Here is a 72,089-nt window from a genome sequence, read left to right as displayed (position 1 = left end):
AAAAAAAAAAAAGAAATTCATAGATTTTTTTCTCTATCGCTCATTGACAGACGTAGTCTTCTTGATTCTCAAGAGCTGGGTTATGTTGTCTCCGCAGGAGTAGGACTAGGCAGAATGACAAAACGTTCTGGCTCCACCCTAGGGGGCAGTCCCTGAGGGTATATCCTCCCTCTCTCTGCTACAGGGAATCAGTTTTTTTCTGTCTAGTCAGGAGTAAGGACCTAAGTTCCTTGCTGGGATCTTTTGGTCCTGGCAAGACTTTTTTTCTTTAAGAAAAAGACATTTTTTAGGTAGTTTTCTCCAGTGTTTTTTTCCTGTGAGATCTTCAAGCAAAAATGCCGGACTGGGCGACACTTGTGGTCACCCCAGCCGGCCTACGAGCGCGGGCAGACCAAGCATTGCGCTTGGTCGGCCGCGACATATTCAAGTAAGTATGCGGGGCCGGGCGACGGGCTGGATGTGAGATCCAGTGGTCACCCCGGTTTCTGCCTAAAAGCGCGTGCAGACCAGTGCGCTGAGTCGGCCGCGACGGAGTCCCAGTAAAGGGACTGACTTTGCGAGTTAAAAGCTCGCTTGGACGCCAGGACCAGAGAGTCGAGGCGTCCACAAACCCCCACCTCGGTGGAGAGGGTATTATGAAGAGAGGGTGCCTGTCGGTTCGGTATGGTGAGTAAAACGTTCCCTTTTTTCCTCATTTATGAGGCAGTATATATTATGGGCCCCTCCATATATGGTCAGTATATATCTGACACTTACAAGTCCCCCTTGTAATACAGCATGTGTTTGTGGGAAGTGGACTTGGTTCAAGAGCTAACACTCTACCCAGCAGACTGTGACATTACAGCAAACATAGGAGGTATAATCCTACCTTATGTGCAGTGTATCTCTGTAGATCCATATGTCACCTCTCAGCAGAGTGCAGGTGGATGTGCTGGGAAGACGATATCGGCTACCGCCGCCATTTTGCCGTAGACCGAATGCATGTATGTCCTCAGGTCACGCCGGCCGCCATGTTTTTGGAGTCTTATGTCTCTTCTATGGGGGCGGCCATGTTTTGTGAGCCCAGCTTCCTCGTGGAGGGCTGGGAACGCCGGAAGGCGTACACAGGGGGCGGAGCCACGCCTTCTGCCCGGGAAAAAGCAAACAGCTCCTTCCAGTCTGTGTAAGACAGACGCTGGCTGCAGTTTGTTGGAAACTGCACTGCATCGGTTGGTGAGCCTTGGGGGTCCCTCTCTCTCTCTCTCTGGGATCGAGAAGCAGGTACTCTGAGGGGCGCTATTGCGCTAGGGGGAGACACACAAAAAAAAAAAGGTTTTTTTGTTTATTGCTGGCAAAAGTGTCCTGTATTAACATGGACCTTGCCACTCATGTATCTCCTCCGGATCCCCTCGAGGGGTCTGCGGGATCCTCCAGCACCCCATTGACAATTGAATCTTTGTCAGCCATTATGGAAACTTTTGTGTCCCGGGTGGAAGTGGCTTGTCAGGGACAGGGCGCAAGAAAGCGACCCCCGCCTAACCCCTTATTATCTGAAACCTCGGATTCAGACTCTGAGCCTATTTCTGCAGTTGCAGGTACTTCATCTGGTATTGGTGTCTCGGGTCCTGTCTCTTCAGACAGTGAGGAGGATGTTTCGGCATCTGCCATAGCCCGAGAGGAAGCGTTGGTAAACGCACTCATTGTATCTGTTCAAGAGACTTTAAGGTTACAGGGTATTCCATCAGAAATAGCTGAAACTGAGATCCCTTTTGGGACTAAAAAGCGCATCAAAGTGGCAAAGGTTTTTCCATTGCCCAAATGTTTTGGCAATCCAATCGATGAAGAATGGCGTCTGCCAAAACGCACTTTTAATATTTCCAAACGCATTGACAGGCGTTATCCGTTTGAGGAAACCCTTATTAAGAAATGGACAGAACCACCTGTGGTGGATTCACCAATTGCTAGATTGAATAAAGCCACGGTTATTCCTTTAGAAGACGCTCCGTCTTTTAAAGATCCAGTGGATCGCAAGATAGAAGCTATGTCTCGCACCATGTTTTCCTTGATTGGATCAGCTTTCAGGCCAATAATTGCTATTGGTCTGGTTTCGCAGGCTGTAACTGAATGGACCAAGTGGTTACGCCGGGACTTAGAAGAAGTCCCTCAGGCGGTATCAGATTTGTTGGAGCAAATGATACAGGGGTTACAGTTTGTATGTGATGCGGCGTTAGACGCCACTCCATTAATGGCGCGAGCATCAGTCTCAGCAGTGGTTCTCAGGCGTACACTGTGGCTAAAAGGTTGGATAGCCGACCAAGGTTCCAAAAAAGCATTGGCTAATATCCCCTTTTCAGGAGAACGTCTATTTGGAGCCAACTTAGATGAGATCATTAAGGATCTCACCGGTGGAAAAAGCACCTTTTTACCGCAAAATTTTAAAGGTAGAGGAACTCGTCAAAGACGAGGGCCTTCTTTTTCTGCTCACAAGAGGTTTTTTCGTCCAGCGGGTGAAAAAACTAAGTCCTCCAAGGTTCCTACAGGAGGCATCAGGGGTCGTTGGTCGGGCAAGCAAAAGCCCGCCCCCTCCAGACCTGAAGATAAACCATCCAAAGCCTGAAGGTGCGCCCCCACCCATAACTGGGGTGGGGGGACGTCTTCGCCGGTTCCCGGATCCATGGCTTTCCAGAATCCCGGACAAATGGGTTTGCGAAGTCATAAAGTCAGGGTACAAGATCGAGTTTCGATCTCTCCCACCGGCGCGATTCTTCCCTTCCAATATCCGACTATCTCCGGATCGTCTAGAAGATCTGCGGAGAGCAGTCACAGATCTACTACAACAAGGAGTGGTAGTCCACGTTCCTTGGACAGAACGGTTTCAAGGGTTTTATTCAAACCTGTTTACAATACCCAGGAAAGAGGGCAAAGTGCGTCCAATTCTGGACTTAAGAGCACTCAATTCTTTCGTCAACATAAGAAGATTCAGAATGGAGTCCATTCGCACGGTAGCAGCCTTCCTGCATCCAGGGGATGTCCTAGCGTCCATAGACATCAAGGACGCCTATCTTCACATTCCCATTTTCGCAGGACATCAGCGTTTTCTACGCTTTTCCGTAGAGGAGAACCACTATCAGTTTGTGGCGTTACCTTTCGGTCTCGCCACGGCTCCGCGGGTCTTCACAAAAGTGTTGGCCCCAATGTTGGCACTTCTGCGCCAAAGAGGTATATCGATTCTAGGTTACCTAGACGATCTTCTGCTTCATGCAGAGTCTCCTCAGACCTTGCTACAAAACATAGAAATTACTATGATTTCTTTACAGGAATTCGGGTGGCTGGTGAACCAGCAAAAGTCTTTTCTGGTTCCCACCCAGAGGCTCGAATATCTGGGTCTAATTCTAGACACAGTCAGGACAAGAGTGTTTCTTCCGGTAGGGAAACTTCGAAAGATTCAATCAGCAGTCCAGTTGTTACTGTCCAACAGCTGGTCTTCCCTTCGGACTTGCATGAGGGTTCTGGGGTTGATGGTGGCTTCATTCGAAGCAGTCCCATTTGCCCAGTCCCATACCCGAATTCTTCAGCAAGAGATTCTCCTCAGATGGAATCGGAATCCGGAATCCCTGGACAATCAGATACGATTGAGCAAACAGACCAGAGAGTCTCTGGTTTGGTGGCTTCGGTCTCCAATGCTCAGCCAGGGAAAGTCATTTCTGCCAATATATTGGACGATAGTGACCACGGATGCCAGTCTATCCGGATGGGGAGGAATTCTCGGTCAATTATCTGCCCAGGGACTTTGGTCCCCGGAAGAATCCAGATTACCGATAAATGTATTGGAACTGAGAGCGATCAGACTTTGTCTGATTCACTGGACCGAGCAGCTCCAGGGCAGCCCGGTTCGGATCCAGTCGGACAATGCCACGGCTGTGGCTTATGTCAATCACCAGGGGGGCACCAAGAGTGTCCGAGCGGCCAAAGAAGTGGCTTGCATTCTTCGCTGGGCGGAACGATTTGTTCCAGCAATCTCTGCGGTGTTCATTCCGGGGGTGGAGAATTGGCAGGCAGATTATCTCAGCCGTCAGACCCTGGATCAGGGGGAATGGTCCCTCCATCCAGACGTTTTCCACCAGTTGTGCCTACGGTGGGGCACCCCGGATGTGGATCTGTTGGCATCACGATTCAACAGGAAAGTTCAGAGATTCGTGGCTCGCTCCCGCGATCCTCTAGCAGAAACCGCAGACGCACTGATCGCCCCGTGGGGGCAATACCAGCTAATATATGCCTTCCCTCCTCTCGCGTTACTGCCAAGACTTCTTCGCAGGGTAGAGGAGGAAGGAATCCCAGTAATCCTGGTAGCTCCGGACTGGCCTCGTCGAGCTTGGTACGCCGACATGGTCAGACTGGTGGCGCACGTCCCGTGGAGACTTCCTCTCAGAGAGGATCTACTGTCTCAGGGACCGATCCTCCATCCTGCTTTACGATCGCTGGCTTTAACGGCCTGGCTATTGAGACCCAGGTGCTGAAGGACAAAGGTTTGTCAGCTTCAGTTATTCCTACTCTAGTTGAAGCAAGGAAAGCGACTTCCAGAAAGATTTATCATCGCACATGGAAGTCCTACATTGCATGGTGTGAACCTTTGGGGTTCCGTCCTCGGTCTTATTCGATTAGTCGAATATTGGCTTTTCTGCAACAAGGGGTTGAGCAGAAACTGGCCTTGAGTACTATCAAGGGTCAGGTCTCAGCATTAGCCATCTTCTTTCAGAAGCCTTTGGCTACTCATTCCTTGGTGCGGAATTTCATCCAGGGGGTGCGACATCTGGCTCCGCCAGTGCACGCGCCGTTACCCCCCTGGGATCTTAATTTAGTGTTGTCGGTTCTTCAGAAACCTCCCTTTGAAGATATTAGGGAGATTCCTCTACCCACGTTGTCCCAGAAGGTGGCCTTCTTGGTGGCTATTACTTCTGCACGCAGGGTGTCAGAACTGGCCGCATTATCTTGTCGTTCACCATATCTGGTGGTTCATAGAGATAAGGTGGTTCTTCGTCCGAATCCATCCTTCCTACCAAAAGTAGTTGCAGAATTTCATCTGAATGAAGAAATTGTATTACCTTCCCTGTGTCCTAAGCCCAGTCATCCTCGGGAATTTGCTTTGCACTCCTTGGATGTGGTCCGGGCGATCAGGGTATACTTGAAAACGACAGACTCGTTTCGCAAGACGGATTCACTTTTTGTGATCCCAGATGGACCCAAAAAGGGGTTGCCTGCATCTGCCGCGACCATTTCCAGATGGATCAGACAGACGCTAGTGCAGGCTTATTCTATTAAGGGTCGGGAGCCCCCGTTCCCTGTTAAGGCGCACTCCACTCGGGCACTTAGTGCGTCATGGGCCTTTCGCCATCAGGCGTCAGTGGTCCAGGTGTGCAAGGCGGCTACCTGGTCGTCGGTGCATACCTTCTCTAAACATTATAAAGTTGATGTAATGGCATCGTCTGATGCCTCATTTGGCCGCAAGGTTTTGCAGGCCGCAATTTGAGGAGACCAGTGGTCTACCTCGAGGGTTTTTTTCCGTTGGAAAATTTTTTCTTTAGTCTCATTCTTTGTTTATAATGAGCCTTTAAAACTTCTAGTTTGGCACCGGTTGGGCCTACTAGATTGGATTTGATTTTGTCAATCCCACCCCTCATTTGTGGCACTGCTTCTGGATGTCCCAGCTCTTGAGAATCAAGAAGACTACGTCTGTCAATGAGCGATAGAGAAAAATGGATTTTTGTAAGAACTTACCGTAAAATCCTTTTCTCTTAAGCTCATTGACAGACGTAGTACCCGCCCCTCTATCATTGAGTTGGGTTGGGTTAATTTCTCTGTACTGCTTTAAACAGAACTGATTCCCTGTAGCAGAGAGAGGGAGGATATACCCTCAGGGACTGCCCCCTAGGGTGGAGCCAGAACGTTTTGTCATTCTGCCTAGTCCTACTCCTGCGGAGACAACATAACCCAGCTCTTGAGAATCAAGAAGACTACGTCTGTCAATGAGCTTAAGAGAAAAGGATTTTACGGTAAGTTCTTACAAAAATCCATTTTTTTTCTGCTACAGTAGATTGAGGGATGAAAAAAACTTATGAGCTGAGAAGGAAGGCCCATGTCTACGACTAGGTTCCTTGCCCTTAGTAGCCTGTGGGAGAAAAATACTTTTCCTCACTGTGAGACCTTTAATGATGTTATCCAGGGTGGCTCCAAACAGGCGATCTCCTTGAGAAGGAAGATCAATTAAGGCCTTTTTTTTAATATGATCTGCAGACCAGCACTTGAGCCAAAAAACACGCTGAAGGACCACTTCCAAAACAGAGAGATAAGCCATCAGGGGAGCTGCATCCAAAGAGGCATCACAGATAAACTGCAGTCCCTGGACCTGCTGGCTTGCCAGCTCGGTAAAGGCAGGGGGGAGCTGTTCCCCCTCCATGGCATGGTGTAAGAGCTTAGCCCACACTACTAGTGTTGTAGGAGTTTGTGACACTAGAGCAATGGGGAAAACCAGCCTCATTGCCGAACCAGCCAGAGTGTACATAGTATGGGCCATGGCCTCAGCTTTCCGGTCAGCCGGATCCTTAAAAGTCAGGGACTCTTTAACCGGAATCATGGTTGCCTTTTTTTTTTTTTATAAAGGTACTCCTCATAGGGGTAATGCCTAGTAAAGTGCTTAGGAACCTCAAGGGGATGCTTTGGTCATCCCCACTCTTAAGTGACATTTCTGTAAAATAGGCGGGGAAAGGAAATATCTTTGCCGCGCTGGATGGCTTGTGAGTGCCAAAGGACACCTGCGCCTCTGTTGCAGCTTGAGCTGCATCCTTCATCTGCAGGGTCTCACGCACAGATACAATCAGTAAATCCACCAGTGCCTTTTTGTGGGTAGTCGCAGACTTGGAGGAATCATCCTATCAGATGATTCCAGGCGTGTGGTTGTCCAGCAGTGTGACCCATGTGCGCAGCCGCCGAATCAGGATCTGAAATGGCAGGGGGCGCTTTTGCCCGCCCATCGCCTGCAAACCACCTCCATCTGGGACCGCTGGTGCATGGATGGTTGGGACCTGGAGGTCCCTACAATCTCAGAGAGGGCATCAGGTGGGAAAATGTGCTTCAAAGACCCCATGAGTCACCAGGGGGACCCCACAAAAAGTATAAAACACTAAGGGACAATCCCCACTGCGCTGGCAGCAGCACCACGTCGTCAGGCACCAAACTCACCACCCACAAAAATAGGCACTTGCAACCACCAGGAGAATCCGCACTATGCGTGTGGCGATCAGGAAGTAAAATGAGTCAGCACCAGGGGATGAGGAGGGGCTCCCATTGCCGAAATCGCCACCCACAGTGCTCCACTGTCATGGCTGCAGCTATTTCCAAATGCAAACCACAAGAAAATGATCACAGTGTATAGAAACACACAGGTTCCAACCAAATGGCAGCACCATAAGGCTTACAGGGACCCAGGAGCGAGACCAGGCCTAGAGGAAAGATCCAGGCAGGATAGGGGGCCCCTCCTCTTCACACAATCGACTGTCCAGTCGCTGGTGGGGCACCCCATTTACCAGTTAGCACCCGGCCCCCATCCCCAGAAAGTGACCAGACCACTCGAATAGCCCCAGCATGTGGGGTGCCTGGGGGAAGGGGGGGAACAAGTGGATCTGATCGTTCCAAAAAGGGGCCCATGTCTCACAGGAGTTTAACTCGCAGGCCAGCCCCCGTCCAGTGGGGCTATGTTGTGTCCGACCTCGTGCGGAGCTGAGGTCTGCGCGTACTCGCTGGCCAGACTGGGGTGACCACTGGATTTAGACTTCCCAGCCTGGGAGTTGATTGATAATCTCACAGGAAAAAATCCAGGTGAAAAAACATTTTCTATATAAAAAAAAATGTTGCCCGGGACCAAAGAATCCCAGCAAGGAATTAGGTCTTTACTCCTGACGGCAGAAAAAAAACTGAGTGGCTAAAGAAGAGAGGGAATATACCTCATGGGTGTAGCCAGAATTATTTTCTGCCTAGTATCCTACTCCTGTAGGGGGCAATATAACCCAATGCTTATGAATATCAAGAGCTGTGTCCATCAAAAAACAAAAGAGAAAACTATATTTGGGAAGAGTTATAAATGCTAGGGAGCCTAACCTTTGTGCCTAGTGGCCATTTTAGATGGCAGTATAACCCTAGATTTCTTACTATCAAGCTATGTCCATCATTTAAGAAAATGATTTTACAGTGAGTATACAATCATTGAAGGGGATACTAAGGAAAACACCTTGGTAGAGAGCCGAGGTCTACAAGAAGTGAGCCCAAACCTGATAGGGGAAAGAATGGTGGCAACTAGCAACAGTTTGGGTTGGAATGAATTGCCTTGGTTAGAAAGAGACCATTTCCTTCTGTGTTGAAACTACTGACTGAAATTTGGCTGGTAAAATCTCTCCTTACTATATTGGATGTAGCACCCTACAGGTAGGTGCTAGGTAAAATATAGTGTGCTTTGTCTGCTTAACAGCAAAGCTATAATTTATTTTGGTCAGGTAGATTGTCATGGCTCCCACTTGTGTCTGCTGAGGGGGTGGGGGGAGTCTCCCCCCCCCCCCTGGCCCTGTGAGAGGTTTTTCATTGGGCAGTGGAAGAAACCCATTCAGGCTTGCAACTACCCCAGAAGGCAGATTCTGTCGCAGAGGATTCTGGGAGTGGGTATAAGTTTGAGGGGAGCGCATGACTCATTGTCTTTGGCGGGAAGCAGAGTCCCAGGAGGGAGAGGACAGGTGTCTCTCCTCCTGTCAGAGGAAGCGGATGTCTCGGGTGCTGGCTGAGAATCCAAAGAATGCTGAGTTGAGCTGAAGGGGATCCGGTGTGCCGAGAATTAGCGCAGAGCAAGAGGGGTTCAGTCCCAGGAAAGCCTACACAGGTCGTGAGTACTGAGGATTGCCCCTAGTGTCAGTGGGGACCACTTCGGAGAAGGTTCTAGGATCCAAGCGTCAGCTAGCTGTAAAGAGAGTACCTAAGTTGAGGACCCTGAAGTGATGGGGGTACCTAGTCAGGGGAACCCTGAAGAGTTAAAGGGGGCACCTGCAGTTTGGGCCCTGAAGAGTCAGTGCACAGTGAGAGTGCATCAGTTGAGAGTTGCAGCAGTACAGGAATTCACAACAACCTCAAGCCAGCGCAGGGCTGGAGGGAGCCAGTCAGTGTCAGAAGTTCAATATTCTACAATCCTGGATCTTCTGGACTAATCTAGGTCCCAGCACAGTTTTCAGTATTGCATTACTTTCAAGCGCCAGGCAGCGTTGGCTAGCGTTAAGACAGCGCTAACAAGCACATTGTTGCTAAAGAGTCCCAAAAGTATACCTAGTTGAGCCAGAGGAGTATCCCACTCATTTTCTCTCCCATCCCCAAAAATACAATAAAACAACCAAAGATGCCGGAATTATCATTGTCTCAGTGCTCACACCTGGGGTCGCAGCTCACATGGGCTGGAGAGGTAACCGATAACAATGGCAGACCCACATCAGGCCCAATGCCTGGAAAACCTGCTACATGGAAATAGCCATTCGTCAGCATCTTTTGGCATGTCAAAAAATTCAATAGCATTAGCTTTTTTTTTTTTCTTGGCTCTAAGAATGTGTCGCTGTACTGAAGATTCAGAAAAAAAGACCAAGGTGCAGTGCTTTGGATAAGGTAACCTGTACACTTTCTAAACCACATATATAAGAGACATGCTGGTAAGGCCCAAAAGTTTAAGGAGCCAGCCTGCTGAATTTAAGGCCCCTTTTTGTCCAGGTGCTGAACCAAGAGGCTCAGCACCTGAACACTGTTATGGCAGAGACAATTCTCTTTTGCCACACCAAAGTGGCAGTGTGCCAATCAGTACCAAGCTGTGAGATAACATTTAATCTTGCCTAGTTTGTTTCTAATGAAATTAGGCTTGGTTCATTGATCAATGGGGACCAGGAGTGATTTTTTTTTTTTTTTTAATACTTAACCGCTGTAAGGATGAGAGCTCTGCTAGTAGAAAGTGTAATAAAGGTGCAATAAAATAGCTTTCCTGCCCCTATGATGACCGTACATGTGCCTTTAGGGACCTCTTCCTGAGTTGCAGTGTTTGAACTGCATGATCAACAACCCAGAGATGTGGTGTTGCACACAAGGCAGAGTTCAGCCCATTCAGGAATGATTTGGTCGGTGTATATAGCAGATTTTAAGCAGGATTACAGGAGCTCCACACAGACATGTCCTCTTCACATCCCGCCCACACACCCGAAAAGGGGGTTTCTTAACCAATAGGGTGAAGACTAATTTTGTACTGGGTACTCCTGCCTCCAGTAGCATCCTTAGATGCTGCTTCTCGAAGGCCATGCAGACCAGATACTACTTAAAGCAGAACTTTACCCATAACACCTTGAGTATAAAAAATGTTCTTTAGCAATGAACATACATTCAACATTATGATGATGTAACCAAAATTGGTGTGTGCTGTAAAATTGCTTCCAGCATTGCTTCTGTTTCTTCTTGGCAGAGGCTGACATTTTGCTAAAACTCAGAGCCCCAACAGTAAATCAAAGCGGAACTAACCCCATCCATCTAATGGTCTCAAAAAAGTTACATTCCTGGAGTTGCTATCTGTTATATTTTCTTGTGTCCTCAACCAAACTGTAAAACCATCAAATGGCTGGTGTCATAACTTATCACATGCAGCACCATTGCAGTTGCAAACAGAAGCAGCTTCCTTGGCAGTAAAGGCTGTCAGCAGATCGGCACTAAAAACGGCGAGCAACTGAGCATGTTAACATTTTAATGTTTTACATAGCTAGCTGAACCTTCAAAAACAGCTAGCTTCAAGTGATTGAGCTGGACTTATACTTTAAGTCCACCCTAATACTAAAATCCCTGCATCTATAGATCTCCACGCTCTAACACTAACCCTGTAAAGAAGAAATTAATATACTTACCTTTTTTGAAGCCGATCAGACCCAATCCAATACTATGCTGGCAGCTGTGGAGGCGGTGCAGAGGACACAGCCCACAACGGAAGTCCCATAGTAAGTCTACGGGTGATGTCACTTCCCATTTATATCACAGCCATTGTCGGCCGTGTCCTCTGCAGAGCTTCTGCCGCTGGAGCTCGGGTCAGATAGATTTACAAAAAAAAAAAAAAAAAATGTACTGTAAGTATATGGATTTCTTATTTACAGGGTTAGTATTATATCGTTGAGATCTATAGATGCAGGGATTTTAGTTTTAGGGTGGACTTATCCTTTAATGAATTTTCAGACTACAGTTCCACTTTAACCACTTAAGCCCCGGAAGATTTTACCCCCTTCCTGACCAGGGCCTATTTTGCGATTCGGCACTGCATGTCTTTAAGGGACAATTGCACGGTCGTGCGACGCTGTAACCAAAAAATTTGACATCCTTTTTTCCCCCACAAACAGAGCTTTCTTTTGGTGGTATTTGATCACCTGTGCGATTTTTACTTTTTGCGCTATAAACAAAAAAAGAGCGTCAATTTTGCAAAAATTACATTTTTCACATTTTTTTTATATGAAATTCCCCCCAAAAAAATGTAAAAATCTAAATTTAACATTTTAGGCCAATTTGTTTTATGCTACATATGTTTGGTAAAAAAAAATTGCAAAAAGCGTATTTTGATTAGTTTGCGCAAAAGTTAGCGCGTTTACTAACAAAGGGAAAGATTGCCATTTTTTGTTGTTTTCTTTTTTAACGCGTAATGGCGGCGATCTGCGATTATTTTTGCAGTACTGCGACATTGCGGCGGACAGATCGGACCCCTGACTGACATTTTTGGGGGTACTAGTGACATTACTGCAGTAATCAGTGTTATACATATGCACTGTTACTGTAAAATGACACTGGTAGTGAAGGGGTTAACTTTTTTTTGAGAGGGAGGGGTTATGTGTGTCCCTAGGGGCATGATTCTAACTGATTGGCTGTGGCTTGAGGTGTATGAACAGTGATCAACAGTCCTACATAGTAGAACCGTATGATCACCATTCATACACAGGGGAGAATGACAGGCGGCTTGTTTACATTAGCCGCCTGCCTTTCTCCCTCTCCACCACACGATCGCGAGTGACTGGCGGAAATCGGGTCTGCCGGTCACATGCGCGGGGGGTTCGTGACCGAGCGGGAGCGCGCCTCCTACAGCGCGCGCTCGCTCGCTCGCTCGCTCCCTAGACCCTCACAGGCTAGCGACGTAACCCTACGTCGCTCTGCCTGTGAGGGGCTGACTGCCAACGTAAATAGTCGTGCGGCAGTTGGCAAGTGGTTAAGCTGGACATAGCTGCTGATTTTTTTTTTCAGATTCACTCAAGTGAGGTAGATGGAGAGATGTCCCCTGCTACTGGGCCATTGTATTCGGACAGTAGAATTCTGCGTTGTTGGGATACACTATTCAGTGGCTTAAGCTGCTGATTGACAAACATTTTTCAACTAGTTGATTGGACAGAAGTCAATCTTAAGCCTTGTACACACGTACTGATCGTCGGCCGAACGATCGGCCGTCTTTTGTCCAGGGCTGTCGTGTCTGTTGAAAACTGCAAAAGACTGCACACGAATTTTGTCGGCCAACAACAGCCGACTGCAGAAGTGATGTCATGTGATGGTTAACTTTCCTTGTCTTTTTTTCTTTTCTGAGCATGCAAATCTGCTGTCTGTTGGCCGAAATCTGTACTGACTGGCGAACAATCGCTCGTTCTGGTGTTGGCCAACAAAAATTTTAATGCCTGCACGACAGATTCTGTTCGGCCGAAAATGCGCTGTCAGCTGTCCGAAGCATCATACTAACAAGCCTACAATCGGCCGATCGGTCGTCGGCTGAATATTTACGGCCGACAATCGGTACGTGTGTACAGGGCTTAACAATTTACTGCTGTCAAACATTGACTAAGATTTGGCAAGTGCCTGCTGCGTTTTGATTCATCTATGGCCACCTTTAGAAAAGGATCCTGCAGGCCAGTACATTAAACATTTGTCTTTTGTTTGTGTACGGTCAGAAGCTACAACTATTTGCTCTAAACTTTCTATGACTTAAGTATTACCACTGCAGTGGCAAGATTTCTTTTAATTGACTTTGTCATTTTAACAAGTTATTTCTCACACACAGCATGTATTTATTGTATACCTAAAATTACAACCCAAAACACATTCTGCTATGCCTCTCAAGTACAGGGATACCACCTGTGAGACTTTTTCACAGCCTACATGCATAGATGGGCCCAAAATCCAAGGAACATAAATTACACATCTAATTTCCTGACTTTTTTGGAGGCCCTAGAGTACTAGAACAGTGGAAACACCAACAAAATTACTGCATTTTGAAAAGCACTTCAAAGACTTCATTTTTTTGCCACAAGTTTTTGGAAAATGCAGAGTGAAAATTTTTTTTTTTTTTTTTTACACAAAGTTGTCAATAGGATATTTCTAACACATGGCACAGGCATACTTGGAATTGTTTTAAAAACAGAGTACTGTAATGGTCGCCTCTCTTAGGAGTGGTCAGGAAATATAGTTTAGTACAGCGTCACCTAAAGCAATCCCTATAAGCCAAGTCTGCTGGTACGTTGCCGACCCCAGGAATGCCATGTTCACTGGCCAGGAGGCTAAAGAAAGAAGGATCAAAAGAGTGCCTGCGGTTCCATTGGTTCAATTGTCTGCAGGGGATGGCTGGAACTGGTGTCTTGCAGGGAGCATAGTTAGTGGGGAGTCCTGATGCATCAGTTCAAGCCCCAGGCAGACATGGTCAGCAACTAGGCAAAGGATCAGTCCAGGCAGCAGGCAGAAACATGGTCAACAAACAGACCAGGATCAGGACAGGCGAAAGGCAGAGGAAACACTGCAATGGAGTGGCAGTGATCAGGAACTGTTGATTGGTCACAGCAATCACACGGTACAGGGCTAATGACACTGGGCCTGTACCCTGATCTGTGCTCAGCTGTGTTTCAGCCAGGGGGATTTAACTATTTTTTTTCCCCTGGTAACCACTGCTAATGCTAGTCCTACATTCTAGAGAACAAGAAGTAATGTAAAACTTCCAATTAGATCTGCTGATGTCTGTCTAAGGTACTATTTCCCTTCCTGTTCTGTCTCCAAGACAAAAAGTGGATGGAAATCTCCCCAGCAAGTCACAAAAAGACCACAACGAAAACTGTCTACTGAACTCTATCCAAAAACAGCCAGGTTGTTTCTTAAAAGTACTAAACCGATTTCAAAAGATGTCAAAAAATTATTTCAGACAGTAATTTAAGTACAAGGCAACAAATACAGCTAAAAGTGGTTTAAAACACTGTAAACAAATAGGCTTTCAAATAGGGAAATTACTCACTGCTTGATTCATTGTTGCATAACTCATACTAGCAGTAAGACTGCAGCAAATGCGGATATAAATGACAGGAAAAAAAAAACTTGCAACACTGCTTCACAAACATATAACATGCATATACAAAATCCAACTATCTGTGCATGGTTAGTGGGCCCCTTGCCTGCCCACAGTAAAAGAAGATATTTTGCAGCATACATTTAGCCAATCAGAATAGTGCAAACATTCAGTAAGGACACACACACATTATATATATATATATATATATATATATATATACACACACACACACACAGATATATAGTGCTCTGAGAGCAATTATAACCTTTAGGAAATCAAAACTAAGGGCTCTCTCTATTGCTCTACTTAGTAAGACCACATATGAATAGGTGTCATTTCAGTTATTAGTGCAGCTTATGAAATGTCAGATATTGCTGTGCCGGTGATGGGCCTGGTTCGTGTGCTCTCACAAACTTTCGTTGCAAAGGCAATGTGTAATTAGTTGTGATAAACTTGAAATGAAACCAACACATATGGTTTTGGTATCAAAGTCTTCAGTACTGACTTCTTACTGGGCTTCCCTAAAGTGTCCACTGGGCTTCCCTAAAGTGCGCTTGTTACATGGGCAAAGAAACAGGTTCACTTTAAAAGGTTCTCTTGTAAGCCCACTATCCCACTCCCTGATGCATCTGTTGCACTCCACTGCTCTGTTATTCCAGAGCCTTAGGTGTAAACAAGAGGAAGCTTACACCGAGCTGATGACTCTCCCGAGGTGACATATCTGGGCCAAACACCAGCAATGTCACAGATGTTTTTGTTTGCCTCCTCTGCCAATCTGGCACAGGGGCAAAGGTCAGGCAAGTATATGAAGTTGGAGGCCACGCATTAAGGTGAACCTGTTGCTCTGCCTAGCATGGACACGGCACAGATTACCAGAAATTGTGATATAACCAAAGAGTCCCAATAGGAGATATGCAATGATATCACACTACAGAGGTTAATTTAAGGGGGTTTCCCGAGTATTAGAAAGTCATAACTCCGCCTAGTGGCACTGTAGTGCAATACATTATTAGGCCTCATTTATGTGGGCATAGGCAACCTTACTGCGTGAACGAGGCTTTTGTTTTTGCATCTGCCCCAAGCTGCATGAAGACAGCCTATGGAAATAAATTCAGCAGCTGCACAGACACAGCAGCACGTTGTTATTATTATTATATAGGATTTATAGAGCGCCGACAGTTTACGCACGTTATGACAGATGTCTGGCTGTGAACGCACACTGCATGCAGTGCACCTGCTCCTGCAGGCCTGTCAAAGCCACTGCATCTGCATTTACTTCCCTAGGCTGCCTGCACAGCTTGGAGCGGATACAGGTGAAAAAAAATGCCTGTATTAATGAGGCAGTAGTGTCAGCACCCAGACACAAATCCTTTTTTTCTCCCACAACCTGCGGATTTGAAAAAGTATTTGAGGATTCTTTAAATATTTATACGATCAGAAATTAGCCACGGTGTTTGAGTCCAAATGCTACCAAGTCAAAGTCATAGGGTCCAATAGTGGAGAGTCACATACCTCGTCTCTGCTAGGGAAGGAGGTGGGTTTCACACTATTATGTGGAACAGTAAAACCCCTGCAAATGCCGGGATGCTATTAGCACAAAAGTATAGAGAAATGAAACAGCGCTGTTCACAGATAGTGAATCTTTATCTAACCAGGACACCCAGTACAGAGCACCTGACCAACAATTTAAAGAAAGCTTTGCTCACACTTATGAAGTGAAATGACTGCATAAGATTACATTTGCACAAACATACAGTGACTCTACAAAATATAGCTTTGACCATCTTAAAGTACTCCAATCATAATCTTAAATTACAAGAATGTATGTCCTGCCCTATCACCCTATTCCGTGTTATAAATCCTGGAAATGTTGAGCTGATTGGGCTACTGGCAATCTTTTATTCTGTTTCCCCTAGTGGCTAAAATATAAATTCCCCCTCTTGAAGCATCATAATGTCACAGCCTTGGAACACAGTTTTTACGCTAGTGAGTTCACTGGCAGAGCAGTAACATAGATTATTACTATAACACCGGTGTCCTTTGGGCAAACCGTGAAACCTGTACTGGACGGAAATACTCTGGAGTGTTTGATCGATCACCAATATGACAAAATGCTGAAATACAAATTGTTCAGATAAATAGATTCATAGCATATTGAGAACAAATACTGTTACATAACATGGACTATAGTTTTTAGTGTTTCTCAATTAAAAGGGAAAAAAAAAAAAAAAAGAAAATGGCTTTCGTTTTTGGTTTCCTGAGAAAATACTGCTTTTCAATGCTCAATAATAAGTCCAGTAACAAGAGTTCATGTGATTTCTGGATAACCGTCTTCTCTCACTTGCTTTCATCAGCATCTGTGTGTCTCCTGATGAGCTGAAACTTCCCAGTGGGGTCTGGTACATACCAGTTCTCCCAGATCTCCGGGTATGAGGATGCTCTGCCCCATGGTTTAAAATGTCCATTCCAGTGAAGAAGCCTGGCAGCATTCACAAACTGAAGAGAATAACGCTTGCCAGTACTTGAACCTTTACAAAGAATACAATTTTGTCAGTAATTGAATAATTGTCGAGAATAAAATAAAGTTGTGCCACAGCATATTTGGATAGGACAATAAATCTCACCCCGTTTTGTAAATTGATATTACCAGAGCTGCAGGTTTAAAGAAAGTTAGAAGACACTACGATGCCCCAATAAGTTAACTAGAACAGAGAATAAGTGTACCCATTATATACCACCAAATGCAACAATGATAATTTTTTTTGTACCTCATGCATAAAATAAATCTAGAGTACGGCTCCTTTCACACGGCCGCTCCGCTGCTTTCCGTGTGTCCGCAAATCACCCTATTTTTTTGCGGATGATTTGCGGACATCAATGTAAGTGAATGGCACTGCGGATGTCAGTGGAATACCATCCGCTGACATCCGATTTTCCTCCTTTCAGTTCTGTTCCGTTTTTACGAATGGAACAGAACCCCATTTTTCCATCCGTGTAAAAAACGGAAAGGAAGGAAAATCGGATGTCAGCGGTGTCATCCGCAATGCCATCTACTTACATTATGTCCGCATATCATCCGCAAATGGATGGGATGATATGCGGGCACACGGAGCGGATGACACAAATGTCATCCTCTCCGTGGAAAAAAAAAAAATCCCGCAGCGGACTTAAGCAGCGGAGCGGCCGTCTGAAAGGAGCCATTGTGTATCACCATTATATTAAAATCAAAACACAATAACAAAACATCAACCGTAAATGATAGAGACTCAAAAACTTGAAAGGAATCTATTGTAAACAAATGACTGTCCATAAATTATATCTTCTAATATTCTTGTGCAATATGTTAAGTCCTATTACTTCACATATTGCACAAGAATATTAGAAGATATAATTCATGGATAGTCAGGTGCCAAAGCAATTGTGACCTCCACCCTCCCCGAAGGGCATGCTCTCGCCTTCTTAAAACAGATCTTTACATCAAAAGGAGAGCAGATGTACATGCAGAGTATGTCCCCTTTAAAGAAATAGACAGGTTCAGGCACTCCATACACAGATCTCCCAGCATGATGAACTCAAAAAAAGATAAAAGTAAAGCATGCCACTCCATAGAATCCAACAGCTTTGTTATAAAGATAAAAGTTACACTCGTGTTAAAAAAAACAAAATACAAAAAAAAAAAACAAAAAACAGACTCGTCTAATAACTGGGGGGGGTATGGAAAAAAGATAACACTTAGTGTATCCCCCTCGCCTAGCAGTGTACAATAGTGAGTTCCTATCAAAACTTTAAGAAATAGCAGCAGCAGTATAGAAAAAGGTCTAATAACTGCAGGAAAACATCTCTTAAAAAGGGATTGTAAACCTTTAATTTAAAAAAAATTAAATAAAAAAGATGTTATTCTTACCTGCCCTGTGCAATTGTATTGCAAGAATATCGTAAGAGTATTAGAAGATGTAATTTATGGAGACTGTTATTTGTTTACAATATATTGCCTTCAAGTTTTTGATTCTCACACTCACACTTGAGTCTTCACACTCGGTGATTTGTTATTGTCTATTGATTTTTATATTAATGTGATATTTTATTCATGTGGTATATTTGTTCTGTATTATTGCATTTGGTGATATATAATAATAGGTACTTGGATATACAGTACATGATTTGATGCACTAGATAGAGTAAATGTATTTGCATTTAGCACAGCATATTGTATAAATATACCTTTGGATTCTTTTTTTTTTTTTTTTACTTTTAGGCCTCATGCACACTGGGTTTTTTTTTTTTTAGCTGCCGTTTTTGGCTTTAGGCATTTTTTTTTTTTTTTGCAGCCAGTAAACTCCCCATCCTTATCCTATGTGTAAATGCACACAGACTGTTATAAGTGTTTTTTGGCAGGGGCGTTATCTGGCTGTAAAAAAAAAAAAAACCCCAGAACGAGTGCATTTTTTCAGCTGTAAAAATAATCTCTAATAAAAGCTGAAAAACGCTAAAAAAATACACCCAAAAAAATGTGACTATTGGGCGTTTACCAGCGATTTTTAGGCTATGAGCTTTTGTGGGAGTAAAGTTTTGTTAAAAACAAAAAACAAAATACAAAAAAAAAACACTACTGCAAAAAACTCTGCAAAACTAATTCTGCAGCTACAGCTAACGCTACAGGCATTTTTAGAACATCCGGTGTGCATGGGGCCTAAATGCCAGCTGCTCCCAATTAGGGGAGGGTCATAGTGTGAGACAGTTTACAAGAACTTTGGTACAACAGAGAACAACATACACATTAAAACGATAAGTATAACTGAAGTATCAAACCCCTCACATGACTAGAACTCCTGCATCTGTAACAACCAACTTCTACATCCTAAAAACGTATAGCATTAAACATGGTAACAAGCAAAAAGGAAGGTGGCACAGAGGAATACAGTAAGACCCGTGCCCAAACTTTAGACATGAAATATTCCTAACAAGCAGTAAAAGAGTTTAAAAGTGATTGTAAAGAAGAAATATATATTATTAATAATAACCATGCTATATTTACATGCTCTGTGCAATGGTATTGCACATAACGGCCCCAAACCTCCTGTTCTGGGGTCCCCTGCCAGCGCTCTCAGCTTTTATTCTTCTCTATGCTCCCCCATAGGAAGCCACTTCCTATAGGGTGTGATCCTGAGTCAGGGGGTGCGTCTTTAGACACACACAGCGTTGCTTGGCCCTCCCCCCACAGCATTTGATTGACAGAAGTAGGAGCCAATGGCTCCTGCTGCTGTCGCTGAGCCTGAGAGAGGAGAAAGAAAAAAAAAAAAAAAACAGTGCTGGATCAATACAGGGCTCAGGTAAATATTTAGGGAGGAGGGTGGGCGAACAACTAGTGAGGAGGGTGGGGGAACAACTAGTGGAAGTTTTTTTTTTTTTTTTTACCTTCATACAGGTAATGTATTAAGCCAGGTAAATTAAGTTATTCATCCTCAAAGATCACAACAGAGACTCTGAAGCGGAGTTTCAGCCTTTATCTAGAAGTGCCTGGTGTTCCTTTACATTAGAATACTAGCAGGCTGACAGTTTCTGCTGTCACAGAAAATAAGGATGGGAGGGGCTGAAATTTCAGTGCCTCTGTTGTGAACTTTAAAGATTAACTTCTTCAAAATGCCTGTAACTACAGAGAAGAATGAGGTTGTTTTAAAATTGCTTGTACTGCTTGTTCAGAATATATAAATACTTTAATTTTAAAGCAAACCTGCACTAACAGAATATGGATTTAGCATCTTCTTCTAAAAATTATAACTATCTGGTCGTCATGCTGATCTAACGGCTTTAATACTTTCTGCAGCACAGACCTAAAACAGGAATACCAATTGAAGAGATCTGACTTGCTTTGAGCCACTGACCTTGAACAAGCATGCAGTTTACAAAGTATTGAAGTCAGAGGAAGCCAAGCAACTACAGTAATATTTCAAAAAGGAAATGACCACAGCCCCCACTTCGGTCTCTCCTTGCAGGTTTGTTTTAAACATTATACTTCAAAATATAAAGTGCTGGAAAGTAAAGGTGTTGGAAAGATTCTACATGTTTTCTAACATTCGGCATAGTTCACACTTGTGTGGGTGGTTGAGAGTGCAGGATTCACACCTGTTCCTGCATTCGCAACCACCCACAGCCAAATCGCACTGCTTTTACAGACACGCTGGGCTACCGTGTATTCGTAGTGACCCTCCCATGCATCTAAACATGCACTGCATTTGCAGGAAATTGCATTGTGCAAAAATCCCCATGCAATTTCCTGGTGACTGCAAATTTAGAAAGGTGCAGGGACCTTTTTCCTGTATTTCCCGCAGATACGGAAGTTTATTCAAGTGTATGGGCTGCTGTACCCGCACAAAGGCGTAGGTGTGAACCTAGCCTTATAGCTGGTAGAATATAGGCTTTTCCTAATATTATGCAGTTTCTTAGGAAAACCCAACTTAATAACTTCATAATAAGCATAGGTAAGAATTTACATCAGTTAAAAAATTAGGTCCAAATGCATAAGCTTATCAAGACCATAAACTGCTAGCCACATTCCTATAAAATGTATGTGCAATTTGATAACTGCTTCTCTACTACCTCTTAAAAGAAGTCAGTTTGTAGAGAAAGCTTTTGTATAAGGCCCCTTTCATACTTCTGCGACCTGAAAGTCGTGCAATTTTTTTGACGCAACTTGAAGCAATGCTTATGTAATCTTGAGGTCTATGGACCTCAAGCAGGGACTACTTTGAAGTTGCTGCAACTTAAAGTTGGACAGATATAAATAGCTCTCTTTGGAAATCATAGGGTACGACTTGCCATGCGATTTTGCAGTCCCAAGTCACAGGACAAGTCGCACAAGTGTAAAAGGGGCCTTCATCTCAATCATTTAATCCTAAAGCTTGCAATCTCTATTAATTTGTGATACCTAGTTGCTGGTAAACCCACAAGATTTTGCAACGATATTGTAACGTTTGTAGCCAGGAAATACATTTAACTGCAGTCTTTTGCAAATTAGCCCACATAAAGCAATTTGTGTTTTTTTTTTTGTACCCGATGCATTAAATCATCAAATGCTCTTTAACGTTTAGACATTTGCAGCAGTCCTTGTAAGGGGGGTCTCATTTTATCAGAGCAGCTTTTTATTATGCAACAAGCAAGAGGAGGCGCGAGATCACCGAAAAGGAAAGGTGCAAAAGGCCACCAGCTACTGCAGGGAAAAACTTACCACTTAAAACAAACCTGCAGGTTTGTGTGTTAGCAAATAATTGGGTTTATTTGTCGCCCTGTCAGCTGCTGATACTGCTGCTTCTGCTAACACAAATTTACATCTTCTGTTCCCTCCAAAGACGTTTTACAAATGCACAGTTAGTCCATAAAACACTTTTTTTTTTTATCTCCCCCTGGATAATTGCCTTACCCAAGTGCCTCACGTGCCACATAGGATCAATACTGGAGTGCATCTTGTAGAAGACAATAAGGAGTGGGGGTGCAGTGATGCTGCCAGCCAGGGTCTTGCTGTATAATTCTTCACTAGAAACCAAAAAAAATAAATAAATAAATAAAAACTTACAAGAGTGCTTTACTTAGCAACAGATTTCTGATACTTAATGACATTGTGTCACAGCAACAATTCAACATAATGCAACCTTTCTGCAGTCTATAAGCACAATTCATTGAAAAACATGGAAGTAAATGAAGTGTTGGTAGCTACTACAGTATTTAAAACCCTTTGTATCCTAATGCAAAGTGACGTACTTTAAATCACAAACAAAACAAGAACTGTAGGTAGGCTGTGTGCCATGCAAGTTTAAAGGAGAAGTGCATTTTTATGCACCAGCAGCTTAAAATGCTTTCCAGCTTCCTCATCAACGTTTCTTGATTGTAAACCACAGACTGCAAATCATACTGATCACTGGAAGTGAAGGCCTATATCAGGCCAGGTGCTGCTTTTCACTTTTGGAAGGCACCATATGGTGAATGCATGGCTCTTTACCACCAACTGCAACACAGAGCTTCTCTCTTAGTAGGGCTAAAGGAAGACAGGACCATCAATGACATGAACATTAAATATCCGCATGTGCACAGTATGGCTGATCCCATGTCAGAAGTAGCCCAGAGCCAAGCATAGCCAGTAACATCAGAAGCCAGTGATTGCTGGATCTGAATATTATGGTATTCAGAGGCGATGTGGGGCATTGGTACACAAAAGTGCACTTAGCCTTCGTGTATTTATGCAGTACTTATTCTTTCTTGTTCTGTAGCAAGTTTTAAAAAAAAACTAGATGGACACCTCCATTTTTTTTAATTTTCTTTCCCCTTTTTCACCCTCTCCATTTTCTGGTCTGTCTTTATCCTACACTCATGTTATTCACCCTTCCATTATTCTCCCAAAAACCAACACCTATTCTTCTAGTCGTTGACAAGGCGCACATTACAAATCCCACTCTCCTGTACAAAATTACCATCCTTTACTGGAAGGAGATACAAGATATCCTGAATAGTATCCAGTACTGGCCTTTTTGCAGAACCCAACAATGCTTGAGAATTGTATTTCTATATGTACATCCAAGCATGTCTGCAATTTTTAAGTTTGATATTTTGCTTAAAATTCTTTAGTAAAAATTAATGAAAGTAAAAAGAATAGCAAAAAAAAAAAAAAATGATATTGCAAGATGTACTTGTTTTGCTAATAAACAGGCGTTTCAGACACAGGGAGGCCTGTAGCCATTGTGTTTACATCTTTGTTTTTTCCAGCAAAATCTGTTCAAGGTGACCACTAGAGGGAGCGAACTGGAAGACAAAAGATGAACTGCTCATTCATCCCACTACACCATCTCCTGTCTTTCCTAAATCCTCCTAAAGTTGTGAAAAAGGAGGAGGAGGAGATGCAAACTGCTTTCAGGTTGGAAGTTTCATGTCTGAAACTCCTGTTTATCAGCATGTTCCACCAGAGTGTACCTGCAGTAAACTTAACAGCTTTACATATCTCTACTGAAAATGATCCCTACTGTGGTTAGAGATTGTCACAACCACAGCTCCATTATAAGCCAGTAAGCAAATATTTTTCTAAAAACATGTGCACAGGCAACTACATCTCTCTGTGAATAGGAAGTTGTATATGCCAGCCTTACTTTGGTTGTACTGCTCCATTTGGGAAATAGGATGTACAGTTAGTGCATAACTACTTACGTCAAATCTAATAGCATCCATTTTTCAAGCTGCTTGGTAACGTTCTGTCTCTTCCACTCTGTTAGATTGGCTACAAAGACACCTGGATTAAATGAGCAAGTATTGGCTTTCATTCCCAGGTTACGGATTGTCTCTTTTTTGTAATCAAAAAATCCAATGTAATTGTACTGAAAATAAAAAAAACAAACAAACAGACTATTAGTTATATAAACCATACAGAACAAGTATCTGTGCCGATACTCTATTTTGGTTTAAGATTTTTTTCCTAAGTTTAAGGCCCCTTTCACACATATGGACCCCGTTCGTCCATTTTTCCCCCCATCAGATAAAAAGGGACATCAATACATTCCTATATCAGGGATCCTCAAACTACGACCCTCCAGCTGTTGCGGAACTACACATCCCATGAGGCATTGTAAAACTCTGACATTCACAGACTTGACTAGGCATGATGGGAATTATAGTTCCTGAACAACTGGAGGGCCATAGTTTGAAGACCCCTGCCATAGATGATCATCATTTACATCCGTTTTCATCCGCTTCCATCAAAATTTTTTAAGCCCTTTTTTCATCTGTCAAAAAACCGGAGCGGACGAAAAACAGATGACAACAGATGAAAAAACGGATGTGAAACTGATGTTTGCTGAAATAAACTCATGGCAAAAAAAATGAACTGTGACTGAACGATCTCACTGAAATCCCCGGGCCTCCTACCAATGATTAAGACAGGGAATTCACGATTCCTGATCGCTGTGGTAGTCTCTGATTGGCTACCTTAGTAATCAGTCACTGTGAAGCCCGCCCCTGTGTTTCTCGGTCTCTGTCAATGGAGAGAAAAGATACAATGTATCTCTCTCCTTGCAGACAGGAAAAAAATAAAAAGAAAATAATAAAAAGAAAAAAATACCTAGCTGAAGGTTTGATCTAGGTAATTTCCAGGGTTAGTGTAAGGGTCAAAGGTCAGGGTCAGTATACTTTGGGCAGGATTTTTTTTTCTTAAATTTAGCATCAGTGTGTTTTCGGTAGAAAAAAAAAAAACAAAACGAAAAAGCAAAATACGCACTGTTGTTTCTGGGCTGTACTATGGGTACAAACAACAAAATCACATTACACGTATGTGGGTATTGCTGAAATTCCCCAGGAGCAGGAGAATTTATTTGGGGTTATTTTATGATGGTGGGTTATGGTCGTTACAAGAAATATACAGCTAAATTAAAAAAAAAAAAAAAAAAAGAAAAGTTTTTTTTTACTATTTTGGGCCAGCACTCCTTTGATAAAACAAAAAACAGAGTGTGTGTGTGTGTGTACACACACACAGTATCTCACAAAAGTGAGTACTACACCCCTCACATTTTTGTAAATATTTTATTAGATCTTTTTTTCATGTGACAACACTGAAGAAATGACACTTTGCTGCAATGTAAAGTAGTGAGTGTACAGCTTGTATAACAGTGTACATTTGCTTTCCCCTCAAAATAACTGGGCTCAAAGTGTCAATATTTTGTGTGGCCACCATTATTTTCCAGCACTGCCTTAATCCTCTTGGGCATGGAGTTCACCAGAGCTTAACTGGTTACCACTGGAGTCCTCTTCCACTCCTCCAGGACGACATCACGGAGCTGGTGGATGTTAGAGACCTTGCGCTCCTCCACCTTCTGTTTGAGGATGCCCCACAGATGCTCAATAGGGTTTCGGTCTGGAGACATGCTTGGCCAGTCCATCACCTTTACCCTCAGCTTCTTTAGCAAGGCAGCGGTCGTCTTGGAGGTGTGTTTGGGGTCGTTATTTTGGAATACTGCCCTGCAGGCCAGTCTCCGAAGAGAGGGGGGATCATGCTCTGCTTCAGTAGGTCACAGTACACGTTGGCATTCATGGTTCCCTCAAACTGTAGCTCCCCAGTGCCGGCAGCAACTCATGCAGCCCCAGACCATGGCACACCCACCACCATGCTTGACTATAGGCAAGAGACACTTGTCTTTGTACTCCTCACCAGTTGCCGCCACACATGCTTGACAGCATCTGAACCAAATAAGGCTATCTTGATCTCATCAGACCACAGAACATGGTTCAAGTAATCCATGTCTTTAGTCTGCTTGTCTTCAGCAAACCGTTTGCGGGCTTTCTTGTGCATCATCTTTAGAAGAGGCTTCTTTCTGGGAAGACAGCCATGCAGACCAATTTGATGCAGCACGTGGCGTATGGTCTGAGCACTGATAGGCGGCCCCCCACCCCTTCAACCTCTGAAGCAATCATACGTCTATTTCCCAAAGACAACCTGTGGAGAGGACACTGAGCATGTGCACTCTGCTTCTTTGGTTGACCATGGGGAGACCTGTTCTGAGTGGAACCTGTCCTGTTAAACCGCTGTATGGTTTTGCCCATCGTGCCGCAGCTCAGTTTCAGGGTCTTGGCAATCTTCTTATAGCCTAGGCCATCTTTATGTAGAGCATCAATTCTTTTTTCAGATCCTCAGAGAGTTCTTTGCCATGAGGTGCCATGTTGAACTTCCAGTGACCAGTATGAGAGAGTGAGAGCGATAACACCAAATTTAACACACTTGCTCCCCATTCATATGAGACCTTGTAACACCAACGAGTCACATGATACCGGGAAGGGAAAAATGGCTAATTGGGCCAAATTTGGACATTTTCACTTAGGGGTGTACTCAATTTGGTTGCCAGCGGTTTAGACATTAATGTCTGTTGAGTTATTTTGAGGGGACAGCAAATTTACACTGTTATACAAGCTGTACACTCACTACTTTACATTGTAGCAAAGTGTCATTTCTTCAGTGTTGTCACATGAAAAGATAATAAAATATTTACAATAAATGTGAGTGTATGTGTCTGCCTATATGTGTCTGTATAAATCAGCCGCCTTCAGTTAAAGTGGCTGCAGCCAAACTTAGTGGAGGGAGATTTCTGCAGCATATTTGGCAAGTACAGAATCACAATATATATAAAATAATAAGCAAAGTGGTCAGAGGGAAGCTTCAGAATCGCAAAGATATTTTTATTGTAAATTATGGGAGCAGACTGCAGTTCCCCTTTAACTTCTTTACAGAAAATGTCCCTATTGTGTATAAAGTGTGGTAGAGACATTAGATCATAAGAGTCTTCAGTTCATACAAACCGTTCCAGAAATTATCCGTTTAGATGTTTTGATATTACGGTATGATATATACAAACAATGTTTTGCAAGCCTCTCCCATTCTGTTGCAATTCTATTAGTTGTACTGCCAAGAAATCTGACTTGGCAGGTGTAAGAATTTGTCTTCCATTAAATAGTAGATGGCAAATTACTACCTGTTAAACTGGTCAGGGATTCTTAAGGGCTTATTCACACATACTGCTGAGAGACAGTAAAAATAGGCAGTTGTGTTAAAGGGGGTGGTAAAGCTGCAACTTAAAGTGTTACTAAACCCACAACAGTAAAATCAGTCTGTATATGCAGAATAGCATGCTTGTTATACTCACAGTGGAAACTAAGGGGTTAATCCTGCTCATTGTGTAAAAGGTTGTTTGACCCCGTCTTCTCTGATCCTCCCCCTTCTTCCAAAGTCCCCAATCCCCTGATAGTACAGAGCCTTGGGGGCACTCTGCACATGCTCAATTTGGCATGTATTGCTAGAGAGTTTTCTTTTTTTTTGGGGGAGGGTGCGTGTGATCGCCATAGAGCCAATCAGCACTGTCAAGACAGAGGGTCTGGGGTCATGCAGCCTCATAGGACGGTCAGAGGAGAACGAATACTCCTCCTACAAGCTTTAACCAGCTGATAGAAGTCACAAGACAGCTATATAATACTGATGAGAAAAGGTATTTAGCAGTTTTTTTTCATTACTAAAATAATTGCATTTCCATGTTCTGTGTACTTTGGGAGACCAGATATTGTGAATGCAAGGTCCTGGGTTTAGTAACACTTACACAGCAGCTGGAGGGGATTGTAAACATGCTGTGGCGTGCAATCCTTTGCTTTGTGGCTGCAGCACAATTGCCCCCTGTCAGGTTCAGTGCTTGTACAAGTTAATGAGGCCACACTGCAATTGCCCTGTAACTACATGCAATTCAGGCAGTGAGGACACGACATACCACCTCTCAGCCACCTGTCAACCAAGAACTTCCACCAATGCATATGGGCCCAAAGAATGATAAAATAAGGTTGCACATTATTTACATTATATACTTTATAAACATTGCAGTGCTCAAAAAGACACTAAATCAAAAGCATCATGCATCAGAAGCCCATACAAGGAAATAGAATTACCTGATTACCGGCGCCTCGAACAAGATATTTTGAGGTGACGGAATCACAATCCTCTGAAAATGCAGCTGCATGTCCAAGTTTTAATGGGGTCTTGTAAAGTTCCAGAATATCACCTGTCAGTGTAAAATGTTCAAAATCAGTTCATTATGACTAGTGATAACACATTTACCGAAACTAGAAAAAAGACAGACTAAAACAGGAGAAATATGAGATAAGCAAACCCATTCACACATAGCTGCTTTCCACCTGCATCATGACAATACGCCACATGTGGAGATTCATAAACGGTTGGTTGCATTGAAATAACATTAACATTTTTTGTTCCTCTGCCATTGGCAAGCCACTCCATGCCACCCCTCATACCTGCTCATTTTTCCCTGTACATAGGAAGAATACCATATTAGATGACTATTTTATATAGGAGTAATAATGGCCACATACTGTATGTTGCAATCCGATTGTATAGTCATCCTCAGATTCACAAACAACTATGTAGTGTGAGGGCATACCTGATCACTTCAAACTGATTGTTTAGGTAGGCTCATATACTAAAGCGAAACGAAACCCATAGAGTTTCAAAAAACAGTTATATTCTAGCATGTGTCAGGAATTTAACTGTCACATTTCCATGTGCTCTCAACCAAAATGTCAAACCATCAAATGGCTGGTGTCATAGCTGATAACAATAGCAGCATCATGGCAGTTGAAGATCAGACAAAGGACAAGATGGCAGCTTCCCTGGCTGAAAACGATAGGAGGGTTTAATTTTGCTTTAAAGAGGAACTTTAGTCAGAAAATTAAGTCCAGCTAGATCACTTCAGAGTGACCCCTTTAGCAGGTATTGCAATGTAAAACATAGCAAGTAAAATGTTGCTTATATGGTTTAAAATCAAATAATACACTGTCTTACCCTGCTCTGCACATGCACAGTTGCACTCCATTGTTAGGCACTGCTGATTTTAAAGAAGCTGATCTGCTGACAGCCTTAATGCGGAATTAAACCCTCCAATCCTTTACAGCCAAGAAAGCTTCTTCCGTCTGATCTGCAACTGCCATAGTGCTGCACATGTTCAGTTATGACACCAGCCATTTGATGGCTTGACAGTTTGATTGAGGATACAAGCAAATAGGACAGTTACATTCCTGGAATGCCAGGATTAGTAACTGTTTTTTGAAACTGTTGAATCAACAGGTTTAGTTCTGCTTTACGATTTACTGCTGTTCAGGGACTCTGGGCTTCAGCAAAATGGTAGCCTCCAGCAAGAAGAAACAGGAAAAATGCTGGAGGCATTTTACAGCACACACCAATTTTGGTAGCATAATTATTAATGTGGAATGTATGTTCCTTGTTAAATAAAATTATTTTTATCATATGATTAGGAGTAAAGTTCCTCTTTAAAGCGGAATTTAAAGCGGTACTGTAGCTGCTGACTTTTATTAGGACACTTACCTGTCCTGGAATCCAGCGATATCTGCACTGCAGGTGATTTTTCCATCGGCTGTCAAGTGCTGTCACTGCCTTTACCAGGAAGGGAATCCGGCAGCGTAGCCTTGCGGCTTCTCACCTGAGTTCCTACTGCGCAGTGGCATCATGTTCTGCTGCCACTGCAAGAATTCTTGGGCCAGATTGAAGAATAGCTGCAGCCGGCTTTTTTGACAAGTAATAGTACAGGGTATAGCAGCATGAGAAAGCAACATAGGTAGAAGGGTCCATTAGAACATAGAAAACCCAGGGTGCCAAAAATGTATAAACTTTTCTACCATAAAATGCAGTAAAATAAGGTAGCATACCTTGTACAATTATATCATCATCAAGATATATGATCTTCTCTACTCCAGGGACCAAATCAGGGAGGTAATATCTAGCAAAGGTTAGCTATGAAAAAAATAAAATGTATTACCAACTTCGCAAAGCATTTTAACCATAAAAGTTTTGCAATAAAGGCCTAATTTACTTACAGGTTTTGAACTAGCCTCAGCTCGAACTTTCCCATCAAGCACCTTGGGATCAAATTCTAAAATGTTATATTTGACATTTTTAAGTTTAGCGTCACCAAGCCATGTCCTGTTAAAAATATTAAAAACAAGCTTTAGGAGCAAGAAAAGTATCAGTTTACCAAAAGCTGGTATTTCAATTTTGGGTTTATGCAAGTAGGATGACCCACTGGTATCTTTAATTCATACAGGTGGTGAGATTACTGTACTTGCATACTCGGGTTCTTTTGCCTGCTATGACCTTCTCACACAGAAGCCATGACTGTTACACCAACAAATAATTATTCTGGTTGTGTAGTTGGTTGTGGGAGCGGATTTGCATATGGAGGACCCAAAGTTAAAGTTTAGTGATTTTTTTTTTTTTTAAATCAGCCTCACAGACTGTACCTACATGAATGATGAGTTTCCCATGTGCTGGTCGTTGCTCTGTTTCCTAGGAAATCTTAATTCCCCTGTCCCCTGGATACCCCTGAAGCAGTGATCTTTGATTGCTGTGCGGTTTATTTCAAGCTGCTCTACTTGTCACTTGCACTTATCAAAAGTGATTACTATGCTCACTCTTTTCACCCCCCACTATTAATTATAGCTGTAACATCTGCTCCTGCACTGAAAAATCAGTCTATGAACGAGGGTTGGGCAGATGAATGAAAGGTCCGCTTTCTCCATTCATAGAGGACTTTTCATTACGGGAACAGATAGTAGAGCTTCTATGAATGGAGGAAATTGATGGAAAGAGTAGTCAGCACTTTTGATAAATGCCTGTGACAGGTGAAGTATTACCCTCATAGCACAAGAAGATCACTGTTGTGAGGGTATCTGAGGGGCTTAGGAATGAAGATTTCAAGGAACAGAGCAACCACAGGAGTTTCGTCATTCAAGTAAATACTGCCCCTGGTGCAGACTTATATATTATTATACACACACACATATACACACCCAAAAACTTGAGCTTTAACCATTTCTAAAGCTAAAACTGTTTTTATAGTTTGGGATAGGGTGGGTAGGGGTTAGAATCCCTGTCAGGTTTTTTTTTTTTTTATGTCTTTGCCTGGGAGATTTATCACCTATTTTTGTCCTAGTGATCATTGTCAACATATTAAAGTAGTCAAGGGAACAGAAGGTGAGAAAGCATATGTTCCAGAGACAGGATTTTCCCTCATTTCTGGATCGGTCTACAATACGGAAAGTTAAGGGAATTTCCTCAATGAGACACAGACAGCAAAAAGAAAATGGGCCAGAGTATTATAGCTGATCTCCAGGTCCCCAAGTGCTTCCCCCAAAGCAGCACTTAATGGAAATAGTTTGTTTGGACCAGCTTGGTCCAAACAATCGATTTAAAGTGACATGCTACCTGAAATGTTGGCTTAAAGCTTATCTCCCGGTTTCCTAAGAAATGGTTAAGGTATACTTTTGAAGCAGATCTCAGCAGGTTGAAAACATTTGTACAATTTAGAGCAAGATCATGAAAATATAAGTTGATTTTTGGATGAAACTGGAATTCCTTTTTTAGTCATTGAAATTGCTATCCTAATGTTGCAAAAAAACAGATGGCTATAAAGAAAATCACTGTGTTTTGACATTCTCTTCTTGTCTGAACTGGCTGCTGCAGTGCTCCTTCAATCTGTCCTAGCAGGTATATCTAGTAGTGATCGACCAATATCGTTTTTTTTTTTTGTGCCGATACCGATATTTTGGTCATCGGATATTGGCCGAAATTTTTGGACATTTAAAAACATTTTTTTTTTTATTAAAAAAAAGGTACTGTGGTGGAGGGATCTGGAGGGTCTAAAAGACCCCAAACCCCTCCTCTGCACTTAAAAGCATTCAAAATGCCAAATTTGGCTGTTTTGAATGCTCGCATTTTTTTTAATTTGCCGCTGAGTACCCAGAAGTGATGTCATGACATCACTTCTGGGTTTTATACATGGAGACCCGATCAGAGCCGAATGCGGCTTTGATCGGGTCTTCTCTTCGGCGGCCATGCAGGTAGGATGCCCGGATCTCCCGGTGGGATGGGAGACCCGGGCGAGCCGCGGAAGGCGTCCCCTACCGCTGCTTGTAATGACAGCCGAGCGCTTCTCAGCCGCATCTGTTGTCATTACAAGACAGCCGACCGTCGGCTATAGACGCCGGTACTGGGGTGATGCCTCTAGCTGCAGGCATCACTCCGGTACATGCACTTTTCCTAAATATTGGCAATATCGGTAACCTCAGGGGCCGATTCCGATATAATCGGGGAAAGTGCATATCGGCCCCCCATATATCAGCATTGCCGATAATGGGTCAATCCCTAATATCTAGCACACAGTCATAACATTAATATATTTATCAAAGGCTCTTCTTGTATCTTTGGATCAGCTCAGTTTTAAATGCTGCCATTTTTGAGCAGCTGGCACAGGGAGTGATTTACTAGAGGGCCATCAGAATCTTATTATTGACTCGGTTCTACACTTCAGCTTCATAATCATGGAATTTGCAAGAACATGTTCACAGTACAATTTAAATTGCCTGGTCTCATCTCACTTGACAAAGAATAATACCTTAAATGCTCCTGGGTATCATTCGTTGTAACAATGTAGAATATGACACTTGACTTCGTATTACTGAAAACACTATTTATTGTAGTGACAACTCCTCCAAGTCTACTTTCTACAGCGGTGATGACCACAGGAATGTCCACGACACTCCTTTCTTCAGATACACCTTCAGGAGCTTCTGGTAAGAAATCAATACGCTGAAATCCCACAGGACCAGTATCTATAAAACAGAATTCCATTTGGTATTTTTAAATCATGTTTGACCAAAGACAGTAACAAAGGATTTGTTATTATTGAATGTTAATAGGCATTCAAACGTCTTCAACCATAGGCATTACAAGCTTATAAGTTCAGGCATTCAAGCACAACATGACAGCTAAACAATCCTACATTTTGCAGATTAACACACCAGAAACCTCCTGTAGTACTTAGTGGAACAGTTTGATGGAAAAAAAAGCCATCCTTTATTATAGAGTTTACTGGTCAAGACTGTTTGCTAAAGTCTAAATGTATAATGAGCCTTTTACCCGTTACCTTTTTTATGGATTTTGACAGCAATCATTTGGTGATAAAGTTCAATTCAATTTTTTTTTTTTTTTTTTGACACCCTCTTCCAGCATGAAAAAAAAAAATAGGGATGGAGTGGCAAAGCAGTCAGCTTTACCATGTTTCAGTACCCTCTGTGTCCTCATCCATAACCCAGCATTAGTTCCTCAGGGTTGAATGACACTCAGCACGAAACAAGCATAACACACTAGGGGACATTCATCAATCCTATCACAAGACAAAGCAATGCTAAACAGGAGCAGTGAGACGCATCCTGTGACAGATTTGTAACAAGTGAGTCATAAGCCCCTCTTTTAGCTCCTGTACAGTTGTACTTGTGACTGACTGAAACCTGACCCTTACCACTTCCTAATTATACATCTGTTTAGAGGTGGCTTTCTGTTTTCCCCATTGTCAGGTAGCCATCGCTGTTGTGGGGTGTGTTTTGTCCGGAGCGGTGAGGCTGCCACTCACATCGGGATCATCAAGAACGGTGCTCTGAACGGACTCCTGTGAGTTGATTGCCATCCGCTGATGACGTCATCCATCAGCGCAGCTCCAGCTGCCTGAAGCAAGGAGACGCCGCTGTGCTGTAGGTCAGCTTGCGGCGGGATTGGGCTACGGGGGGTTGAGCCTCCCCCCCCTCCTTTTTCCATCATCTTCAGGCTTTTCCATCTTCCTGGCACAAGTGCTCCTGTTGTCCCTTCACAAGCTGTGTGTCCGGACAGTCAATCCCACCCAATCACTGGGTTCACTCAACAGGTATTGCCTCACTGCTGGATGCACCCTGCTCAATAGTGTTTTTTACAGATTTTAATAAATGTGACATTTTTTTTCACTGTGACTATTCTCTTTTTTAATTGTGATTCCAAGTGCCCACCTGTCATTAGTTTTGGGAGCGCTATTATACCCATTAATCTGTTGTGTCACGTTTCTCAGCTGGATCTGGGCATGGGTCAGCTGCAACCCTGACATGACTTTACTGGCATTTTGGCTAAAATCCGTCCATCCCACACAGTTTGATATCACAGTTTTTGGGATCTCTGATCGATCATTTTCAGCGCCAGGAATTGCTTGTATAAGTATTTGTTTGAGTGATTAGAAGAGAATAAAATTCCTCATGCAAGATCTCTCTCTCAAGCAATTGTCCAGAAGGTCTCTGGTTTGTGATTTGGTCACACTGAAGGACTGGTAAAAGAGGGAATATGCTATACTATACAAATCCTTGCAACACCATGCAAACTGCATTGTCTTCCCCACCACAAAACAGACGCCATGTTACAATCTCTGCCATGATTAGCCTCCCCCCCTTTACACTTGAGGTTGGGGGTTGCAAAAAAATGTACACAATGCAGAAAAAAATTATCCCCTGTTGTGTTTGACGAGCACTGCCGCCCGCTAAACCGTACCACCCGCATTAAGATGAATAGTGGGTTGAAACAGTCAAACACCCTTTGAAGAGCAATCTTCAAAGTGTAAATGAGTCCTTCAAGAGTTAATGGTAGTTGTTAACTCACCTACATATCAGGATTTAGAATGTCTGAAAACACGATCTGTGATTGCTAATGGCAAAAGGCCAATGAGACTACATTATGATGCAAACACCCTTCCCTCATGATGCACCTGTACTCCAAAATAGTAATGTTCCCCTTTAAACTGCTACACAAATTCCACAGAGGACACCATTTAAATGTATTTCATGGCCTTCCTATTCACCAGATCTGATTTCAGAGCAGCACATGAAGAGTTGTAATTTCTTGAAACATCATCAGATACAATATGTTTAGTATATTTTTTTCTAGATGATGCCCACACATACAGATTGTTTGTTATTTTGTCAACCCCTTATATGGAAAACATACAAGCTGCTGTGGTTAAATGTGTTCACTAATCACCTGAATTTTGCCGCATCAGTATGTCGCTCAGACCCAGCAGATTATGGTGTAAGATCAGTAGGAACACCACTGCCGCCAGCACAATGATTAATATGTTCACTGAAAGAAAACAGATAAGCAGTTATCAAAAACGGATCTGTACAAACTTCACATTAGCAAAGATACAAACATCTGAAAAGTCTCAGATTTTACTAGGAAGTTCTACTATTGATTTGTATGACAAAATACAGGTTTGGAATGGAAATATTTTTAATTCCAATGGCTATAATATAAAACACTGCAGTTCTGTCTTCCTGTGGTCACTCTGTCTTTATTCAAGTTTTCACCGGTCAAAGCCTTTAATGCCATCAGTTTTTACTTCCAAAGAAATTAATCAAAAACTACCATAGAAGACCACTGGTTTTAGTAAATAAAATTTTCTTATGTTGGCCATACGCAGGTAGTTGTGTAGCGGGTGAGGAAGAAAACAGGATTCCTCCATATGAATCCACTCAAACAAGGTCAGGGCCACCACCAGCAGCTGTTAGAGTACACCTTATACAATGATCAAAATTCAGCCGGTCCTTGTTGGGCCAGCTTTCAGGTAGAACTTTGGCAATTTTTTACATTTTTCATAGAGTGGGGAGTGGTTTGAACTATGGCTGGGTTTTTTTATGTCTGTGTCCCAGCTACTAGCACTGCCCTTGGTTACTCTCCTAGTGACACAACAGTAAATGGGGAAGCGGACTTCATTAAGAACCTGAGAAATGCTTTAAGTGCCGGTTCACATATATGTGATGTGGGAATCCTGCAAATCCACTGAGGGTTCCCGCATCGCATTTAACTTGCAGGCAGTTCACACTGCCATATGCGAATCACTGGGGGCGTCAATACAAAAAGTTTTGACACCCCCCAGAACTGTCAGTTTGGACATGAATCGGATTGCATTGGTGTGAACCACCATGCAATCGGATTCTGCTGCGGACCCAAATAAGGGTCCTGTGTGAGTGGTGTCTGAATGCGATGCAAATTCAGCCATACAGCCTATATGGCCGAATTCGCATTGCACAGATATCGCATGTGATTTTCAGAGCAGTGCACTCCGAATCACATGCAATGTCTGTCATTGCACATATGTGAAAGAGAGAGACAGAGACAGACAGACAGACAGACAGACAGACAGAGAGAGAGAGACCGAATGGTGGCTCTGTGTGTGAATGGACATGCAGAGCCACAGCTCAGGAGCGAGCCTCGGGTGCCACCATTGCAAATTGCTTTCTATGAGGGCACTGGGCAAGAGGGAGGGGCCAGGAGCTCCGGCAAGGGACCAGAGAAGAGAATCAGGGCTGCTCTGTTCAAAACCCCTGCACAGAGAGCAGGTAAGTATAACAGGTTTTATTTTTTACATTTTTTAAAAAGAGACTTATCACTAATATCACTAATACCCATCCCAAATGACACAACAGGAAGTAAAAGTAAATTCCCTCAACCGTTTTAAAGAGGAAGTAAACTTCCATCTTTAAAGGTTACCTATAGGCAAGTCTATAACAAGGTTTACCTATAGTATAGGTAGTGTAAATATCTTCAAAACATCCACGGTTTAGGGGATATTTACTGTACATGCAGCCAGTGACATCACTGGCACCTGCGCTATGAAGGAACGGCCACCCATGCTGTTCCTTCAGAGCCCAGTCCTGTGACTGGCAGCTCCTGTGCGCATGCGCAGGAGTGATGTGATTGCAGCTCTGGCCAGTCACAGAGCCGGAGTCCACAAATCCGGAAGCAAGACGGGTGAAGATGGAAGCTGTCTCCAGCGATGACATTGCATTACTGGAAGGCTTCCTTTTAAGGTAAGTTTCACATAATGTGCTAGTATGCGATGCATACCAGCACATTATGCCTTTGCCTTGCAGGTAAGCAGAAAAAAAAATGTGCTGCAGTTTACAACCTCTTTAAGGGCAGTAATAAGCATCTGACAGAAGTTATAATCCACAACAAAGTTTTGACAGAAGTTCTACGTTAAACCTAAACTCAAGCCTGACCAGTCTCGGGCAACTGCACAGGTTCATTTCCTGTTCCTATCTCTGATTGCACTGCACACTGTGAGCTTATCACACTGCATAATAAAAGCTGCAGCACATCAATTAGAACCCACCTCATTTTCTGGCTGGAGGATGACCAACGTCATCCAACACTTTCCTCTCTAGCCAAGCTGCCCCTGCCCCAACCCTTTCATTCATTGGGTTTTAGTTCTTTCAATCATGGATGCTCAGCACCACAAGTGGGCATTACCTAGAATGATTTGCATTTTTTAGAACTCTAAGTACAGCCCCTCCCACCAGCCATGATCTGCCTGCCCTGCGCAGGGACCACTTTCCACCATTTCCAACTGAGACCCACCACTTGGTTTTCTATTTCTGTTCCCCCGATGGGGGCAACTGTATTTGTATATATTTTTTGTATGTGATGTGTTCTAATTGTTATTTTTGTCTTAAGGCATGTACTGTGCATGCTTTTTATTTATTTGATTGAATAAATATGGATTTTATATAATATTTGTGTGGTATATTGTGACCATCCCTTTAAAGGCCTTAAAAACCCCACTTTTCTTGGTTTTGTATATCAAAAGGGGTGTGGCCTTAATTTTTTCACAGTATATGTTTTGTACTGCTGTATTAGTGTGTAGAGTCCTGAAGAAGCTGGGTTTTCGGTGAAAGGCTTTGATATCATGCAGGTGATTGCCGGACGTCCATAGTCACGCTTTTCATTGCTTCTATCTCACTGGGTGGATTTAGCAGGATAGCAAAGACAAAGCAGAGATTCACATATATGCGGTCAGCACCATGGATTGGATTTCCAGCGATATGCAACGATTCTTCTTTGCTATTCTACTACTACTGGTATGGATTGCACAACGATCAGGTTTGACACACATGCTATATGCTTTATCGCTTGATCAATGAGACTGTCAACTAAGTTATGAGACTGAGTGCCTGGCTCTCAGAGCGTAGAGGTCATTTCGGGACTGACAGACAAATCTGCTGGTTGTCAGCTGCATAGATATTTCACTCTGTCTTTATCCTCCACTCCTTGCTCAAAGGCAATTAATCCAGGCAGGCTATTATGCAATCATTTTCTTTGTTCCTCTAGTTTGAAATTCTACCCCCCGGGGGACTCTACACACGGATGCAGCAGTAGTGACTGACTATGCATTCAATATTTGTAGACCCGCATTAGTGGTCACATCCACATGTCGGTCTGTATCTGCTGCGTCACCACTGTGTTTTGAGCCCCAGATTGATTTAGATGCACTCACCTCTTATAGGAACAGTCAAACAGTCATTAGAGGGATGTTTGAGTAGTGTGTATGCGAGTATGGCATCCAGCGCACCGTTTTGGTTTTATAGACAACGTTGTCTGTTTTATTGATTAGTGATGGGCTGGTCCTGTTTTTCATTTTTGCTTAGCGGATTTTGGAGCCTAAATAAAATTATGACTTTGATAGAATATTGTTGTTTTTGCTATTTTTTTGCTACTATACCCTGAAGGCTTATCGTTATGGTACTTTATGCAGTTTCTTCTTATCTGTAGGTTTTTGTACATGTTTTGTTGTGACCATAGAGCCCCACTTTATTTAGGCGAGTAGGTAAGTAACTAGAGATCTCATTCTGTAAGACACCTCCTTAACATGTTCTGTTCCCCCTGTTTATGTTCATTTACGAGTGTTTAAGGCATAAGCAGATATAAATACACATACAAATTGAAGCCAAACTCCAGCTCACACTTCAAAATCAGTTACAGCAAACAATTTTGTTTCTTCTGGGATAAAGGTATTACATGAATAATTAAAAACTGATCATTGTAAGCACCCCTGCCAGTGTTAACTGGTTTGTCTCCTCCCTGTAAACTGTTACACCTGGAAGAGAGCTTGTGCTTCTGTAAAAACAGCAGACTTCTGGCTAGATCACCAGATGAAAATAAAAGAAAGAAACCCTAAAAAATAAAACGAACGCAGCCATCACATCTAAGAATTTGTAAACTGCGATATAATAAAATGAATGTGTATAGCCTTAGTAGGGAAGGCTACCTACAGCACTTGCTTAATATTAGTAATGGTAATGCTTTCAAAAATTACTTAAGAATAAAGTGCATAAATATTGAAGTGCAAACTATGCATATATGATACAAAGCAATAAATAAAATAAATAAGCGTTTCAAATATTCCAGTTCAATATAAAGTGCATGAGACGTGACACGTGCTAATGTCTCATTGGTGCTCCACAAAGTTCATAAATAAAGGTGACTTTAATGTGAAAAATGTTCAAAAGTATATTTCTCTTGTGCCATATGGGAGATAAAGCGCAGGTGCTCAGTGCCAGGCTTCCCAAGCAGCCTTATGGTATCACTCCTTATTTCACAGTGTAGGGTAGTAAGAATGGCTCACTCACCGGAAGAAGTGGGTCTTATATGCCTTATGGCATTAAGACCAAGTAGCGCTCATTTGGCCACCAGGGCCAGGATCATCAGATCGAATCCTTCCTCTTAAACAGGAACAACCATAGAAGGATTGAAATTCGGCTGAACCCTGCTGAACTGGCTGGATTTTAATCCATCTCTAGCCAGCTTAACACTTGTATACCTTGTGGACACAAATGAGGCAAAGGCCTTGTATTTTACTATGCAACTTCTTTACAAAATGTAGTCAACTAGCTAGTCTTAGAAAGGTATATAAATTCATAATGAGACACACACTTTGCTTTTATTATTTTAGAAAAACATTTAAAATATACTTAAAAAAAAAAAAAAATTATATATATATATATTTATATATATATATAATTACATTTTTAAGTCAGGAAAGTTAGAAAACAAAAAAAAAAAAAAAAAAAGGGTATTAGCTTGACATAAATAATAGCTGTAAATGCAATTAAGGCCTAACTCCACGTTTAATGTTCCTTCGGTCTGTTTGGGCCAAGTGCGCTTGCTGGGTGCGCTGTATTAACCGTATGTAGCACTTAGCTACATACCGTACACAGGAAAACGTTCTGACAGTGGGATAGCAACTTCCTATCCAACTTAACTTATGGAGTTGGGCTAAACGCAGCACAGCCATTCAGAGGAAGCTATTTATATCTACGAATAAATACAAAAGCTTCCTCTGATTGGCGATTGTGACGCCATCCACCCGCCTCTCTGCCGTAGCCAATAAGAAGCAGCTTTGTATTCATTTATAGAATACAAAGCTCCCGTAAATGGCTGAGCATCACTCAACCCAGCTCTATTTTGTTTTGGGAGTGGAACACAGGAACACAGTGCTGTATACTGTATGCACCTGATTATACATACAGTTAAAGAGGAGTTTCAGTCAGTAAAATAAAAAAACAAATTTAAAGTCAGCAGCTACAAATACTGTAGCTGCTGACTTTTAATATAAAGGACACTGTCCAGGGATCCCACGATGTCGGCTACCCAAGCCGTTTCCTCAATTAGCTTTGAGTACAAGCGCCGGGCATCTGTAGTAAGAGAAACAGGAAGTGAAGCCTTGCGGCTTCACAGCCTGTTTCCTACTGCGCATGTGCGAGGCACGCTACACTTTCTAAATGGTCCAGAGCAGGGGCTGGAAATGATGTAGATCGCTGTGCGGTGAGATTACCAGGAAGTGGGAGAGGGTAACCCCACCCAAAAAGTGCCAAATGTGACAGTGGAGGGAACAAAACAAGCGGAGCTTCCCCTTTTGGGTGGAGCTATGCTTTAATATCGCGGGCCCAGAAAGCATTACTGTTAGTGTATTAAATAGTATGTTTGAGCCAGCTGTGTCAAAATGAACTATTTAAAAAGGGACATGAAATGTAGTGTTAGGCTTTCAAGCTTTGTTGTATAAATTGTAACTATATCTACATAAGGGAAGTCATATTTGTTCATTACTTATGCAGGCTCTGCTTCCAAGTTTGCTTCATAGTGGTTATGCGTCACACCTCCTTCCAGCAATGCAAACCCATGAACAGGTAGCCTATGCTAGTGTATGCAGTCCTGTACGAAGCTCAGCACTCCGATGTAAAAAAATGTAAAAAATCAGGTGCATTGGACAAGGACTCAACTGATGTGAGGTGTGCATTGTTATTACTGTAGATGTTGGGGAGAAAAATAAGGCATAGCTTTGGAATTTTTTTTTTTGTTTGTGGTTTCGAACTAATTTTAAAGAGATACAAACACCCGAAAAGAAGAAGTCGGAAGTATAGTGCAGCAAATTTAAAATAGATGCTTACCTTTACGGCAACTCATTTTCAAAATAATTCCTTTCTGTGGCAACTAAGTCTACAAAACAGAGGAATAAAAATATATTACATCATTGTATAAATATAACAATTTTAATTAACCTTTGTATTCAATGAGTATACGCTGCGAGGAGAACATCTAAAATTGATTGTATCTAAAAACTGTGTAAAGCCTAGTATACACTATTAGAGAATCAGGTGTAACAATCCGTATTTGGAACAATTGTTCAATTTTCTGTTTGTTAGTACATTGCTTTCGAGAGATGATATGGATTGTTTAGATTAAAATTTTCAAAGAGATATGTTGAAAAATTTTCATAAAAAAAAAAAAAAAAAAGCGAATGAGCAAGTCTGCACATGTTCAGAAAACAAATACAACCATAGAATGGACAGACTGTAGCTAAGTATGTGGGAAGTTATCCTCTAATGTTCAATAGTTTTCTTACCATTTTAGGCATTCTCATTTTAACATGGGATGAAGACACAGAAAAATGTGACCATTTTGGGAAACAGTAAGGCTACGTTCACATGTGGGCGTAGCGGATCGCGGGCAGAATCACCGCGATTCTGCCTGTGATCCGGAAATCATTGCAAATCGCGGGACGCCTGTGCGATGTCCGTGAATTGCAATGGCACCCCAAACGCTGTGCGATGTTGCCGCGATTTCCGCCTGCCGAATCGCGGTAACATCGCGCAAACAGAATCACGAGACGCACGACGCACAAAAGAAGCTCCTGTAACTTTTTGGGAGTCATGCGTCCCGCGATTCTGTTTGCGCGATGTTACCGCAATTCGGCAGGCGGAAATCGCGGCAACATCGCACAGCGTTTGGGGTGCCATTGCAAATCACGGGCATCGCACAGGCGTCCCGCGATTTGCAATGATTTCCGGATCACAGGCAGAATCGCAGTGATTCTGCCTGCGATCCGCTACGCCCACATGTGAACATAGCCTTAAACCAAAAGGTTTGATTCCACGTTAATAAAGTCAGTCAAAAGAAATATATCTTCTGAGCAGCTGCAATGGATGACTGCACTTTTTACACTGCTCTCTATCAAAAAAAAACAAAACCCCAACTAAATAGCTAAATACACAATAAGAATACATACAATAGGGATCCAAAAAAAAAATAAATAGTTGATCATAGACAATATATACATAAGTACATGTATGTGTTTTCTGAGTGTTCTATGTGCATTGTGGTATGAATGACCTATAGGGACCAGTTCATAATTAGCGATTTGGGTTTGCAAGCGGGTTCACCGCAATGCTGGCAAAACACAGCATGACTGTTTGTGCGCCATTCATTCTTAATGGCGCCTAAAACTAAGTGCGGCTTTGCCACGAATATTGCATTGCAATTGTGGCAAACTGCATTAAGCAAAGCCTGTTGCCCAGAAACGAGCAGGAGTTCTTTTGAGGAACAAGCTTCACATGATGTGGTTTGCCCCAATTGCTGCGCGACATTCATGGCAAAACCACACTGTTTTGATGCCATTAACAATAAATCGCACAAAAACATATGTGCTGCGTTTAGCCAGCATTACAGTGAGATTTAGAATTGCAGGCGGAATCGTGGCGATTCCACCCCCAATCCCAAGTCGCTAGATGTGAGCAGGATCTAAGACTTTTGAACACCTTATTGTTGGATCTGCCTGGAATGTATTTAACTGATTTAAAGCACAACTGAACCCATCAATTTAGCGGTTTCAAAAAAACAGTTACATTCCCGGCCTGACAAGAATGCTGTCACATTTGCTTGTGCTTTCAAACTGTCAAACCATCAAATGACTGGTGTCATAACCGATCACATCATGGCAGTTGCAGTTCAAACAGAAGCAAAGATGGCAGATTCCTTGGCTTAAAATGATAGGACTGTTTAGTTCTGCTTTAAACTGAAAGATCAGTTGGGCTTTAACATAAAATACATTAGGCTTCATTCATTCACCTCTGTGAACACACCAGGGTAAGAATTGTTTTTTTAAAAAAGTGACAGTTATCAGTTGAGTCAACTGAGATTTTAAATGTACAGCGACATGGCTGATAAAAAAAAAAAAATCTCCCCTATCCATGTGTAAAATTTTAAATCCAAACCAAACTTTGCCTTTACTTATCTCCCCCCTCTGTCCATAAGCTTCTTCATCGGCATCTTCTCCCCCACTTCTTCTGAGTTTAGGGTCTCGGCTATTGGCGGGCACAGGATGACATACAGTAGCTCCTGTGCATGCATTCCCCTTCTTTCTGAAGGGCTTCCATAAAGGATCAGAGCAATGCTCTGTGCCGGCGCTGACCAATTAGAATCTCTCTGATCTTTTCCAGAAGTTGTGCAAAAAAGAAGGGGAGAAGAGAGGGAATTTCAAATCCCCAGCCTGCTACACTGGCACTTACAGCGGTAACCCAGGGGCAGAGATGTATAGTAACGAAGTAGAACTACTTAAGTACTGTACTTAAGTACCGAAATGCGGTATCTGTACTTTCCTAGAGTAGAATTTTTTTCTCCTACTTCTACTTTTACTTCACTACATTTTTTCGATGATTTCAATACTTCTACTCAAGTATTTTTTTTTTGTGCTGCATAGTTACTCGTTACTTTTAAAAAAATTACCACTGCCAGAACAGTAGATGGCAGGTTGCATAAAGCTCAAAAAAATGTGTATAATGTCATTTGTAAATCAGCGCATACGAAAATTAAGGCTGTGTATAATAAAAGCTGCTATACCAAATCTTTCCGATAAAAAGAAAATATGAAACAAACAAATAAATGGTGCTACAGCGCTTAAAGTGCATCAAGAAACTACTAACAAACACAAGTTAATCATTTGAATAAATCATTTGAAATAATAAAAAACAATATGATGTTCAAACTTTTGACTTCTTTCTTTAATAACTACATAACACAGTACTTGTACTTCTACTTTCAGTACTTGAGTAGAATTTTTTTTTCAAAACTACTGGTACTTTTTACTTTTAGTACTTAAGTAGCAAATTTTTTGAAAAAACTACTTGCAATACTTAAGTAAAAAAAATGTTGAATACTTTAGTACTTCTACTTAAGTAACTTTTTCTGTGAGCACTTCCACTTCTACTCAAGTCACTTTTTGATCGAGCACTTGTACTTTTACTCAAGTAGAAATTTCGAGTACTTTATACAAGTCTGCCCAGGGGCAGGGAGTTAGGCCGTGGGGTGTTGCTTCTATCTCAGCCAATGAGAGAAAAGAGACCTGGGAGAGATGAGGATCTCATGCACATCGCTGGATCATGGTGGGGCTCAGGTAAGTATTAGAGAGGTCTGGGGGACTGCAGCACAGAGGTTTGGTTTTTACCATAGAATGTACAAAGGTAAAACATTCGAGCCTTTTAAACCACTTTCAATTTTACAGAAAATGACAGCGCTGCAGATTGAAAAGGAAAGATCATTTTCAACAAAAATACATTACAACATGGCTTGTGCCAAAAACATATATGCTATAATATTTATTATTTTTTTAATTGTGATATTTTTTGTCTCACAAAAGTGGAGTTACCCTTTAAGCTTTTCTAAATGGTTCGTTCACATTTACCAAAAAACTGCCTATGCAGGTAAGGGGTGCCAATAGATAAGCTGTATAGCTTTGACTACATTTGAATAATGCCCTTGCTATAGGTATAGGTCATGTATGTACCTCCTGAAGCCTTGCTTGAAAAAAAATAAAAATAAAACTTCCAAAGATGGCATTGTCCCATCCTGCCTTGTTGCTAGGATGTTGCTAAGACACTCCCAGTTGCTGTTGCTCACCCCCACCATCACAAGAGTGAGCTCTCAATCCCCTACACTTGTGGTCAAATATCCCCTCCGTTGCAGCATTGCTAAACTCAGAGCTACTGCGACAGGAGGAAGAACCTTTTGGCCAAAATCAAGTGTAGCAGCTGTTCCTATTAAAGTCCATTAGGGATGCTCCATCATCATTCTGGCCTTATTTCTGGGATGCTTGCTGTATAGTATTCCTACTGGAATTATGGGGATTCTGAGGGATCTCCCCCTTGGGAAGGAACAGAAAAGATGCATGCACTACGCAAGTTTGGCTGTTTTGAATGCTGTCATTTTTTTTTTAATCTGGCGCCAGATAGTACCCGGAAGTGATGTCACTCATGACATCACTTCCGGGTTTTTGCATGGCAACCCATTTAGAGCCGAATGCGGCTTTGATCGGGTCTTCAGGGGCCGTGCAGGCTGGTTGCCCGGGAGACCCGGGCGAGCCGCGGAAGGTGGCTTGGGGGGGGTTTGGGGGACGTCCCCTCCCGATCCTTTTAATGACAGCCGAGCAGCTTCTTAGCCGCATCAGTTGTCATTACAAGACAGCTAACCGTCGGCTAAGGACGCCGGTACCGAGGTGATGCGTCTAGCTGCAGGCATCACTCCGGTACAAAATATCGGCAATATCGGTCACCTTGGTGGCCGATTCCGATATATCGGGGAAAGTGCATATCGGCCCTCGATAATTGGTCGATCCCTAGTTATAACCTTCCCTTACTCTATCCAAAATGAAAAAAAAAAAAAACACTTTGCCTAAACTTTAAAGGGCCGGTTCGTACCAGATTGTGGTGTGGGAATGGCACGTTTCCCGCAGCGCACGTGAACGCGTTCCCCTTGCAAGGTGCGTGCAGGTGCTATTTTTTGTTAATGCATCTCGCAAACATAGAAGCCTTGCAGCCACCAAACCGCATGGTACAGCATGCACCTTCCCTTGCAGTTTGATGCGGTGCGATTTACAAAGGTAAAAAAAAAAAAAAAAATCGCAAGACTTTTTCTGAATTCCTGCGTGTTTAGCAGCCCATTGAAATGAACACAAAGGACTGTGCGTTCCGGTGTGAGCCGGCCCAATACAGCAGGCAGTGTTTGGTAGGAATAGGTCTGTGATGAGGAATGCTGAGGTAAGTCAGGAGGGAAATGGCTCAGCAGCTGCTGTGGAAGCACAATACCCAGCATGCCCCTTCATAACACTGCACACTGGGACAGTTCCACTATAACTGGGAGAAGTCAGTGAGAAGGTCTGTTTATCCCGCAGACAGCCAGTCCATGCTATCACTGCAGATATGTATAAAGAGAGAAGACACACATCACCTACTATATACACATAGAGATACATACAACGAACTCACCGCAGTCTGGAAACCCCGCCTCCCGCACACAACTACATACAGATACAGCCAAACTGCCAACTCAACATCAGTACAGATCTACAGGCAGGACACACCCACTGGACCAATCACATGACTTCACTAGACACCACATGACCTATCAAAATAGACTGCGTGAAGATTTGGCGGACATCTTAGATGTGGGCAATGGCTTATAACAAAACCTTAAACACGAAGAATTAGATTGCATTCTTGCAACATGTTTATTTTGTCTTATTGAACAACCTTGCTTGGCTGTATTTAGTGCAAACTCTCACAAACATTTGAGCTGTATGCTAAGCTGCAAAGTTTGCCGTGAAGAAACATGGCGGTCTAAGACCTCCTACCCATTTCCCCGGTATTCTACAGCTAATTCTGCAGGGCTAGAGTGGATTTTCACGAAGCGTTAAGTGTTGCTGCCAAAGAAAGCTATACTTGATGTTTGTTACGGTTCATGAGGTCGTTTTTTTTCTAGTTCACTTCAGGCACAATCTGGACACCTATAGGGGTCCTTCGTAGAGCTGACGCTGCTCGGTGGTCTAAGAGCTTCCGGATTGGGACCCGATTGTGTGACAGAGGCCGGAACAGCTGCAACAATGTTGGATATATTCGCCTCCATTCCCACCCAGATGGTAAGCTGAGCCCTGGAGGGGGGTGATGGATGAAGTATGATGGATACTGAATGGATGGAGTATGACATATACATTCATATCTGTGTACACTGAGGATGAACGGAGCCTAAGAATGCTATATACTAAAAAGCACACTCCATGACACCCAAAATCCATCCAGCACTTCCTGTCCCTGTGACCCCCCCTGCAAGAAATCAAGGAAGCAGATGTTATGGGGACACCTAGATGCAGACAGCAATAATCAAATCATCAGTGAATATGTAAACTGCTAATCCAGTTTATTCATTTAGAATTATTATTACAGGTATTTATGTAATGGCAACAGTTGTATGCTGTGCTTTACATGCTGTACATTCCTCAAGCAGGGTCATGAGTCTGAACCCTCCTGAGCTATCCCGCCGGGAAGCTGCCAGGAACGATTCATACCAGAACACTCACATTCTCCTGCAGTCTGGTTTGCACAGGCCCCTCATTTGATTGGGCTGCCAAATGCATGGGAACAAGCAACCATTAGCAAGCACTGCTTTTCAAGACCCTGCAGGGTACTGTGGTTTGGTGGCCAGAAATGCTCTGCATTTGGGGTGCTGTTGATAATGGGCCCCAAGTTTGTTTTTTCAAGGCCATCGCATTTACCCATGCGCAGGAAACCCGCATGGAATGCCCCTTTACTGCACCACGTTCCAGTGTAACCTGGCCCTCAAAGCAAATCTTTGCATACTGTGGCTGCAGGGTGGGGAATGCCTCTGCTGTCTGTGATTGGCTGTCTGCTTTGACAACTTCCTGTAGGAGCCAAGGTCCCTATCTGGCGTGCCGAGGAGCCAGGGTCCCTATCTGGCGTGCCGAGGAGCCAGGGTCCCTATCTGGCGTGCCGAGGAGCCAGGGTCCCTATCTGGCGTGCCGAGGAGTCAGGGTCCCTATCTGGCGAGCCAAGGGCCCTACCTGGCGTGCCTAGGAGCCAAGGGCCCTACCTGGCGTGCCTAGGAGCCAAGGGCCCTACCTGGCGTGCCTAGGAGCCAAGGGCCCTACCTGGCGTGCCTAGGAGCCAAGGGCCCTACCTGGCGTGCCTACAATCTAAATTACTACATTTACTGGGGCCAATATAAACAGGAGACTTATAAATATACCGTCATGTCTTTGGAAAAAAAGCTTAGGGAGAACATGCAAACTCCATGCAGTAGTTGTCCTGACCGGTATCCAAACTGAAGATCCCAGTGCAGCAAGGCAGAAATGCTGACCATTAAGCCACTAACTAGCAGGCAATATACGCACGGCATAGTGCTCATGTCGTGTTACACTGTGTTAGATAGAAGGGTTTTTCTGTTGGGTTAAAGCAGAACTAAATTAAAAATATATATATATATATACAAGCTGGCAGGCTATTTTTTTTTTTTTTTTTTTTTTATATTTCTTTATTAAATTTTCCAGGTAAAAAATTATTTACAACACTCCAATCGCTGGAGAATTTTTTCATATACATTTTACACATATTACCTTTTATCCCTTTTTTTTCCCCCCCTCCCTTCCTTATCCCTCCCCCCCCCCCCCCCGTCTCTTCTTATCATTCGACTCCTATTATTTCTCTGTATTCCCTTGTGTCCTTAAACTCTTGCCACTCATCCCAAATCTCCTCTTCATTCCCCTGTTCTTCCTCCTCCCAGGTCCTCAGCTGCTCCAACTTTCTTATTTTCTCTACTTTTAACAGCCATTCTTTCCTGGAGGGGGCCTCTTCTTTTTGCCAATTAAAGGGAATCAAGCTCTTAGCTGAGTTTAATAAGTGAGGGAGTAATGTTTTTTTATATTGTTTCACTGACATATGGGTTCCATGAAGCATGCATTTCCAAGGATCCAAGGGAATATCTATTTTAGTAATTTTACTTATTAATTCTATAACTTCACTCCAGAATACTTTAATTTTTGGGCACTCCCACCATATATGGGCTATAGTCCCTACCATCTGACATCCCCTCCAGCAAAGTCTTGAACTCTCTACCTGAATTCTTCCCATCTTATCAGGAGTGTTGTACCACCTTGTGATCAATTTATAGTTCATCTCCTCCGTGTTGGTGTCTATCGCGGATTTATGTACTAATTGAAGGCTCTTATCCCACTGTTTGTTGTTACTACACGGGCCGAGGTCTCTTTCCCATTTTTCTTTTAATGTTATTCCTCTCTCTTTTGTTATTGTTAATAGTATTTTATACACATTCGAAATATTGTTTATTATCTTATCTTTAAGACATAATTGCTCAAGAGGGCGGAGGTCGTTTTTATCTCTCAATGGCTGCGGTAGTGACAATGTGAAGTGCTTTAGTTGGATATACCTCCACTCATTTATCTTCCAGTTTTCTTTCCTTTGTTTCAGCTCCGCCAAGGTTATAATTTTCCCCTTCTCTACTATATCCCCTAATTGTGCTTCTCCTTCTTCTATCCATTTACCCAATTCCTTCTCTTCCCCTGGTGCAAAAAATTTTGTGCCCTGTAACGGGATCAGTGGTGAATTGTGTTTCCAATTTTCTTTTTTATGTATATTATCCCAAACCTTAATAGCATGTCTTGTGATTATATGCGTGTTAGTGTCCAGATTTCTAAACCTCTCAGGTATCCATATAACTTTTGCTAGGTGTGTACCACTCATCGTGCTTTCTATTACCACCCAATTTCTATCATTATTTTTTTTTGTCCATTCTATCACCCTTGTGAGTATTGCTGCAAAATAATAATTTTTAAAGTCGGGTAGGGCTAGTCCCCCTTGTCCCTTACCTTTACATAGTGTAGTGTACTTTACCCTTGGCTTTTTGTATTTCCAAATAAAGCGGGATATTAATCTTTTCAGTGTTTTAAAAAATACTTGAGGTAATGAAATCGGAATCATCTGGAATTTATATATAATTTTTGGCAGGATTATCATTTTTATCGTATTTATTCTCCCTATCCAGGAAAAAATTCTCGGAGATAATCTATTTAATTCTGATCTTACTTCATTCAGAAGTTCTAGAAAATTTGTTTTGTAGAGTTTTTCTGGAGTTGGGGTTAATTTTATCCCTAAGTATTTAATCTCATCTTTTCTCCAGTTGAACTGAAATTCTTTTTTTAACATCTCCTCTTCTTGTTTAGGGATATTAATATTTAATATTTCTGATTTTTTTTGATTAATTTTTAAATTGGATAGTTCTCCATATTGTTTCATTATTTTAATTATGTTGGGCAAAGTAATCCTCGGATTACTTATGTAAAGCAGGATATCATCTGCAAAGGCAGATACCTTATGCTCCACTTGTCCCACCTTTATGCCCCCGATGTCCACACTATTTCTAATAGTTGCCAGTAGTGATTCCAAAGATAAGACAAATAACATCGGAGACAAGGGACATCCTTGTCTTGTTCCATTGAGCATTCTAAACGAGTCTGACAAAGTTCCATTGACCTTTACCTTTGCAGTTGGTTGATTATACAAAGTTTTGATCCAGGCTAACATTCTAGGTTTTATTCCCAACTCCACTAGGGTGTTTATCATGAACTCCCAGTCTACCCTGTCAAATGCTTTTTCCGCATCTATTGACAGAAGTAGACTGGGAGCTCTGCTTTTTACCATATGGTCTATCAACAGTATAGTTTTTATCCCATTGTCCCGTCCCTGTCTCCCCGGCATGAATCCTACTTGATCATTGTGTATCCACTCCCCCATTAGGTTCTTCATTCTAGTGGCCAAAATTTTTGTGAATAATTTAGTATCAACATTAAGTAGGGAGATGGGTCTAAAACTAGAACATAGTACCGGGTCTTTTCCCTCTTTCCGTATAACTGTGATTGATGCTGACAGGGCCTCTCTACTCATCTCGTACTGAGTCCCTATTCCGTTTATATATTCTTTAAATCTTGGGATTAAAATGTCCTTAAATTTTTTATAATAACCTATGGTAAACCCATCCGGTCCTGGGCTTTTACCTAGACTCGTTTCTTTAATAGCTCTCTCTATTTCTTGTTCTGAGATTGGTCTTTCTAGAAATGTTAACTTTTCCTCATCTATCTTTGTCAATCCTGCGTCTACAAGGTATTTTTTGATTTTCTCCCTCCTTTCTGTTTCATTCCCCTGTATCTCACCTTTCTTTACTGCATACAGATTTGCGTAGTAGTTTTGGAATTCTTTGGCAGGCTATTTACTACAGACAAACTTGCTATGTTTATTTTGCAATAAAAAAAAAACACTACCTGCTTGCTCATAGTCCTCTCAACAATGTACGCATGCTTAGCTCAGTTTACATCTGGCACACTGCCAGCATGCCAGGATGACTGCCCCCTTTGCATGCATGGGAGTTAATGTCACCCCAAACCAGCCAATCAAGACAGCCAAAGCCTGGTACCCAGACAGTCAGGGAAAAGATGTTGAGGGACCTCGCAGACAATAGACCATTGGAGATAAGGGGGGGTATATGCAGCTTAAAGTGGCTGGTCCCTTTTGCAGATATAGCTATGTAAAACATTAAAAATGGATGTCTATACTGTTTCCAGTAATACACTCTCTCGCACTGCACATGCTCAGTTACTCTCCATTTTTAGGCACTGTGGAATTTGTAGAGGCCAATCTGCTGACAGCCTTAATGTGAAAATAAACGCATCTATCCTTTAAAGCCAAGGACCCTGCTTCTGCTTGGTCTGCAGCTGCTATGATGCAGCATATGTGATCAGTTATGACACCAATCATTTTATAGTTTGACAGTTTGGTTGAGGATTTAATCAATGTTTAGTTCCGCTTTATGAATTACTGCTGTTCAGGGGCTCTGGACTTCAGCAAGAAGAAACAGGAACAATGTTTTTAGCACATTTTCAAGCACGTTTTTTTATGTGTTTTCATACTTTGTGAGTTTTTTGCTGGAAGAGGAGGCAAAACAAAACCCTACAGAAATGCACCAAAAACATGCATTTTTCATACATTTATATACGCTTCCATTGAAGTCTTTGGAACCACAAATGCACGGTCCTATGTGTAAAAAGTCCAGACACTGCAGAAAACTACATAGATGTGAACTGGACCCATATGAAATAATGTGAAATGGATTGTAGCGTGTTTCTTTTCTTCAGCACTAAAAAAACTCTTAGATGCGGACATTCACAGCAAAAACACTTCACACTGGTATAATTGCCTTCTGGCATGCCCCCTCCTCCCCCACAACCTCCATTCTTGCCAAGGTAAAAATGATGTGGACCCTCTCCTGGGATGTACTCATCACATAGTGAAATATGATAGGAGGCATCAGTTTCCACAAAGCAGCTCTAGGAGGGTAGACGTGGCAGTACAATATCAAGGGCTGGCTGCCTGAACCAGGTTCAAATGATTAAGGGCTCTTTCACACGGGCGGTCCGATCAGATCCGCCTGTCAGTTTTTTAGACGGATCTGATCGGATCCTCCATGCAGCTCTATGGGGCAGCGGATGTCAGCGGAGACACCTCCGCTGCCATCCGTATCCGATCCTGTCCGTGAAATCTGGACAGCTCTGGAGCGAGCCCGCACTAGTGCGGAATGCCGGCGGGGGATCCATGGAAGAGGAGGATTGCACAGAGCAGGTAAGTATAACACATTTATTATATTATAAAAAAGAAGCAAAGGTTTAATGTTACTTTAGGAGTGGATGATGGCAGCAGGAGACCCGACGTGTGGCCTATGTTTGGCAGATCGCAGCAGATCAGCATTGGATTCGCTGGTCATGTGAGTATGAATCTACCCCAGCAAAAAAGATGGGAGGAACTAAAAAAAAAAAATCACACACAGGGGTTGACATTCCTCTTTAAAATGGAGCTCCACCCAAAAGGGGAAGCTCTGCTTGTTTGCTCCCCCCCCCACAATTGGCACCTTTTGGGGGGGGCTAAGTACCTGTTTTTGACAGGTACCCGTCCCCACTTCTGGGTGACCTCACCGTGGCCCCCCTCCTCCTTCCCCCCGCCACTGGGCTATTCACAGTGCACAGTGCGCTTGGCGTATGCACAGTAGGAAACCAGCTGTGAAGCCGCAAGGCTTCACTACCGGGTTCCCTTACAAGAAATTGGGGCTGCAGCACCTGAGAGCCGATTGAAAATTTGCCTGAGGTGTCGACATTGTGGGAGCCCTTGACAGGTAAGTGTCCTAATATTAAAAGTCAGCAGCTACAGTATTTGTAGCTGCTGACTTTGAATTTTTTGATGTGGGGGTTTGAGCTTCACTTTAAGGTGTGTTGCCAGCCCATTCAAAGTGACTACTTAAATGCAGCAAACCCTGCGAAACACAAGGATTTCGCTCTCTAAGGGTTTACACTAGCAACAAAGACTGATGCTAGTCTGAAAAGCGATTCCCACATTTAGATCTGGCATTTGGCTGGTGGTGAGGAGGCAGTGTGTCCTCGCTGCCTATTTTACCCTTCTAAATGCCAAACTACCATTGCATGCGGTTGTGGAGTAGTTGCACTGCTGCCCCATTCACTCAAATGGATTGTGTTCACCTGGCCTTAAGGCCCTCCAAACACATCAGGGGATATTTTTCCATCCACAAAGCTAAGTGGGACTTTAAGGGCTCTTTCACACGGGTGCTCCGTATGTCCTTATTTCATCCCATTTTTTTGCGGGTGATATACGGACATAATGCATGTCAATGGGATTGCGGATGACCATCCGCTGACATCCGATTTTCGTCCTTTCAGTTCTGTTCCGTTTTTTGGAACGGAACAGAACCCTATTTTTCTGCCGTTTAAAGAACGGAACGGATGCAAAATCGGATGTCAGCGGTGTCATCCGCTAACATCCGCAATCCCAATAGACATACATTATGTCCGTATATCATCCGCGAACGGATGGGATGATATGCGGACATACGGAGCAGATGACACAAGTGTCGTCATCCGTGTCCATGAAAAAAATAAGTGCCGCAGCGGAATAAAAAATCGGAGCGGCCACGTGAAAGAGCCCAAATACTGCAGAATTTCAGCTAGCTGACTTAATAATGTGCTGTTAATAATCACTGAAAAGCAGGATCTGGGGTTACATACAGCTGAATGACTCAGTGGAGAGAAGTAATCTCCTCCTAGCAGAGGCAATGTAGGAATGGTAAGGGGGGTATGGCTGCAGGGAGATCAGTTAATACTGGGGAGTAGTCCTTTTCTTTGTGCTTTTTGGGCACAGTTTTCAGATCGCAGTTACTCTTTAATATGGTGCTGGAAATATTCCATAGGAATTTTGGTGCCTGTTGACTCATTACCAATATGGGTAGTGTTTATGAGCAAATGCAATATCCTGCATTCCATTTGTAATTGAAATTAGTTGGTGCATTGACCTACAGTTGGCCTCCCTCTAGGCAGCGTCAACCCCCTTTGGATTCAAACAAAAGCCAGTCAACAAAGACCCTTCCAATCTTCCCCTGATCTATGGCACATTACAGAATGGACCCCAGGATTCATACTCTGCCATATTTTAGCAAATCAGTCAGGAGTCTTCTAATTCGTTCTTGTCTATTTATCCAGTTTTGGTGATCCTGTGCCCACTGTTGGATCGTGGTAGAGGTGTGGATCCCATCAAGATTGACTGCTTCTATAGTCTATTGCGTTCAAGGTTTTACATGTTGTCCACTCACAGATATCTATCTGCACACTATTGTTACAATGATTTTTTTTATTAGTGCTGTTTAAGGGTACTTTCACACCGCTCTGTAGCAAAATCGCAGTAAAAATTTTTTTTTTTTTTTGCTGTGCGTTTCCGGTGCAGTTTTGGGCTGCCTGCACTTGTAAAAAAAATGGACTTGACTCAAAAGTGCCAAATGGCAGTGTGTTTTCTACTACAATTTTGCCACGATTTCCATTCATTTCAGTTGGAAGCTGCATTTCTGGTGCGGTTTTAAATGATGCAGCATTCAAGACTTTTCAAAAAGCACTGCATCTGTGGTGGTGTTAAAAGTCCTCTAGGATTTAAAGGGAAACTTTTTCTTGCAAGAAAAAAACACCGAACAGACATATCGGTGGGAAAATGCCTTTGGGCTTGTTACTGGCTTGTTACTGTTTGCTAGATGTTTTTTTTTTTTTTTTTTTGTTACATTTTTTGTAAGCAATTTCTGAGATGCTGCAACCACGGGCACCCAACAATCATCACAGTTATACCTCGTACACACGCAACGATTATGGGCCGACCGAATGGTCGACTTTTGTCCAGTGTTGTTGTGTTGGTTGAAATGTGCTCTAGACTGCACACAAATTTTCTCGGCCAACAAAAACCAATTTCAGAAGTGATGTCATGTGCTGGTTTACTTTCTGTGTGTTTTTTCTTTGAGCATGCCCAGTCTTGCTCATCAGATTTTTGTCTGCCGAAATCTGTACTGACTGACGGAAAATCGGCCGTTGTGTTGACGGCCAACAAAAATTTTATAGCCTGCACACCAGATTTTTTTCGGCCGAAAAGTCGCAGTCGGTTGTCGAAGGCATCATACTAACAAGCCGAAAATCAGACGTTGGCCGAAAATTTACGGCCAACTATCGATGCGTGTGTACGAGGCATTAGGCCGGCTATACACAGAGCTAATTTTTTGTCTTGGAACCATGGGTTGCAGAAAAGAAATTCACTTGATTCCCACATCAATACAGTGTTGACAGGGGAATCCCTCCCACCGAGCCATTGTATTCTGAAGACAGTGATTATTGCTGTTGCTAGCAATAGCAGCCGCTAGCGAAAATCGTATGTAAAATCTGGCAAGCTGGTTGCACCCAAGTTGATCGATCAACTTGGTACATTCAGCCTGCCTATGCATAGTTGGAATCTTGGCCGGTTCCTCCTGAACTGGCCGAGTTTCGAACCCACTTTGTCTTGCCTTAGGCTGGGTTCACATATAAAGGTGAATTCAATGTATTTTTAACCGCATCCAATTCGCATAACACGTGAGTGTGACCAGCTTTCAATGGAGCCGGTTCACACATGTCCGAGGGCTGTGGTGCATTTTGGGTTCGGTTCATGTTCAATTTCAGGGCAAAATTTGCACTTGAACCGGTGAACAGAAATGCACAGGACTGCAAACCACAACCGCAAATATGCGAACCCAGCCTTAGTTACGCATTTACGCATCCCCCCCCCCCCCCCATTGTAAGGTTAGGAAAAATGACAAATTACCCTCTTAGCCATACCAGAATGCCTTATGTATTGGATACAGCCACATGAATAATAAAGTGGGCATTAGCGTAGTCTATTCAAAAAGGATTTGTCATAAAACAGAACATATGTGTGTGTAGGCTCGGATGGTAACAGCCGGACTCTAATTTGTACGATATACAACCTTTTAGGGAACAATATCATTTACTTATCTTTTTCAGAATAAAGGTGCTTCTCTTCTGGACAGGTTGCATGATGATTTTGACATGTATATCTATGTTTGACTTGTATACATTTTATTTTTTGTAGGATTACAAGGGCCAAAAACTTGCAGAGCAGATCTTCCAAGGAGTCATTCTCTTTTCAGCAGTAAGTAAATAACTTCCTACTTTAAAATTTGTGTGCATTATTTAATCTGTCTGCAGGCATTTTCAGAAACAAAATATACTGAAAATCAATACAAGGGATATAACTTAGTCAGTAGGATGGGTCCCTTGTGCTAATTCCTCTTCTGTTTGTAGAAATCACCTTCCGTCCACACTCTCCCCCACTGCCTTTAGTCCTCTGATGCAGCGGAGATTAATACAACTAAGGGGCTGGTACAGACTTTCATCAAGAGAGCCTGACTATGACTGCGCTTTCAGCCTAGCTGATCCATTCATAGAAGCCATCCTACAGCTACCATGAATAAAAAAGGATCTAAGATTGGAGTCGGCAAACTTATCAATCATCTTTCCATCCTCTATTCGTAGATTGTGTTTGTTTCATAGAAGCTGTAGTACAGCTTCCTTAAATGGTACAGCTTGGCAGAAAGGACAGGCATAGTTTGGCTATCCTGATGAAAGCCTGTGACAGTCCTTCAGTTGTATTAAATCCAGCTGTTCCTGAAGGTAGGGGAGGCATGCAAATGGGAAGTATTTAGGTTTGACCTCATATTATATGTTTTTGATAAATCTAAAGGAAACTTGTACAAGAACATGGTATAACTAGACATTAAGCCCGTTAAATGAATGGGCGCTAGAACATATGTGGTCAAACATTTGTAAAAACAGACTTGTTCCAGTAAGGCGTACTTTGCTACTAAAGTCAGTTTGCTTATAAATGTCCCTATAATAGCGCGTCTATGTTCTGCGTTTTTTTTTTTTTTTTTACAGTAATGCACTTACAGTTGTAGATTTCAATCAGGCAATGTCCCTTTAACAGCGTTTCTACAGTCGCAGATTTGCTTTGCTGAGTGACAGGTTTTTCCTCTGTTTAAATGATCCTTTTCCTGACAGCAACAGCTTTTTTCCTTAAAAATTATTCATGGCTCTATTTGCTTTTTTCACCATAATAATTACAGTCAAAGGGTTTGCCCAAGTATAAGTTTCCTCATGCAATTCCAAGTATAAGTTTACTTATACAATGTCCTTTTTAATATCTTTAAGTCTCTCCCTCATCAGCCTCCTTGTCGGACCTGTCACGCATTGTGCACTGCGTCCCTGTTGCTCTAGCAACCTCGGGGACATGCACAGTTCTTACTGAGCCACTCTCCCTTGTAACGTTTTTTTTTTAAAATAACGTGAGAGCCGCATGACTTTGTCAGCTCTGCGTCCCTGTTGCCCTAGCAACGTCGGGGACACACGCAGAGCTGACCGAGCGGCTCTCGCTTGACATTGCTCGCCCGCCGCTTAGTAATTCCACACGAGCGTGCACCCGCCACGTGCCCACGCACACCCACCGTTTCAACAGTTTCGCCCGGCCGCCCGAAGTCTCTACGCTCCAAGTCCCAACGGCTGTCCATGGGGCACATGCGCAGTAGCGCAATCCCACGGACACAGGGACTGGACGCAGAGACACTTGTACTTTATTACAAAGGATGCCTGGCAAGCCTTAGACTTTATTTCTGTTCTTCTCTCCTTTTGATTAAATAAACCAGACTACCATCAGCACAACAACTTACTACCACTGCTCAAGGCACACCGGAAGTGATGACTTAGCACTCTAAAGGGACACAAGTCACTCTTTTTTTTTTTTGCACCCCCTGAAATTCCATCTTGCATCCCCTAGCAGTATAATCCACAAATGGAGCTCAGGTAAAATCACAGCCTGACCCCAGGAGACGTGGTAAGCCCACCCACTCCCTGTAAAAAATAGTTATCCTAGGCAGCCAGTACTCACAAGAAGGGGGCTCATGCCCACTGCTTGCATTTAAAAACACATTTAAGGATCTGTTAATAAAGAGCTGCATTCGTCTGTGTCTTTTATATCTGCCTGGTGTTGAGCTTAGCAGTACATCTTTGCTTTGCCCAAGTAAGGCAAAGTAACAAGTTTACTACAGACCTTCACAAACACATATACTTTGCCTTCCTTATGCTCCCATGCCGTTCGTTTCAGACATCGAGAGTAAAAGAAGAGTCCTTTGTAAGTTACAAGTCACTGGAGTTGTAGCTTACATGTCAATTGACTTCCTGTGTGACAGAGCTGATTGGCCCCGTGGTGTCACTTGGTGTGAGTCACATGCTCCTCTATATAAGGGTATTTCCATAAATGTGCGCAGCCTATTGCATTAGGGTGTGCACACAAATGTTTTAAAACATTAATTGGTGTCAGAGCAGTGGATTTTGTCAGTAGGGCAGTGGAGTTCTCAGTAGGGCAGTGGACGGTGTCAGTACTTTTTTATTTTTATTATTTCATTCTTTATTATTTTTTACAACTTTTTTAGGGCTTTGGTGAAATATCAGCAGGGGGAATCTGTGCCGCACAGGGAGATTAGGGGTGTGCCCAGGCACACCCGGCACACCCCCTGTGCACGCCTATGGGTATTTCTGGGTAGTATGGAGTATCTAATTTTTCTCTAAAACTGAATGAAGTTGGGGGGAGCATAGGAATAGTAAGCATATATTGTTACAGAGGAGGGGGTATAATGCAAGTTTGGTGCTTGTCTTAAGCAAGCACCTAGAAGTTTTGATATATTTGTTTATTTCAAATATCCTTCAGGTCACTAAAGGAATTCTGTAAGCAAATATCTATTCAGCTCTGCTATGACAGTCCTCCTCCCTTCTGCATCATCAGTGGGACTGCACATCATAATGAATGACCAGTGGATGATGTACAGGGGGGATTGGGGAAGAGGCTGGAGCTTGAGGTAGCAAATTAATTTTAACTTAATCTATTATTTATATTGGCTTTCTCCAGATTAGAGAAGGGTGTGAAATACTGTAATTTTTAATTGCTTAACAAACAGTATATGAATAACACTAATGTATGCGGTGGTCTTCGAATCCCTTAAATAGCTGGTACACATAATGCATGAATACTTTACAGTCCAAAAACCACACTAGGCAGCTGCAGCTCTTAGAAATTCCACCAGGTGTTGCTCTTTTGTGTTTTCATTTTAATTGCTGCCTGTGTCCCATTGGGAAGATTTTTCCTCCTTTCCTGTTGAGTGACTGAAACAGGAAGTGTACTTGTAGGCATTAAAGAAAACGGGCCTTAAGAAAAATATGAAGGCGGTCACTGCAGACCCAATTCTAGGACTATTTGCCTGGTGATCATGGTTTTCCTCCCAGGTCAATATTTTGAGTTACTAACCCAGAACAAGCAATCAGCAGCTGAAGTCAGAACTCTTCATTTGCATGCTTGTTGCAGGTCAGAAACTACTAGTATTAATGCTATTATAATTCTGATTATGTCAGAATTTCTGTGTTAAAAGCGGACATTGTTTTGCATGGAAATGTATCCACTTAAATATAACATAAATAACTTAAATCTGTCCAAACAAGAGTCTAGTAGACATCCCGGGTATGAAAAAGTTTGAAACACGAAATCATAAATTATAATGTAATAATAATTTCATTAAATTCTTCATTGTTTTCGAAGTGGAGATATTTTATTATGAGGGAGAATCTGTACTCGGGGGTGCTGCCTGATCTGTACCACAGTCAATAGAGCACCAAGTCCGCACATCGCTGAGCTCAGTCGCAGAATCGTCATTGTTGTCACTTTTAGTACCTGATGACGAATTTTCCCACAAATCGCTATCGCTCAGTTCTTCAAATAATTCCGATACACCGTCGCTGTTTTCCACTTCGTCCAAAAGCGTTTTTGAGCTAAAAGAACGCTTTTTGGACGCCATGGACGTTATCAATTTCCAGGCACAAAGTACCGCAAAAAGTACAGGCAGGGCACTGGAATAGGCTCTAGGTGAAATGGCATGATACAAAGTTATAATCCTAACACATTACACTGTATCATGTCATTTTTTTTTTTCTTTGAATCTCCCGGTATCACCACCACCCCTGCGACGTGGCGCTTGCAGGGAAGGGAACCGGAAGAAGGTGACGGCATTGGCCGAGCACAGAGCAAAAGGACAAGGAAGGCTGGGGAGGATGGCGGGGGATCGCAGGGGAAGGTGAGTATCATTCTGGGGTAATCCCAAGTGTGGCTCGGGGTTACCCCTTTTGGTACTGAAAATTAACCCCGAGCCACACACGGGAATACCGCTAGGAAGGTTAAAGCAGCATGGCACAGAGCAGTAGCATTTTCAGTCAGCAATGGCAGAATATGTGTTTCTCTCAGCTTAGGTTTCCCTTTAACCAGTGTTCACTGAATGGTGGACCATGGTTTGGACCCGGACCCAGTGACAGTCCTGTCAGGGCTGCGGCTGTGTCACTAAACCTGGGTGTTCTCTCTCGGGTCTCCCAGTTGGCGTTATCATCATCACAGCAGGCAGAGGTAGGAAGAGCTGCTTATCGGTACAAAGAATGGGAGTATTTTCATATTAACAAGCCAGTGATCACCTGCTTGGTAACATAAGTTGGACAGCTCCTGCCCTCAGCCCTGATCTGCAGCACCTCTTACCCCTGCCTACTGTAAGCGTGATAGCGGCAAGCGGCTGAGAAACCCGAGAGAAAACACCCAGCTATTATGTCCCTCTGCCCTGGTAGGACTATGCATGGGAGGCTGCAAATTAAAGAGGGATTGTGATGTAAAGAAGGAGGGGAGCTATGCAATGGGCACTGTGATGTGTGAAGAGGCAATGTGATATTTGAAGGGGAACTGAGGACACTGTTGGATTGCTTTAAGTGGGGGACTATGACATAAAGGGGCACTATGGACACTGATGTAAAGGGATGGGGGGCTGCTGTGTTGTGAAGCGGAGGATTGAGGACCAGTAAGTGAAGGGTAGGCTGAAGACACTGAGGTACAGGGGGACTGTGATGTAAAAAGGGGGCTGTGAAGTGCTAACATGAGATTTGGACCTTTGCCGGAAGAAAGCTTTACCAACTGGACCTCTGTAAATTTTAATTCAAGACGCCGGCTTTAAATGATAGCCATGTGAGGTAAAGATTGACAGGATTGACTTAATTAGCAATGATGTTTCTTCCAGGTTGTCGGCTTCATCTATGGCTATGTGATTGAACAGTTTGGCTGGACAGTATACATAGTGATTGCTGGCTTTGCTGTGTCTTGCTTGGTATGTTTATTTTTTTATCTTTACTCTTTATTTTACTATCCAAACCTGCCTTTTTTGAAGGGTAGTAAGATTTTTAAATAAAGTGACAGATGAACATATTTCTCTCTCTAAATTGCAGTTAACGCTTCCTCCATGGCCAATGTATCGTTGCCATCCACTAAAATGGCTTCCTGTCCAGGACATTGCTACAGATGACAAGAAACAGCAGCAAGACAAAAAATCCAAAAAGCACAAGTAATTTTAATGCTTGAGGGCCCAACCACCAAGTCACATGACCATCAGTGAAAAATGGACTTGAACTGATATTCTTTCTGCTAAGCAGAAAATTGTACTGATAGAGATTGTTACGGTATTGTATAAACGTCCAATAAAATGGCCATGCTGTTGTTTATGTTTTGTCTCACTTTCTTTTTGCTATGTTATGCTTTTTTATCTTGGTTAAAATAAAGCTTATTTGCAGTCAGAAAAAAAAAACGTATTTTCTTTCGTTCATTGACTGACACAGCTCCTGATCTTCATAACCATTGGGTTATCCTGCCCCCTTCAGGAGTAGGACACTAAGCAGAAAAATAATCTGGCTACACCTATTGGGCAGTCCCGGGGGGTATACTCCCTCTACCTGCTATAGGTACTCAGTTTTCTGCCTAGTCAGAAGTAAGGACCTAGTTCCTTGCTGGGATCTCTGGTCCTGGCAATTTTTTTCTTTTTAGATAGAAACTTTTTTCTCCTGGATTTCTCCTGTGAGATCTACAATCAACTGCCGGACTGGGCGACGGGCTAGATAACCTAGGTCCAGTGGTTACCCCAGTCTGGCCGGCGAACATGCGCAGACCTCAGCTCCGCGCAAGGTCGGCCGCAACATAGCACCGCTAGACGGGGGCTGGCCTGCGAGTTAAATGCCTTGCGAGGTCGCATATGACCAGGTCTCGACCAGAGTCACAGCTCCCCTCCCATTTTGATGGAGAGGGGTTCTGTAAGGAGCAGTGCCCACCCGGTTCCTGGTATGGTGAGTAGCTGTCCCCCCCCCTCCCCCCTGGAGAGTTTGGGGTGGACATGGGCCCCTCCTTGGAACATTCGGACCCCCAAGTTTCCCCTCCTTCCCGTACGGCACCCCCCTTTTCATCTGTATCCCATCCTACCCCTGTCCACTTATGCTGGGGCTGTTTGGGTGGTCTGATCCACTTCCTGGGATTGGGGGCAGGGCGCTATACTGGCGATAGGGGCTGCGCCGCCGGCGACCGGATGATTGGCTGGGGGGAGGTTGTAGCTGGTGGTGGCTCCTCGTGCCAGGGCCCCTTGTCCTGTCTGGGTCTGTCCTTGAGTCCTATGGATCCCTCCTGGGTCCCTGGAAGCCTCGTGGTGCTGCCATTTTGTTGTAGCCTGTGTGTTTCTATGCACGACGGCCATGTTTGTGTAGTCAGGTGGTCATTTTGCGGTTTACTTGCCATTGAAAATAGCGGCGTGCATGACAGTGGAGCCCTGTGGGTGGCGATTTCAGCGGTGGGAGCCCCTCCTCATCCCCTGGTGCTGACTCCTGGATCTTTTTACTTCCTGATCTCTGCGTGTGCAGTGAAGATTATCCTGGTGGCTGGAGGTGCCTATTTCTCCTAAGTGGTGAGTCTGTTAAGGGGTTCATTCCCTCTCTGCTGAGGATCGCTTGGTGTTGGGGGTTGCTACCAGCGCGGTGGGGGTTGTCCCTTGCAGTGTTTTACACCTTTTATGTGGGGTCCCCCTGGTGACTCAGAGTCTTTGGAGCACATCTCCCCACCTGATCCCCTCTCTGAGGCTGCGGGGGCCCTCCGGGTCCCAACCATCCATCTAATGCAATGACGGCGGTCCTTTGTGTCCCGGGTGGAGGTGGCTTTCGGGCGACGGGCTAGCCTGCCCCATCTGTTTCATCAAATCCTAAATTGATTCAGCCGCCATGGACGTGGGTCACCCTTTTGTGTCTGCAACCACGTGCCCGGAATCTTCTGATAGTGAGGATGATTCCTTCACATCTGCAACCGCACACGAAAAGGCGCTGGTGGACGCACAGATTGTATCTGTGAGTGAGACCTTACAGATGGAGGACGCAGCTGCGACTGAGGCGCAGGTTCCCTTTAGCATTCACAAGCCATCCAGAGCGGCATAGATGTTTCCTTTCCCTGCCTATTTTGGCAACTGTCGCTAAAGAGTGGGGATGACAAAAGCGTCCCCTTGGGGTCCCTAAGCGTTTTTTTTAGGCGTTACCCCTATGAAGAGTCCCTTATTAAGAAGTGGACTATTCCACCAGTGGTGGACCCTCCGCTTTCCAGATTGAACAAGGCAACCATGATTCTGGTTGAAGAGTCCCCGGCCTTTAAGGATCCGGCTGACAGGAAGGCGGAGGCTGTGGCCTGCAATATGTACACTCTGCCTGGTTCAGCACTGAAGCCGGTATTCACCATTGCCCTGGTGTCACAAACACTGACCGAGTGGTCTAAGCTTTTACACCTTGACCTGGAAGGAGAACAGCTCCCCCCCCCCCCCCACGCCTTTGCTGGGCTGGCAGACCAGCTGGTCCAGGGGCTGCAGTTTATTTGTGATGATTCTTTGGATGGCTACCCTAGTGGCTCGGCTCTCCATTTTGGCAGTGGTCCTTCGGCGTGTCTTTTGGCTCAAATGCTGGTCTGTGAATCAGACTTCTAAAAAGGCCTTGACTGATCCACCCTTTCAAGGAGATCGCCTGTTTGGCGCTATCCTGGATGACATCATTAAAGGTCTCACAGGGGGGAAGAGTACCTTTCTTCTGCAGGGTACTAAGAGCAAGGAACCTCGTTGTAGATGTGGGCCCTCCTCCTCAGCACATAGGAAGTTTTATTCGTCCCTCAGTGTCGACTGACAAGGGCTCGAAGCCTTTCAGGGCCTCCTCTGGAGAATCCAAATGAACCTGGTTTGGCAAGCCAAGAGTGGGCTTCTCCAGACCCACGGATAAGGCCATGAAGGTGTGCCATCACCTGTATCAGGGGTGGGGGGGGGCGTCTTCGCTGGCTTGCGGACCTGTGGACTTTCCTGGTACAAGACAAGTGGATCCACAAAGTAATTCGGTCTGGCTACAAGATCGAGTTTCGCTCTTGTCCTACCGGTAAGGTTCTTTCCTTCCAACTTGCGCCTGTCCCCAGACCGCTTACATGGTCTGTTTTGGGCGGTACAGGACCTGTTACTTAAAAGGGTGATTGTTTCGGTTCCGGCTTCGGAAAGTTTTCAGGGTTTTTACTTAAACCTGTTTCCAGAAAGGAAGGCAAGGCGCTGAACTGCTTTGTGTGGGTGCAGAAGTTCAGAATGGAGTCTATTCGCAGGGTGGTGGCATCCCTGTGTCAGGGGTATTTTCTTGCCTCTATCGATATCACGGATGCTTACCTTCACATTCCAATATGCGACGGTCACCAGCGCTTTCTCCGCTTTACTGTGGGAGAGTAGCATTATTAGTTTATGGCGTTACCCTTTTGGTCTCACCTCTCCTCCCTGGGTCTTCACAAAAGTGTTAGCACCAGTGCTAGCTTTGATACGCCAGCGGGGGATCGCGTTACTGGGCTACTTGGACGACGACCTTCTGCGAGCAGAGTCTCCTACTGCCCTGGTGGAAAACCTGATCACCATACCAACTCTGCAGGAGTTCTGGTTCCATCCACAAAGCTGGACTATCTAGGTCTGACTATGGACTTTGGCCTTAGCCAGAGAGCTACTTCCTCTGGACAAACTCCAGAAATTTCTGGCTGCAATTTGTCTTCTGCTGTCCAGCAGATGGTCATCCCTCCAGACTTGAATGCGGGTGCTGGGCCTGATGGTGTCAACCTTCGAGGCAGTTTCATTTTGCACAGTTCCATACAAGTTCCCTGCAAAGGGAGATTCTGGCCAAATGGGAAAGACTCCACAATCTCTGGACAATCAGATCCGTCTGAGTCAGGGAACAAAGGAGTCCCTAATATGGTGGCTTCATTCTCCTCCATTGCTTTCCCTGGGCAAATTCTTCCTCCCCTTGTATTGGACAGTGGTCACCATGGATGCCAGCCTGTCTGGCTGGGGAGGTGTCCTCAACAAACCTTCTGCTCAGGGGATCTGGACACTGGAAGAATCCAACGATCGATGTCTTGGAACTCTGAGCAATCAGACTGTGTCTGGACCATTAGACGGATCATCTTCAAGGATGGCCAGTGCGCATTCAATTGGACAATGCCTCATCCGTGGCTTATGTCAATCACCAGGGGGGCACAAAGAGTGTCCTGGCGGTTCTGGAGGTAGCCGGCGTTCTAAGGTGGGCAGAACGGTTCATTCCAGCCCTCACCGCCGAACACATTCCCGGGGTGGAAAACTGGCAGGCCAATTATCTCAGGCAGCAGGCGTTGGACCAAGGGGAGTGTTCCCTTCATCCGGAAGTGTTTCATCAGTTGTCTCCGGTGGGGCGTCCCCAAGGTGGATCTGTTGGCGTCTCGGCTCAACAGAAAGGTGCAGAGATTTGTGGCTCAGTCACAGGTAAGGCCGTTTTTCTGCCTAGTGTCCTACTCCTGTAGGGGGCAGTATAACCCAATTGTTATGAAGATCAGGAGCTGTGTTCGTCAATGAACATCAGAGAAATAGATTTTAGCTTAGCTAAACGAAAACAATTTTAAAAGGATAAGTTGCATTTAGGTGCAGGTATTTATTTATTTTTTTTTTGTTGTTTCTGGAGCCTCTAAAGCATTGCACCAGCAATCAGCAGATGCCATGCAGGTCTCCTGCAGACCTGTCAGTGTATCTGTGTGCCTGTACGTTGTACAGGCGCTGGGGTAACAGAGGGGGGGGGGGGGGCAGTCTGTTCGTAACATGTTACGAAAGGTGTACTTTTGGCTTTTACTGTAGGCAGCCACCAGGAGGATACTTGCATTATTGTCATGCAAGGCAGCCACCAGGAGTGTACTTGCAAGGTTTCCTGGGGCTGCATCAAATGCATTTCTGAACCACTGGGCCATGGCCTCACGCCTCCTGGGCCTTCAGCCATCTACAGGTCCCCTTACCGCTTATCATGTCTCCCAGCTACCATATACAGTGCCTTGCGAAAAGTATTCAACCCCCTTGAACTTTGCAACCTTTTGCCACATTTCAGGCTTCAAACATAAAGCTGCATTTTTTTGTGAAGAATCAACAAGTGGGACACAATCATGAAGTGGAACGAAATTTATTGGATATTTCAAACTTTTTTAACAAATAAAAAATGGAAAAATTGGGCGTGCAAAATTATTCAGCCCCCTTAAGTAAATACTTTGTAGCGCCATCTTTTGTTGCGATTACAGCTGTAAGTCGCTTGGGGTATGTCTCTATCAGTTTTGCACATCGAGAGACTGAAATTTTTGCCCATTCCTCCTTGCAAAACAGCTCGAGCTCAGTGAGGTTGGATGGAGAGCATTTGTGAACAGCAGTTTTCAGTTCTTTCCACAGATTCTCGATTGGATTCAGGTCTGGACTTTGACTTGGCCATTCTAACACCTGGATATGTTTATTTGTGAACCATTCCATTGTAGATTTTGCTTTATGTTTTGGATCATTGTCTTGTTGGAAGACAAATCTCCGTCCCAGTCTCAGGTCTTTTGCAGACTCATCAGGTTTTCTTCCAGAATGGTCCTGTATTTGGCTCCATCCATCTTCCCATCAATTTTAACCATCTTCCCTGTCCCTGCTTAAGAAAAGCAGGCCCAAACCATGATGCTGCCACCACCATGTTTGACAGTGGGGATGGTGTGTTCAGGGTGATGAGCTGTATTGATTTTACGCTAAACATAACGTTTTGCATTGTTGCCAAAAAGTTCGATTTTGGTTTCATCTGACCAGAGCACCTTCTTCCACATGTTTGGCGTGTCTCCCAGGTGGCTTGTGGCAAACTTAAACGACACTTTTTATGGATATCTTTAAGAAATGGCTTTCTTCTTGCCACTCTTCCATAAAGGCCAGATTTGTGCAGTATACGACTGATTGTTGTCCTGTGGACAGTCTCTACCACCTCAGCTGTAGATATCTGGAGTTCATCCAGAGTGATCATGGGCCTCTTGGCTGCATCTCTGATCAGTCTTCTCCTTGTATGAGCTGGAAATTTAGAGGGATGGCCAGGTCTTCGTAGATTTGCAGTGGTCTGATACTCCTTTCATTTCAATATTATTGCTTGCACAGTGCTCCTTGGGATGTTTAAAGCTTGGGAAATCTTTTTGTATCCAAATCCGGCTTTAAACTTCTCCACAACAGTATCTCGGACCTGCCTGGTGTGTTCCTTGTTCTTCATGATGCTCTCTGTGCTTTAAATGGACCTCTGAGACTATCACAGTGCATGTGCATTTATACGGAGACTTGATTACACACAGGTGGATTCTATTTATCATCATTAGTCATTTAGGTCAACATTGGATCATTCAGAGATCCTCACTGAACTTCTGGAGAGAGTTTGCTGCACTGAAAGTAAAGGGGCTGAATAATTTTGCGCGCCCAATTTTTCAGTTTTTTTATTTAACAAAGTTTGAAACATCCAATAAATTTCGTTCCACTTCATGATTGTGTCCCACTTGTTGATTCTTCACAAAAAAAAAAAGTTTTATATCTTTGTTTGAAGCCTGAAATGTGGCAAAAGGACGCAAAGTTCAAGGGGGCCGAATACTTTCGCAAGGCACTGTAGGTCCACCATGCCCCTCAACCTGCCCCAGGCCCCACAAGAGCTCTTACCCTGCACAGTGTGTCATAGTTTGCTGCAGGGAAACCTCCATTCTCCTGGAGACGCCTACAGTCCCCCGCAGTTGCTCTCAACTCCCTCCAGAGCCAGCAAGTCTGCTGCAGAGTCTCCAAAACCCCTTCAGAACCCCCTATCTAGAGACTTCTAGCATTTTAATAAATATCTTGTATTCTCCATTCGCTATTGCATCAGTGGAAACTTTTTCTTTTTTTACTGTTGAGGCATGGGAGGTTTTGAGGGAATCAGCTCTCATGATTGGATGGCGACCATTCAGGGGTATTCCCTTTATCGCAGAGATAGAGAGGGTAAAAAAGGGGGAGGGGTATGTCTGTATATTAAGAACAGTGTACAGGTAAATATGAGGGATGATATTAATAATGGAGCTAAGGACGAGGCAGAATCCCTATGGGTAGAGCTTCAAAGGGAAGGCACGGTGGGGAAGGTAATATCGGGCGTATGCTATAGGCCCACCAACCAGAGGGAGGAGGGGGAGGCGGACCTCATTTTACAGATAGGATTGGCAGCAAGGACGGGAAACATCATTATAATGGGGGACTTTAATTATCCAGATATAGACTGGGCAGAAGGAACCGCACACTCGGCCAAGGCTCGGCAGTTCCTAAATGTTTTGCAGGACAATTTCATGGGTCAGATGGTGAATGCACCGACGAGAAAAAATGCGGTACTTGACCTACTGATTACCAACAATACAGACCTGCTCACGGATATAGAAATACGGGAGAACTTAGGAAACAGTGACCATAGGTCAATAAGTTTCAGTATTAATTACAGTTATAGGAAGCAGAGGGGTAATATAAGGACGCTGAATTTCAAAAGAGCCAATTTCCCAAAACTGCGCTCGCTGCTAGAAAATTTAAATTGGGATGGAACCCTGGGAACAAAGAACACGGAGGAAAAATGGGAGTGCTTCAGGAGCATACTTAACAAGGGGATTGACCAGTGCATTCCAAAGGGAAATAAATTTAAAAGAGCAAAATTAAACCCTGGGTGGCTAAACTCCAACATAAAAATGCATATTAGAGCTAAAGAAAAGGCCTTCAAAAAATACAAGACTGAGGGGTCATTGGCAGCATTTAAGCATTACAAAGAGTGTAATAAGAAATGTAAAGACGAAATCAGGGCGGCTAAAATAGAACACGAGAGACATATAGCGGAGGAGAGTAAAAAGAACCCCAATAAGTTCTTTAAGTATATAAACAGTAAGAAAGCGAGGCCAGATCACATTGGCCCCATAATAGATGACAAAGGAAATATGGCCACTGAGGACAGAGAAAAGGCGGAAGTGTTAAATCATTTCTTCTCTTCAGTCTTCACAAAAGAATCGGGGGGCTACACAAACCTAGCTTGTAAGGCCGAACTAAACAACACACCTCAGGAAATACCGCCATGGCTAACAGAAGATAGACTTAGAACTAAACTAGAGAAACTTAACATAAATAAATCACCGGGACCGGATGGCTTGCACCCGAGGGTTCTTAAAGAGCTCAGCCAGGTGATTGCCAGACCATTATTCTTGATCTTTTAAGGATAGTTTACAGACGGGTATGGTGCCAGCTGATTGGAAAAAAGCCAACGTGGTACCAATATTTAAAAAGGGGCCAAGGTATATCCCAGGGAACTGTAGGCCGGTCAGCCTAACATCTTTAGTCTGCAAGATTTTGGAGGGGATGTTAAGGGACCACATACAAGACTTTAGTAATGAAAACAGTATAATTAGTAGTAATCAGCATGGATTTATGAAAAATCGTTCTTGCCAAACCAATCTATTAACCTTCTACGATGAAGTGAGCTGCCACCTAGATAAAGGAAAGCCTGTGGATGTGGTGTATCTGGACTTTGCAAAGGCCTTTGACACTGTTCCCCACAAACGCTTACTGTACAAACTAAGGAAGGTAGGTATGGACCATAAGGTGAGTACCTGGATAGAGAACTGGCTCCAGGGGAGAGTCCAGAGGGTGATGATTAATGGGGAGTACTCGGATTGGGCGGGTGTGGAAAGTGGGGTCCCCCAGGGTTCGGTCCTGGGACCAATCCTGTTTAATTTATTCATAAATGATCTAGAGGAGGGGATATCTAGTACAATCTCAGTATTTGCAGATGACACTAAACTAGGCATGCCATTATCTTCTATGCAGGATGTAGAAACCTTACAAACGGACCTGAACAAAATAACGGGGTGGGCAACTACATGGCAGATGAGGTTTAATGTTAAAAAATGTAAAGTAATGCACTTGGGGGCCAAAAAACAGAAAGCAAGCTACTCACTAGGGGGGGGGGGGATCCTCTGGGTGAGTCTAGGATGAAAAAGGACTTGGGGGTACTAGTAGACAACAGGCTTGGCAGTGGCATGCAATGCCAAGCCGCTGCAAGTAAAGCCAACAGAATACTGGGATGTATAAAAAAGGGGATTCACTCCAGAAATAAAGAGATTATTCTTCCACTCTACAAGACTCTGGTCCGGCCACATCTGGAGTATGCTGTCCAGTTCTGGGCACCGGTCCTCAGGAAGGATGTGCTGAAACTGGAAAGAGTCCAGAGAAGGGCAACAAAAATAATTAGGGGAATGGAGGACATCCGCTATGAGGAGAGGCTACAGGCACTGAACCTGTTCTCTCTGGAGAAGAGAAGATTGAGGGGGGGGATATGATATCAATGTACAAATACTGTACTGGCGACCCTAGCATAAGGAACAAACTATTCAGAGTAAGGGAATACAATAAGACACGTGGCCACTCACTAAAACTAGAGGAAAGGCGGTTTAACCTTAAAATGCGTAAGGGGTTCTTCACTGTGAGAGCGGTAAGGATGTGGAATTCTCTTCCACAAACAGTCGTATCAGCAGGGAGCATTGATAGTTTCAAAAAACTGTTAGATGGACACCTTAGAGACCACAACATACAGGGGTATACAATGTACGGTTAAAAGCAAACACACACACACATCATAGGTTGAACTGGATGGACTGTTGTCTTTTTTCAACCTCACTAACTATGTAACTATGTAACTGAATTTATTAGGTACTGGTCTAAAAAAGGTTGAGAATCATTTGTCTAATGCAACTAAAAGGCAAAACTTTTATTTTGTTCTGGATAAAGAGGAGAGGGATTAGAACACCTGTCAGGGTTTTATTGCTGTCTGTGCGGGATGGAGGTTCACCTTCTCAATTTGTCCTGTTTACTGTTATCACTGAGAATTGAAGTGAATCCCAAATTGTAGGTTGTAACCAACGCAGGAATAGAAGGAGATATCTTCCAACGGGGATTCCCTCACTTTGGAGAATTTCCTCCCATTTCCCATTATAGCTATGGGATAGGAAGCGAAGGGAAATATCCCCAATAGGACACAGCGGGCCAAAAAAAAAAAAACTGACATTATAAACCTTCCCTATAAAAAAAAACTTTGCCTTTATTGTTCTTTAACAGATGAGCTTCTATTATTTATACACACTTATTAATTATTGAAATTTAGACAAAAACCATGAATGAAAATATATATTTCTCTTTTGTTCATTGACAGACACAGCTCCTGATTCTTCTTAACTATTGGGTTATACTGCCCCCTACAGGAGTAGGGCACTAGGCAGGAAAAGGCTTGATTGCGCCAATGGGAAGTCCCAGGGGGTATACACCCACTCTCAGCCTTTAGGCACTCAGTTTTTTTTCTGCCTAGTCAGGAGTAAGGATCTAGTTCCTTGCTGGGATCTCTGGTCCTGGCAATTTTTTCATTTGCAATATTTTTTTTTCCTCCTTTTTTATCATTTTGTTTCTGTGAAAACTACAATCAAGTGCCGGACTGTTCGACGAACTGGATAATATAGATCCTTAGGGTCTCCCTAGTCCGTCCAGCGAGCGTGTGCAGACCGTAACTCCACGCTAGGTTTGCCGTGACATAGCCCCACTGGACGGGGGCTGGCCTGCAAGTTAAACGTCTCGCGAGGATGCATACGAACCGGC

General features: G+C 43.4%; 2 protein-coding genes across 2 annotated transcripts; one reads left to right on the top strand and one right to left on the bottom strand.

Annotated features, from left to right (window-relative positions):
* Positions 1 to 16,407: 16,407 nt before the first annotated feature.
* Positions 16,408 to 46,304, bottom strand: GLT8D1 (glycosyltransferase 8 domain containing 1). The gene is made up of 10 exons (XM_082265203.1): positions 46,202 to 46,304; positions 41,054 to 41,102; positions 34,809 to 34,907; positions 32,371 to 32,587; positions 29,795 to 29,900; positions 29,627 to 29,711; positions 27,836 to 27,948; positions 23,573 to 23,739; positions 21,801 to 21,913; positions 16,408 to 16,911 (listed from the first exon to the last, which is right to left on the bottom strand). Exons 2-10 carry the CDS (start codon positions 41,067 to 41,069, stop codon positions 16,721 to 16,723), a joined length of 1,107 nt encoding a protein of 368 aa, XP_082121329.1. The 5' UTR covers positions 41,070 to 41,102; positions 46,202 to 46,304; the 3' UTR covers positions 16,408 to 16,720.
* A 354-nt stretch (positions 46,305 to 46,658) lies between these two features.
* Positions 46,659 to 61,794, top strand: SPCS1 (signal peptidase complex subunit 1). Its single transcript, XM_082264841.1, has 4 exons — positions 46,659 to 46,851; positions 56,255 to 56,314; positions 61,317 to 61,403; positions 61,522 to 61,794. Exons 1-4 carry the CDS (start codon positions 46,816 to 46,818, stop codon positions 61,639 to 61,641), a joined length of 303 nt encoding a protein of 100 aa, XP_082120967.1. The 5' UTR covers positions 46,659 to 46,815; the 3' UTR covers positions 61,642 to 61,794.
* Positions 61,795 to 72,089: the final 10,295 nt, after the last annotated feature.

Source organism: Pelophylax lessonae, assembly GCF_965119305.1.
Source record: "Pelophylax lessonae genome assembly, chromosome: 8".
Lineage (NCBI taxonomy): Eukaryota > Metazoa > Chordata > Amphibia > Anura > Ranidae > Pelophylax > Pelophylax lessonae.
Note: the sequence above shows the minus strand (reverse complement) of the source record. Positions and strands in the feature narration are given on the sequence as shown.

Bases quoted from the DNA above. Each gene is read 5' to 3' on its own strand.
- GLT8D1 (XM_082265203.1), bottom strand. The intron at 29,901-32,370 runs GTATTATTCTTT...TATTTTTAACAG, and splicing joins GATACCCAGGAGCATTTAAG to GACATGGCTTGGTGACGCTA. The intron at 16,912-21,800 runs GTAAGGCAATTA...TTCTTTGTAAAG, and splicing joins GTGGCACGTGAGGCACTTGG to GTTCAAGTACTGGCAAGCGT.
- SPCS1 (XM_082264841.1), top strand. From the start codon at position 46,816: ATGTTGGATATATTCGCCTCCATTCCCACCCAGATG. The intron at 46,852-56,254 runs GTAAGCTGAGCC...TATTTTTTGTAG, and splicing joins CCTCCATTCCCACCCAGATG to GATTACAAGGGCCAAAAACT. The intron at 56,315-61,316 runs GTAAGTAAATAA...TGTTTCTTCCAG, and splicing joins GAGTCATTCTCTTTTCAGCA to GTTGTCGGCTTCATCTATGG.